The sequence below is a fragment of the Dendrobates tinctorius genome, unplaced genomic scaffold (assembly GCF_039654945.1).
Source record: "Dendrobates tinctorius isolate UK_male_01 unplaced genomic scaffold, ASM3965494v1 ptg000129l, whole genome shotgun sequence".
Taxonomy (NCBI): domain Eukaryota; kingdom Metazoa; phylum Chordata; class Amphibia; order Anura; family Dendrobatidae; genus Dendrobates; species Dendrobates tinctorius.
Genome location: NW_027361797.1, coordinates 21,480,370 through 21,552,458, shown reverse-complemented (window position 1 = coordinate 21,552,458; position 72,089 = coordinate 21,480,370). Strand labels below are relative to the sequence as shown.

At 47.2% G+C, this 72,089-nt stretch overlaps 2 long non-coding RNA genes across 6 annotated transcripts; one reads left to right on the top strand and one right to left on the bottom strand.

The window, feature by feature from the left end:
- Positions 1-13,978: 13,978 nt before the first annotated feature.
- LOC141047649 (uncharacterized) lies at positions 13,979-20,103 on the bottom strand. Its single transcript, XR_012219861.1, has 2 exons — positions 19,870-20,103; positions 13,979-15,115 (listed from the first exon to the last, which is right to left on the bottom strand). It is a non-coding gene; the product is annotated as an uncharacterized lncRNA (long non-coding RNA).
- A 30-nt stretch (positions 20,104-20,133) lies between these two features.
- LOC141047650 (uncharacterized) lies at positions 20,134-70,728 on the top strand. 5 transcript variants are annotated; one of them, XR_012219866.1, is made up of 6 exons: positions 20,134-20,218; positions 54,858-55,006; positions 55,801-55,958; positions 68,886-68,995; positions 69,091-69,235; positions 70,342-70,728. It is a non-coding gene; the product is annotated as an uncharacterized lncRNA (long non-coding RNA). The 5 variants fall into 5 exon arrangements; XR_012219864.1 differs by lacking the exon at positions 20,134-20,218 and adding an exon at positions 20,297-20,381; XR_012219863.1 differs by lacking the exon at positions 20,134-20,218 and adding an exon at positions 20,313-20,404.
- The last annotated feature ends 1,361 nt before the right edge of the window (positions 70,729-72,089 follow it).

Here is a 72,089-nt window from a genome sequence, read left to right as displayed (position 1 = left end):
CGTGGTTCTGGGATTTTTGCTCACCGTTCTTGTGATCATTCTGACCCCACGGGGTGGGATTTTGCGTGGAGCACCAGATCGAGGGAGATTATCAGTGGTCTTGTATGTCTTCCATTTTCTAATTATTGCTCCCACAGTTGATTTCTTCACTCCAAGCTGGTTGGCTATTGCAGATTCAGTCTTCCCAGCCTGGTGCAGGGCTACAATTTTGTTTCTGGTGTCCTTTGACAGCTCTTTGGTCTTCACCATAGTGGAGTTTGGAGTCAGACTGTTTGAGGGTGTGCACAGGTGTCTTTTTATACTGATAACAAGTTTAAACAGGTGCCATTACTACAGGTAATGAGTGGAGGAAAGAGGAGACTCTTAAAGAAGAAGTTACAGGTCTGTGAGAGCCAGAAATCTTGTTTGCTGTATGTTCGGGGGCTATCTATTCCTTTGGGGTTCTACTGCGGGGCAGTTTAGCTTTCCCATTTCTCTCTTGAGGCTTAGTTAATTCTTTGGCTGTGCCGAGGCGTCTAGGGCATCGTAGGTACATCCCACGGCTAATTCTAGATGTGTCGTCAGTTTAGGGGTCTGCAATCCACTAAGCTACCAACCTCTCTGGTTATCTGGTTACCTAGACTATTCACCTGCTATCCACCTCAGTTACCTAATCATAACAAATCGCGATTCCACCCGTGGCTGTTAGAGGCACATGTGAGCTGTTCAAAACAGCTGGCATGTGCCAGAAAAGATCTGGGCTCAGCGCTGGAGCCTACATCAAAGGGAGGGAGACCGACATCGGCGTACTATTACGCCCGATGTCGGAAAGGGGTTAAAAAATGCACATATGTGGTATCGTTGCATCCATAACAGTCAGGTCTATCAAAATATAAAATGAATTATCCCAATGGTAAATGTGTAAAGAGAACAAAAGATTGATGCACCAGGATTGCCTTTTATTGGTCCACGCTACTCCGCAAACAAATGCAATGAGAACAGATCAAAACGTTTTAATCTCAAAATGGTATTAAATTGTATTAGCTCGCCATGCAAAAAACAAGGCCTCCCACAACTCCATCGACTGAAAAATGGAAAGATGACAGGTCTCGAAAAATGGTGACACAAACAAAAAAAGTTATATTTTTTGTACAAATTTCTGAATTTTTGTTTCAACTACTAAAATAATAAAAAAATGGGGAAGTTTGGTATTGCTGTAATCGTGCTGACATGGATTGTAAGGTTATTTTTACCGCAACATGAAAGCTGGAAAAACTAAACCTTAAACTCAATGTTGGAATTGTGCACATTTATTTTTGCATTTTCATTGCACTTGGATTTTTTCCCTGAATTCCAATGCAATCTCTGGTCAAATGACTGGGGTCATTCACATAAAAAAAATACTGTAAAAAAACAAGTCTTCATACGGCTATGTGGATGGAAAAATAATAAATTATATTAATTGGATGAAAGGTCCAAAAAAAACAACCCACAAAACCAGAAAATGGTTGTATCGGCAAAGGGATTTGTAGAGTAAGGCCGGGGTTACACTTGTGAGAAACTCGCACGAGTCTCGCGTCTCAATACCCGGCACTGCGTCTGGCACTCGGGACCGGAGCGCTCAGCTTCATAGAAATACATGCAGCCGCACACTCCGGTCTCGAGTGCCAGCGGCAGTGCCGGGCATTGAGACGCGATACTCGTGCTTTCCTGCAAGTGTGACCCCGGCCTAATAAGAAAAGTCTGCAGTCACTTTGTGTGTGAACACAGACTGAGGAGTGGTGACAATGTGCACGCTGCCACCAGTCTCTTGTATTTCCAGCACCAGTGAGTGGACACATGACAGTAATTTGTACACTTGGGTCATGTCCCCTCTAGATTCTCTGTCGCTTTTCTCAACGCTAATTTTTATTGTGCTGCTCAGAAAATCCCTTTTATAAGAAGCAATTTGCAAAGTTGCTTGATTTTTACAAATACTTTGCAATTTACCCATTAAAGAATGTGAGAATAAGGGTATGTGCACACGCTGCGGTTTTGGCCCTGCAGAACTGCAGCAGTTCCGCAGACATGGTACTTTACCATGTTAGCCTATGGGTTTTAAAAACCGCAGTGCTCACGCTGCGGTTTTTTACCTGCGGAAAAGTCAAGGACAATCCACAGACCACCTCCAAAGACCTGCAGCATCATCTTGCTGCAGATGGTGTCACTGTGCATCGGTCAACAATACAGCGCACTTTGCACAAGGAGAAGCTGTATGGGAGAGTGATGCGAAAGAAGCCGTTTCTGCAAGCACGCCACAAACAGAGTCGCCTGAGGTATGCAAAAGCACATTGGGACAAGCCAGTTACATTTTGGAAGAAGGTCCTGTGGACTGATGAAACAAAGATTGAGTTGTTTGGTCATACAAAAAGGCGTTATGCATGCGCTGTATTGTTGATTGATGCACAGTGACACCATCTGCAGCAAGATGCTGCTGCAGGTCTTTGGAGGTGGTCTGTGGATTGTCCTTGACTGTTCTTACCATTCTTCTTCTCTGCCTTTCTGATATTTTTCTTGGCCTGCCACTTCTGGGCTTAACAAGAACTGTACCTGTGTTCTTCCATTTCCTTACTATGTTCCTCACAGTGGAAACTGACAGGATAAATCTCTGAGACAACTTTTTGTATCCTTCCCCTGAAAAGCTATGTTGAATAATCTTTGTTTTCAGATCATTTGAGAGTTGTTTTGAGGAGCCCATGATGCCACTCTTCATAGGAGAATCAAATAGGAGAACTACTTGCAAGTGGCCACTTTAAATACCTTTTCTCATGATTTGATACACCTGGCTATGAAGTTCAAAGCTCAATGAGGTTACAAAACCAATTTAGTGCTTCAGGAAGTCAGTAAAAAGTAGTTAGGAGTGTTCAAATCAAGAAAACGATAAGGGTGCCCATACTTTTGCACCAGTCAAATTTTGTTTAAATCCAGATTGCACATTTTCTGTTAGTACAATAAACCTCATTTGAATCCAGAAATATAACTGAGTCCATCAGTTATTAGATATATGAAACTGAAATACCTGTTGCAAAAACCAAAATTGTTATAAAGAAAAAAGGTTAACATTAATAGGGGTGCCCAAACTTTTACATATGACTGTATATATTATTGTAGATATAGACTGCATGGCTCCTGTCAGGTAAATGTTATTGTAGATATAGACTGTATGGGCTCCTCTCAGGCATATATTATTGTTGATATAGACTGTACGGGCTCCTGTCAGGTATATATTATTGTAGATACAGACTGTACGGGCTCCTGTCAGGTATATATTATTGTAGATACAGACTGTACGGGCTCCTGTCAGGTATATATTATTGTAGATACAGACTGTACGGGCTCCTGTCAGGTATATATTATTGTAGATATAGACTGTACGGGCTCCTATCAGGTACATATTATTGTAGATACAGACTGTATGGGCTCCTGTCAGGTATATATTATTGTAGATATAAACTGTACGTGCTCCTGTCAGGTATATATTATTTTAGATATAAACTGTATGTGCTCCTGTCAGGTATATATTATTGTAGATATAGACTGTAAGGGGTCCTGTCAGGTATATATTATTGTAGATACAGACTGCATGGCTCCTGTCAGGTAAATGTTATTGTAGATATACACTCACTGGCCACTTTATTAGGTACACCATGCTAGTAAGGGGTTGGACCCCCTTTTGCCTTCAGAACTGCCTCAATTCTTCGTGGCAGAGATTCAACAAGGTGCTGGAAGCATTCCTCAGAGATTTTGGACCATATTGACATGATGGCATCACACAGTTGGCGCAGATTTGTCGGCTGCACATCCCTGATGCGAATCTCCCGTTCCACCACATCCCAAAGATGCTCTATTGGATTGAGATCTGGTGACTGAGGAGGCCATTTGAGTACAGTAAACTCATTGTCATGTTCAAGAAACCAATCTGAGATGATTCGAGCTTTATGACATGGCGCATTATCCTGCTGAAAGTAGCCATCAGATGTTGGGTACATTGTGGTCATAAAGGGATGGACATGGTCAGCAACAATACTCAGGTAGGCTGTGGCGTTGCAACGATGCTCAATTGGTACCAAGGGGCCCAAAGAGTGCCCAGAAAAAATTCCCCACACCATGACACCACCACCACCAGCCTGAACCGTTGATACAAGGCAGGATGGATCCATGCTTTCATGTTGTTTACGCCAAATTCTGACCCTACCATCCGAATGTCGTAGCAGAAATCGAGACTCATCAGACCAGGCAACGTTTTTCCAATCTTCTACTGTCCAATTTCGATGAGCTTGTGCAAATTTTAGCCTCAGTTTCCTGTTCTTAGCTGAGAGGAGTGGTACCCAGTGTGGTCTTCTGCTGCTGTAGCCCATCTGCCTCAAAGTTCGACGCACTGTGCGTTCAGAGATGCTCTTCTGCCTACCTTGGTTGTAATGGGTGGCAATTTGAGTCACTGTTGCCTTTCTATCAGCTCGAACCAGTCTGCCCATTCTCCTCTGACCTCTGGCATCAACATGGCATTTCCGGCCACAGAACTGCCGCTCACTGGATTTTTTTTCTTTTTCGGACCATTCTCTGTAAACCCTAGAGATGGTTGTGCGTGAAAATCCCAGTAGATCAGCAGTTTCTGAAATACTCAGACCAGCCCTTCTGGCACCAACAATCATGCCACGTTCAAAGGCACTCAAATCACCTTTCTTCCCCATACTGATGCTCGGTTTGAACTGCAGGAGATTGTCTTGACCATGTCTACATGCCTAAATGCACTGAGTTGCCGCCATGTGATTGGCTGATTAGAAATTAAGTCTTAACACACAGTTGGACAGGTGTACCTAATAAAGTGGCCAGTGAGTGTAGACTGTATGGGCTCCTCTCAGGCATATATTATTGTTGATATAGACTGTACGGGCACCTGTCAGGTATATATTATTGTAGATACAGACTGTACGGGCTCCTGTCAGGTATATATTATTGTAGATATGGACTGTATGGGCTCCTGTCAGGTATATATTATTGTAGATATGGACTGTACGGGCTCCTGTCAGGTTTATATTATTGTAGATACAGACAGTACGGGCTCCTGTCAGGTTTATATTATTGTAGATACAGACAGTACGGGCTCCTGTCAGGTATATATTATTTTAGATATAAACTGTATGTGCTCCTGTCAGGTATATATTATTGTAGATATAGACTGTACGGGCTCCTGTCAGGTGTATATTATTGTAGATACAGACTGTACGGGCTCCTGTCAGGTATATATTATTTTAGATATAAACTGTATGTGCTCCTGTCAGGTATATATTATTGTAGATATAGACTGTACGGGCTCCTGTCAGGCGTATATTATTGTAGATACAGACAGTACGGGCTCCTGTCAGGTATATATTATTGTAGATACAGACTGTACAGGCTCCTGTCAGGTATATATTATTGTAGATATAGACTGTACGGGCTCCTGTCAGGTATATGTTATTGTAGATATAGACTGTACGGGCTCCTGTCAGGTATATATTATTGTAGATATAGACTGTATGGGCTCCTGTCAGGTTTATATTATTGTAGATAGACAGTACGGGCTCCTGTCAGGTATATATTATTGTAGATATGGACTGTATGGGCTCCTGTCAGATATATAATATTGTAGATACAGACTGTATGTGCTCCTGTCAGGTATATATTATTGTAGATATGGACTGTACGGGCTCCTGTCAGGTATATATTATTGTAGATATAGACTGTACGGGCTCCTGTCAGGTATATATTATTGTAGATATAGACTGTACGGGCTCCTGTCAGGTATATATTATTGTAGATATGGACTGTACAGGCTCCTGTCAGGTATATATTATTGTATAGACTGTACGGGCTCCTGTCAGGTATATATTATTGTAGATATAGACTGTACGGGCTCCTGTCAGGATTATATTATTGTAGATACAGACAGTACGGGCCCCTGTCAGGTATATATTATTGTAGATACAGACTGTACGGGCTCCTGTCAGGCATATATTATTGTAGATATAGACTGTATGGGCTCCTGTCAGGTATATATTATTGTAGATACAGACTGTATGGGCTCCTGTCAGGTATATATTATTGTAGATACAGACTGTATGGGCTCCTGTCAGGTATATATTATTGTAGATATAGACTGTATGGCTCCTGTCAGGTATATATTATTGTAGATATAGACTGTATGGGATCCTGTCAGGTATATATTATTGTAGATATAGACTGTATGGGCTCCTGTCAGGTATATATTACTGTAGATATAGACTGTATGGCTCCTGTCAGGTATATATTATTGTAGATATAGACTGTATGGGCTTCTGTCAGGTATGTATTATTGTAGATATAGACTTTACAGGCTCCTGTCAGGTCTATATTATTGTAGATACAGACTGTGCGGGCTCCTGTCAGGTATATATTATTGTAGATACAGAATGTATGAGCCCCTGACAGGTATATATTAGTGATGATATCAGAATGTATGGGCCTGTCAAGTGTATAGTTGTGCTCAAAAGTTTACATAGCCTGGCAGAATTATTGCTTTCTTGGCCTTTTTTCAGAGAATATGAATGATAAAGTCTTGATGTTTTCTCCACTCATGGTTAGTGTTTGGGTGAAGCCATTTATTGTCATACTACTGTTTTTTCTCTTTTTTTAATTATGACAACCCAAAACATCCAAATCACCCTGATCATAGTTTACATACCACATTTTTTGTAATACCATGTATAGCCCCCTCTAATATCAATTGACTACTTGAAGTCGTTTGTGGTAGTTATGGATAAGGTTCTTTATTTTCTCAGATGGTAAAGCTGACCACTCTGACCACCAAAAAGTTTTGATGTTATCATTCATATTCTCTGAAAAAAGGCCAAGAAAGCAAAAGTTCTACGGCGGTATGTAAACTTTTGAGCACAATTGTATCAGTGATGACATCGGAATGGAGTATAAATAAAGAGAGAAAAAAAACTCTGCATCACCATTAAAAAATAGAAATAAACTAAAAACTTTATTCAAAACATTAAAATCATGAAAAATAATGCCCACAGGTAACAGCTCTGTCAGTGATCTCCCGCCCACACTGAAAAAATATTGCAACATTTGTTAATAGTGAGCTGTACTGCAGGTTGTGAGTTCAGAAGCAGAGGATATAAGTACAGAGATGCATTGCTATGTACTATGTATCTCTATGTTCCTATATTGTACAGTTGAAGAAAATATTTTTTTCATATAAAATAAACTTTAAAAAATGCCAATTTCAATAACCTTTTCATCCCCCCAGTATTTTTTAACTTTAATGACCAGACCACTCCTGGGAAGTTTCACCACTGTACCATGTTTTCTCCATTTGTGGATAATGGGTCTCACGGTGGTTCGCTGGAATATCAAAGCTTTAGAAATGGCTTTATAACCTTCTCCAGACTGATAGATCTGAATTACTTTCCATCTCATTTGTTCATGCATTTCTTCGGATCGCAGCATGATGTCTACTTTTTGAGGATCTTTTTGTCTACTTCACTTTGTCAGGCAGGTCCTATTTAAGTGATTTTTTGATTGAGGATAGGTGTGGCAGTAATCAGGCCTGGGTAGGGCTACGGAAACTGAACTTTGCTTTTCGAAGATGTGACAAACCACAGTTAAAAAAAAAAGGAGGCAATAACTTTCACACAGGGCCCTGTATTTTCTTCCCAATAAATAATAAAGACCTTCATTTACAAATTGAATTTTGTGTTTACTTGTGCTGTCAAATATTTTAATTTGTTTGTTACTCTGAAACATTTAAGTATGACAAACATGCAAGAGAGTAAAAAACCAGGAGGGGTGGGCAAAAAGTATTTCACATCACTGTACACTACCAGGCCACACAGATCTTTATATGAAGATCTCCTGTATATACAGTAATGACCACCTACAAGTAATGACTTAACCCCTTCCCGACCAGTGGCAGCGTATGCGTCATGAAAGTTGGTGCCAATCCGACCAATGACGCATACAGTCATATGTTAAAGTTTGGGCACCCCTATTAATGTTAACTTTTTTCTTTTTAACAATTTTGGTTTTTGCAACAGCTATTTCAGTTTCTTATATCTAATAACTGATGGACTCAGTTATATTTCTGGATTCAAATGAGGTTTATTGTACTAACAGAAAATGTGCAATCTGCATTTAAACAAAATTTGACCGGTGCAAAAGTATGGGCACCCTTATCATTTTCTTGATTTGAACACTCCTAACTACTTTTTACTGATTTCCTGAAGCACTAAATTGGTTTTGTAACCTCAATGAGCTTTGAACTTCATAGCCAGGTGTATCAAATCATGAGAAAAGGTATTTAAGGTGGCCACTTGCAAGTAGTTCTCCTATTTGAGTCTCCTATGAAGAGTGGCATCATGGGCTCCTCAAATGATCTGAAAACAAAGATTATTCAACATAGCTTTTCAGGGGAAGGATACAAAAAGTTGTCTCAGAGATTTAACCTGTCAGTTTCCACTGTGAGGAACATAGCAAGGAAATGGAAGAACACAGGTACAGTTCTTGTTAAGCCCAGAAGTGGCAGGCCAAGAAAAATATCAGAAAGGCAGAGAAGAGTGGTGAGAACAGTCAAGGACAATCCACAGACCACCTCCAAAGACCTGCAGCATCATCTTGCTGCAGATGGTGTCACTGTGCATCGGTCAACAATACAGCGCACTTTGCTCAAGGAGAAGCTGTATGGCAGAGTGATGCGAAAGAAGCCATTTCTGCAAGCACGCCACAAACTAGAGTCGCCTGAGGTATGCAAAAGCACATTTGGACAAGCCAGTTACATTTTGGAAGAAGGTCCTGTGGACTGATGAAAGAAAGATTGAGTTGTTTGGTCATACAAAAAGGCGTTATGCATGGAGGCTAAAAAACACAGCATTCCAAGAAAAACACTTGCTACCCACAGTAAAATTTGGTGGAGGTTCCATCATGCTTTGGGGCTGTGTGGCCAATGCCGGCACCGGGAATCTTGTTAAAGTTGAGGGTCGAATGGATTCAACTCAGCATCAGCAGATTCTTGACAATAATGTGCAAGAATCAGTGACGAAGTTGAAGTTACGCAGGGGATGGATATTTTAGCAAGACAATGATCCAAAACACTCCTCCAATTCTACTCAGGCATTCATGCAGAGGAACAAATACAATGTTCTGGAATGGCCATCCCAGTCCCCTGACCGGAATATCATTGAACATCTGTGGGATGATTTGAAGCGGGCTGTCCATGCTCGGCGACCATCAAACTTAACTGAACAGGAATTGTTTTGTAAGCAGGAATGGTCACAAATACCTTCATCCAGGATCCAGGAACTCATTAATAGCTACAAGAGACTAGAGGCTGTTATTTTTGCAAAAGGAGGCTCTACGAAATATTAATGTCACTTTTATGTTGAGGTGCCCATACTTTTGCACCGGTCAAATTTTGTTAAAATGCAGATTGCACATTTTCTGTTAGTACAATAAAGCTCATTTGAATCCAGAAATATAACTGAGTCCATCAGTTATTAGATATATGAAACTGAAATAGATGTTGCAAAACCCAAAATTGTTATAAAGAAAAAAGGTTAACATTAATAGGGGTGCCCAAACTTTAACACATGACTGTATGCTGTGTCATGGATTTAAAGCCTCCCTGCGGGTCGGGTGCCCGGGGTCAATGAAAGGTCACCCGACCCGCAGATACAGGGGGCTTTGTACTTCACCAGGGGGGGTGGATACGCCCCCACGTGGCTACGATCGCTCTGATTGGCTGTTAAAAGTGAAACAGCCAATCAGAGCGATAGTAATATTTCATCAATGAAATTTGATGAAATATTACAAACCAGCCATGGCCGATGCTGCAGTAGCATCGAACATGGCTGAAGACACCAATCTGACTCCCCCACACGGTTAACGGGGTTAATCTGCCCCCCTCCGCTGAATGACAGCGGCGATCGGCTGCCGCTGTCATCATCTGCTCCCCCCGCCTTCCGATCACCTCCCCTCCCACCCCCTGGTACCTTTCCGAGTGCTGCTCCCGGTGTGCCGCGGTCCCGGATCATGGGCACCGCCATCTTAGAAAATGGCAGGCGCATTCGCAATGCGCCCACCAGAATCTGCGGCTGCAGATTTCATTCATTCATTTTGATCACTGTGATAAACTTTAACAGCGATCAAAGTAAAATAAAAAGTAAATAAACCCCCCCTTTATCACCCCCATATAATGAAATAAAGAACATATTTTTATTTTTCCATTAGGGTTAGGGTTGGAAATAGGGTTGAAATTAGGGTTAGGGTTGGAATTAGGGTGCAACTAGTTTCGGATGGAATTAGTGTTAGAATTAGGGTTGGAATTAGGGTTAGGGGTGTGTTGGGGTTAGGCTTGTGGTTAGGGTTGGGATTAGGGTTGTGGTTAGGGGTGCATTGGGATTAGGGCTGGAGTTAGAAGTGAGGGGTTTCCACTGTTTAGGCACATCACAGGGGGTCTCCAAACACGCCATGGTGCCACCATTGATTCCAGCCAGTTTTGCGTTCCAAAAGTCAAACGGTGCTCACCCCCTTCCAGGCCCCGACGTGTGCCCAAACAGTGGTTTACCCCAACATATGGGGTATCAGCGTACTCAGGACAAATTGCACAACAACTTTGGGGGGCTAATTTCTCCTATTACCCTTAGGAAAATAAAAAATAGCGTGCTAAAAAATCATTTTTGAGGAAAAAAAGATTTATTTTCACTGGTTATAAACTTTTGTAAAGCACTTGGGGTTTCAAAGTGCTCACTAGACATCTAGATACGTTCTTTAAGGGGTCTAGTTTCCAAAATGGTGTTACTTGTAGGGGTTTTCACTGTTTAGGCACACAGGGGCTCTCCAAACGTGACATGGCGTCCAATAACGATTGGAGCTAATTTTCCATTCAAAAAGTCAAATGGCGCTCCTTCCCTTCTATGCACCGAAACAGTGGTTTATGACCACATATGAGGTATCTGTGCACTCAGGAGAAATTGCCCAACAAATTTTAGGATCCATTTTATCCTGTTGCCCATGTGAAAATGAAAAAATTGATGCTAAAAGAAAATTTTTGTTGGAAAAATTAATATGTCCATTTTTTCCTTCCACGTTGGTTTAGTTCCTGTGAAGCACCTGAAGAGTTACTAATCTTCCTGAATGTAGTTTTTGTGTAGCTTGAGGGGTGCAGTTTTTAGAATGGTGTCACTTTTGGGTGTTTTCTGCCACATAGACCCCTCAAAGTGACTTCAAATGTGAGGTGGGCCCTAAAAAAATTTTTTTTTTGTAAATTTTGTTGTAAAATTGAGAAATCATTGTTCAACTTTTAACCCTTTTAACTTCCTAACAAAAAATAAAATTTGTTTCCAAAATTGTGCTGATGTAAAGTAGACATGTGGGAAATGTTATTTTGTAACTATTTTGTGTCACATAAGTCTCTAGTTTAACAGAATAAAACTTCAAAATTTGCAAAATTTTCGCCAAATTTCTGATTTTATCACAAATAAACGCAAAAATTATCGACCTAAATTTACCACTAATATGAAGCCCAATATGTCATGAAAAAATAATCTCAGAATCCGCTAGGTTCTGTTGGAAGTGTTCCAGAGTTATTACCTCATAAAGGGACACTGGTCATAATTGCAAAAAATGGCCTGGTCATTAAGGTCAAAATAGGCTTGGTCATGAAGGGGTTAAAATACAATGACCAACTTTCTACTCTGCTTTCTGTGCCACTTTGAGGCATGGCAGGCACAACGTAGGAATGTTCTCCCATGTGGTCTGATGTCTGGCGGGTAGTCTCGAAACGTCCTCACGTGTGGTCTGAGGCACGGTCTCGAAACGTCCTCACGTGTGGTCTGAGGCACGGTCTCGAAACGTCCTCACGTGTGGTCTGAGGCAAATGTGAACATCTTATACTCACCTACAGGGCGGTCTGGTATTATGTTTGTCACTGTTCTTCTTCCAGTACAGTCCTCCTTTTCCCGTGGATAATGCATCCTACATCAACACAACCTCCCCCATGACACTTCTGTGCAGGAACACGTCTCTGCCCTGCCGATCACAAAGCAAAGTACTGCAAAGCACAAAGAGAAGTCTGCACCGAAGCGCGATGGACGACACTGTGTGGATGGACTTAGGACGCGTCGTCGACTCAAAGAAGGATAGGAGGAGGCACCGGATTAAGACTAGCGAAGCCCATTGGATGGGGCTGCCCCAAGGGCAAATCTAATAAGAAAAAAAAAAAAAAAATTATGCATATTGGCACTCTAGAATGTTGTGTATATATAAGGGCATTCAGATAGTGGACGTGCTTTATAAAATGCTGTATAGAGAGGGTATACAGGTAGTGGTCGTACTATATATACAGCATTCTAGATTCTGTATATGGCGACATACAGGTGGGGGTAGTACTTTATACGGGGGGGGGGGCGCATAAACAATGATTGAATACCCTGTAGTAGACAGCAATAATGCATGAAAATATAAGGTACTTGGTTAACATGCTCGATTTAAAAAAAAATGCAGAAGCCATAAGCCATCCTACCACTTCACAGTGACCCTAATTGCGACAGTGATAACTAATATTAAAACCCTTTATATATTGATGTGGTTTCCCATTCCTGTGTCCACTATTTGGGGCTAATCCTTCTCAGTCCTTATCCACATGCAAGTCACAGGACAAAGCGGTAAGGTTTTTATTAGTTAGGACTGTCCCAATTACATCACAGTGAAGTGGTGGGATGGCTTTGGCTTTTTTTTTTTTTTTTTAATAAAGAACGTGTTAACTAAATCCCCTATATTATTTTCATCCACTATGCCATTTACTGCAGGGTATTCAGTCATGTTTGTTTTTTTTCTGTTCACTGGCCAGTGTGAACGTGCGCTTACACGCTCCATGCACACCAGTTTGTATCGTTTTTTTATGGGGAATCCTGGTGACATGTTCCCTTAAGGCAGGCTTACATCTATGCAGCTTGTACAAGTGAACTTTACTGTCTCAAAAGTGGTTTACCTGTCTAAGGCTAGTTTCACACTAGTGTATCTACATGCAGCGCACGGCGCCACTAATCCCCGCCTCCTCCGGTCATCTCCTACTATCGCACATCACTGCATGCGATCTGCGCACCCTACCATTAGCATAGGGTGCGCAGACTGTGTGCTAGTAGGATTTTGCGTGCGCTGCGCCCTTTTAACGGTGCGCCGAGCGCACCATGTTGCATTTTGGGGCGCTCGGCGCACCGTCAAAAGAGCACAGCGCATGCAAAATCCTACTAGCGCAGTCTGCGCACCCTATGCTCAAGATAGGGTGAGCAGATGGCATGCAGCGATGTGCGATAGTAGATGACGGGAGGGGGCGCCGTGCACTGCGTGTAGATATGTTGGTGTGAGACTAGCCTAACCCAGTTATTACAGTACCTTCCATGTGTTAGGCCTCTTTCACACTTCAGTTTTTTACAATCAGTCACAATCCGCCAGGTATTGAAAAAAAACGGATCCGCAATTTTCTTTTGAGGATCCGTTTTTTTCCCCATTGACTTCCATTATTGGCGGATTGTGACGGATTGACGTCCGTTGCATCCGTTTTTTTGCGGATCCGCCAAAAGTTCCTGTCCGTCACCATCCTCAAAGATTTCAAAACGGAGCTTGCAACGTTTTTTTCTGTGGGGGATCCTCCAGACACTCATTTAACCCGAAATTCTTTCTGGCTGCCGGACAAAAAAAAGAAAACATCTCTCTCTCTCTCCTTTTCCAGGCTGCGATTCCTTTAAAATTCTTCGTCGGATCCGTCAAAAAAACGGACGGGTGACATCCGTTGGCATCAGTACTAAAACGGATCCGCCATCCGTCCTTTTGGCGGATCTTGACTGATGCAAAAAACTAAAGTGTGAAAGAGGCCTTACACAGATGCATCAATGGGCTTGTCCATGCATGAAATAAAAGGCTAAATTACAACATGGAGACTTAAATCAGAGCAATGTTTTATTTACATTCAGAACCAGTTTAAGAGGAACAAATTAAGATTTCCCACAGAAATCTCAGACTTTTACTTACAGAAATATTGGCTAAATAACATTTACATATATAGAAACCTTTAATTTTATAAAAGTGCATTTTTTTGCATTGAAAAATTTTGCTTGTTTCATGCAATGCATTTCTATGTATTGTACAACTGTAATATGATGTTGGTGCATGCGGGCAGGACTGAAGGGTCTGTGGCTCGGCCCCCCCCCCCCATTGGCCTGCTTCCGGTGTCTAGGACCAGATATCATAATACCAGCCTTGAATAGTGAAGGCGATGGCAGCCAACCCTGAGAGACATCCAAGGTGGGAACGCCCCGTCATGCCAAAGGGAGTCTGCTAGATCCAGGCGTAGTAGACCAGCGCTGATGGGTTTGTGGACGCCAGGAGGGGATTGGGCCTGAAGGAATGTTTCTTTTCCTGGCGGGTAGGGGAGTTGTCCTGTTGGTTGCTTTTTTGGACTGAACATTTCCGAAACCACAATTGGACTGTGCACCTCTTGGGAAGCAGGAGTTTAGTCTTCTGTTGCAGAAGAAAAGTACTCTTACCCTGATAGGTAGAGGGCAGGAAGCACTAGAAAGTTGGCGTGCATGATTGTTCAGGGCGCAGGTGGTGTGGCCCAGCCACCAGAGGCTAGACAAGAGCCTGGATTTTTAAGAGTAGGGTCGCAGGAGCCTCTGTCAAATGTGGAGGCCGCATGAATAGGAAGGTTTCCCCAGGAGATGTCCATATTGCTCAGGGGAAAACTAGGACATATTTGTCTTGTCCCTTCATTTTTTTAATGGAGCCCCCTCACTGCCTGGTAGGATATACCTGTCCTGAAGATTTCAAATCCTAACCTTTACACAGACTTTCAGGCAACTGACAGGTAATGGATTTGTCTTCCCTCCCTACTCTATCTGGCTCTGGGGGGCGAGAGGGTAGGGGATTAGTGGCAAGGACTGTCCACCGGAAAACCGCAAACACTCTTGATGTGTTAGGGCCCTGCCTCGTAGACCACAGATGATATGGTAGTGACAATTCTAGGTGGGAGATCAGAGTGATAACTCGACTCTGTCGCCCTTAAAAGCCATATCTGAAAGAAAAAAGGGAAATCATTAATAAAAAAAAATGAAGACCTAAGGCAGAAACCAGCCTGGGTGGTCCGGACACGTCTGCCTCCTACTGACACTAAGCGAAAACGGATTAGCTTCATGCCAGTTAGTAGTGTTCCCTCCCAGCATAAGCAGCATACAAACATAGCTTTTTGTGTGCCCCAATGAAGCATTAACCACCCCGCACACCAACCAGAGGGCCACACAGGGTAACCCCCCCCCTGTCCAATCATAAACCTCCACCTCACACTAATCAGTGGACCCCACAGGATAAACCCATCAAAGCCCAAATGCCCCCTTCCCCCAAGCATAAATCCCCATCATGCACCCTCCACCCCCAAGCAAAACCCCCCATCGGACGTCCACACGCCCCCAAGCGCACAGGCCCCCATCGGACGTCCACACGCCCCCAAGCGCACAGGCCCCCATCGGACGTCCACACGCCCCCAAGCGCACAGGCCCCCATCGGACGTCCACACGCCCCCAAGCGCACAGGCCCCCATCGGACGTCCACACGCCCCCATGCGCACACGCCCCCATGCGCACGTCCACACGCCCCCATGCGCACGTCCACACGCCCCCATGCGCACGTCCACACGCCCCCATGCGCACGTCCACACGCCCCCATGCGCACGTCCACACGCCCCCATGCGCACGTCCACACGCCCCCATGCGCACGTCCACACGCCCCCATGCGCACGTCCACACGCCCCCATGCGCACGTCCACACGCCCCCATGCGCACGTCCACACGCCCCCATGCGCACGTCCACACGCCCCCCCACACGCCCCCATGCGCACGTCCACACGCCCCCATGCGCACAAGCCCCCATCGGACATCCACACGCCCCCAAGCATAAGCCCCCATCGGACGTCCACACGCCCCCAAGCATAAGCCCCCATCGGACGTCCACACGCCCCCAAGCATAAGCCCCCATCGGACGTCCACACGCCCCCAAGCATAAGCCCCCATCGGACGTCCACACGCCCCCAAGCATAAGCCCCCATCGGACGTCCACACGCCCCAAGCATAAGCCCCCATCCGACGTCCACACGCCCCCAAGCATAAGCCCCCATCCGACGTCCACACGCCCCCAAGCATAAGCCCCCATCCGACGTCTACACGCCCCCAAGCATAAGCCCCCATCCGACGTCTACACGCCCCCAAGCATAAGCCCCCATCCGACGTCTACACGCCCCCAAGCATAAGCCCCCATCCGACGTCTACATGCCCCCAAGCATAAGCCCCCATCCGACGTCTACATGCCCCCAAGCATAAGCCCCCATCCGACGTCTACATGCCCCCAAGCATAAGCCCCCATCCGACGTCTACATGCCCCCAAGCATAAGCCCCCATCCGACGTCTACATGCCCCCAAGCATAAGCCCCCATCCGACGTCTACATGCCCCCAAGCATAAGCCCCCATCCGACGTCTACATGCCCCCAAGCATAAGCCCCCATCTGACGTCCACACGTCCCCAAGCATAAGCCCCCCCATCCGACGTCCACACGCCCCCAAGCATAAGCCCCCCATCCGACGTCCACACGCCCCCAAGCATAAAACCCTATCAGACGTCCACCCCCCAGAATGAACCCCCATCGGACGTCCACCCAGGCATAAACCCCCATAGGACGTCCACCCCCCCAGCATAAACCTTAATCGGACGTCCACCCCCCTTAAGCCCCTATTGGATGCCATTCCCAGCATAAAACCATCATTGGACATTCACCCCCCGCATAAAACCTCATCGGACGTCCACCCCTGACCCCTCCCCAGCATAAACCTCATCGGACGTCCACCCCCTCCCAGCATAAGTCCCATCGGTTGTCCAGCTTCCCCATCATAAACCCCTGTCGGATGTCCATCCCCCGTCGGATGTCCATCCCCCGAAAGTATAAACCCCCACCAGATGGCACCTCTTCCCCAAACAAAAAGCCCTACCAGTCGAGCGCCTACCCCAAAATCAATCCATCCCTTTCAAGTCACAACAGATGCAGACAGGCCCCGTTGCCCTAGCATCAAGTCCCCAAGACACCACAATTGCGCATTAAATCCCCCCCTGTCCCAAGATCCCAACCTGACCAGGAGGAGTTAATGCACGCTTGTGGGGTCTGTTTGTCCCCGGGGGGCCCTACTGGGGATAATGCAAGCTCGTGGGGTCTGGTTGGGCTTCTGGGGGTCGATTAACGCATGCTTGTGGGGTCTGGTAGGGCCCCGGGGAAGGGTTAATGCACGCTTGAGAGGTCTGGTTGGGCCCTGCATTAGACCCCCAAGGAGCCCACCAGACAACAAACGCATGCATTAACCCCCTCCCCGTGAGCCCAACCAGACACACAAGTGTGAATTAAACCCTCCGCGCTTGTGGGATCTGGGGTGGGTTAATGCAGGGTCCACTCAGACCCCGCAAACGTGCATTAACCCCCCCAGGGCCCAACTAGACCCCAAAAGCATGCATTAACCCCCCCTGGAGCCCAACCAAACCACAAAAACGTGCACTAATCCCCCCCCACAGTAAGGAGCCCACCCAGACCCCACAAGCATGCATTAATCCAGCCGGAAATCCAAACAGAACCCACAAGCGTACATTAACCACCCCTGAGATCCAACCAGAACCCATAAGCGTGCATTAATCCCCCGGGAGCCCAACCAGACCTCAAAAACGTGCATTAACCCCCCCGGGACCCAAACAGAACACACAATCGTGCATTAACGCCCCCCCAGGACTACCCAACCCTGCGTGTGCATTAACCTCCCCCCGGGACACAACCAAACACGGCAAGCGTGCATTAACCCCCCCGGGACACAACCAAACACGGCAAGCGTGCATTAACCCCCCCCCCAGGACCCAACCAGACACGGCAAGCGTGCATTAACCCCCCCGGGACCCAACCAGACACGGCAAGCGTGCATTAACACCCCCTCCCCCGGGACCCAACCAGACACGGCAAGCGTGCATTAACACCCCCTCCCCCGGGACCCAACCAGACACGGCAAGCGTGCATTAACACCCCCTCCCCCGGGACCCAACCAGACACGGCAAGCGTGCATTAACACCCCCTCCCCCGGGACCCAACCAGACACGGCAAGCGTGCATTAACACCCCCTCCCCCGGGACCCAACCAGACACGGCAAGCATGCATTAACCCTCCTGGGAGCCCAAGCAGACCCCACAAGCATGCATTAGTACCCCCCCGAAATACAACCAGAGCCCACAAGCGTGCATTAACCCCCAACCAGACCCCACAAGCATGCATCATTAACCCCCTCTCCCGGGACTACCAGACACCACAAGCGTGCATCATCAACCCCCCTCTCCCGGGACTACCAGACACCACAAGCGTGCATCATCAACCCCCCTCTCCCGGGACTACCAGACACCACAAACGTGCATTAACCCCTCTCTCCCAGGACTACCAGACACCACAAACGTGCATTAACCCCTCTCTCCCGGGACTACCAGACACCACAAACGTGCACTAACACACCCTGTACCCAGCCAGACCCCAGGAGCGTGCATTAACACCCCCCCGGAGACCCAACCAGACCCCTCAGACGTGCATTAACCCCCCCGACCCAAACAGACCCCACAAGCCAGCCTTAACACCCCTGGGAGCCCAAGCAGACCCCACAAGTGTGCATTAACCCCCACCCCCCTGACAAAACAGACCCTGCAAGCGTGCAATAACCCCCCTGGGAGCCCAAAGCAGACCTCACATGCATGCATTAGTACCCCCCGAAGTACAACCAGACCCCACAAAAATGCATTAGTAACCCCCACCCCCCCAAGTACAACCAGACCCCACAAGCGTGCATTAACCCCCACCCCCAACCAGACCCCACAAAAATGCATTAGTAACCCCCCCCCCCCCAAGTACAACCAGACCCCCACCCCCCCAAGTACAACCAAACCCCCACAAGCGTGCATTAACCCCCACCCCCCTGCCCCAAACAGACCCCACAAGCGTGCATTAACCCCTGCCCCAAACAGACCCCAGAAGCATGCATTAGTACCCCCCGAAGTACAACCAGACCCCACAAGCGTGCATTAACCCCCCCGGACCCATAAGCGTGGATTAACCCCCTGCCCCAAACATACTCCACAAGCATGCATTAAACCCCCCCCCAAAAGTACAGCCAGACCCCACAAGCATGCATTAACCCTCCCCGGACCCCACCAGACCCGTAAGCATGCATTAACCCCCACCCCCTGCCCCAAACAGACCCCAGAAGCATGCATTAGTACCCCCCGAAGTACAACCAGACCCCACAAGCATGCATTAACCCCCCCGGACCCGTAAGCGTGCATTAACCCCCATCCCCCCAAACAGGCCCCACAAGCATATATTAGAACCCCCCCAAAGTACAACCAGACCCCACAAGCATGCATTATATATCCCAAGCCCCCACAAGCATGCATTAACCCCCCCGGACCCCAAATAGACCTTGCAAGCATTCATTAATCCCTCTGGGAGCCCAAGCAGACCCCACAAGCATTAACCCCTCCAGACCCTAAACAGACCCCTAAGCATGCATTAACCCCTACCCAAAAGCGTGCATTAACACCACCCCCCTGAACCCAAATAGAGCCCGTAAGCATGCATTAACCCCCCGACCCAACCAGCGTGTATTAATTCCCCCTCCCCTCCGGGAACCCAACAGCTCCCAGGTAAGCCCCCAAATCCCACTAGTTAGCCCAAGTATCATCCCCATCAACCAAACATCTAAGACACCAACCTGTTACTAAACCCTCCTGCCTGTTACCGACGCTGCTGACCTAACTCCACACTGCTCACAGACGCCGGCGCCATAGAGACAGCTAAGACAGTATGTAATGGAGGCTTCTCTCCCTGCACCAGACGGCAGAGACGTGTAATGGCGTCTTCTCTTCCTGCCTTTGCTGTCAGAACACGCCCCCCCTGGTATGACACGCCCCCAGAGCTGACATCACACCTGGAAGGAGCCCATACAGTCTAGCATTTACCATACCACTATTGTCTGGTTACATTACAGCGCGGGGGTAGAGACTTCTTGTGTTCTGTCATAGAAGCTGTTCGTGCAGGATAAAGGTTTTATTATGTCACAAGTGAGAACTGCGCGATAGAATCTGTCATGCCGATGTTTATAACTGCGCAGTTCTGCTGGAGCAGGCGACATAGACTGCGGGCAATTTCGGCAGGAAAACGTGAGACGTACTACGCCTGCGCAGAGAAGCTAGTGGTCACAAATTGGCGGAAGCGCGGTCACAGGTTGGCGGGAAACGTGGTCACTGGTAGGCGGCACCGCTCGTGATATTTCTATATAAAGATTAGCGGCACCGCTCGTGATATTTCTATATAAAGATTAGCGGCACCGCTCGTGATATTTCTATATAATGATTAGCGGCACCGCTCGTGATATTTCTATATAAGGGTTAGCGGCACCGCTCGTGATATTTCTATATAAAGATTAGCGGCACCGCTCGTGATATTTCTATATAAGGATTAGCGGCACCGCTCGTGATATTTCTATATAAGGATTAGCGGCACCGCTCGTGACATTTCTATATAAAGATTAGCGGCACCGCTCGTGATATTTCTATATAAAGATTAGCGGCACCGCTCGTGATATTTCTATATAAAGATTAGCGGCACCGCTCGTGACATTTCTATATAAAGATTAGCGGCACCGCTCGTGATATTTCTATATAAAGATTAGCGGCACCGCTCGTGATATTTCTATATAAAGATTAGCGGCACCGCTCGTGATATTTCTATATAAAGGTTAGCGGCACCGCTCGTGATATTTCTATATAAAGATTAGCGGCACCGCTCGTGACATTTCTATATAAAGATTAGCGGCACCGCTCGTGATATTTCTATATAAAGATTAGCGGCACCGCTCGTGATATTTCTATATAAAGATTAGCGGCACCGCTCGTGATATTTCTATATAAAGATTAGCGGCACCGCTCGTGATATTTCTATATAAAGATTAGCGGCACCGCTCGTGATATTTCTATATAAAGGTTAGCGGCACCGCTCGTGATATTTCTATATAAGGGTTAGCGGCACCGCTCGTGATATTTCTATATAAAGATTAGCGGCACCGCTCGTGATATTTCTATATAAAGATTAGCGGCACCGCTCGTGATATTTCTATATAAAGATTAGCGGCACCGCTCGTGATATTTCTATATAAGGGTTAGCGGCACCGCTCGTGATATTTCTATATAAAGATTAGCGGCACCGCTCGTGATATTTCTATATAAAGATTAGCGGCACCGCTCGTGATATTTCTATATAAAGATTAGCGGCACCGCTCGTGATATTTCTATATAAGGGTTAGCGGCACCGCTCGTGATATTTCTATATAAAGATTAGCGGCACCGCTCGTGATATTTCTATATAAAGATTAGCGGCACCGCTCGTGATATTTCTATATAAAGATTAGCGGCACCGCTCGTGATATTTCTATATAAGGGTTATCGGCACCGCTCGTGATATTTCTATATAAAGATTAGCGGCACCGCTCGTGATATTTCTATATAAGGGTTATCGGCACCGCTCGTGATATTTCTATATAAAGATTAGCGGCACCGCTCGTGATATTTCTATATAAAGATTAGCGGCACCGCTCGTGATATTTCTATATAAGGGTTATCGGCACCGCTCGTGATATTTCTATATAAAGATTAGCGGCACCGCTCGTGATATTTCTATATAAAGATTAGCGGCACCGCTCGTGACATTTCTATATAAAGATTAGCGGCACCGCTCGTGATATTTCTATATAAAGATTAGCGGCACCGCTCGTGATATTTCTATATAAAGATTAGCGGCACCGCTCGTGATATTTCTATATAAAGATTAGCGGCACCGCTCGTGATATTTCTATATAAAGATTAGCGGCACCGCTCGTGATATTTCTATATAAGGGTTAGCGGCACCGCTCGTGATATTTCTATATAAAGATTAGCGGCACCGCTCGTGATATTTCTATATAAGGGTTAGCGGCACCGCTCGTGATATTTCTATATAAAGATTAGCGGCACCGCTCGTGATATTTCTATATAAAGATTAGCGGCACCGCTCGTGATATTTCTATATAAAGATTAGCGGCACCGCTCGTGATATTTCTATATAAAGGTTAGCGGCACCGCTCGTGATATTTCTATATAAGGGTTAGCGGCACCGCTCGTGATATTTCTATATAAAGATTAGCGGCACCGCTCGTGACATTTCTATAGATAAAGATTAGCGGCACCGCTCGTGACATTTCTATATAAAGATTAGCGGCACCGCTCGTGATATTTCTATATAAAGATTAGCGGCACCGCTCGTGACATTTCTATATAAAGATTAGCGGCACCGCTCGTGATATTTCTATATAAGGGTTAGCGGCACCGCTCGTGATATTTCTATATAAGGGTTAGCGGCACCGCTCGTGATATTTCTATATAAAGATTAGCGGCACCGCTCGTGATATTTCTATATAAAGATTAGCGGCACCGCTCGTGATATTTCTATATAAAGATTAGCGGCACCGCTCGTGATATTTCTATATAAGGGTTAGCGGCACCGCTCGTGATATTTCTATATAAAGATTAGCGGCACCGCTCGTGACATTTCTATATAAAGATTAGCGGCACCGCTCGTGACATTTCTATATAAAGATTAGCGGCACCGCTCGTGACATTTCTATATAAAGATTAGCGGCACCGCTCGTGACATTTCTATATAAAGATTAGCGGCACCGCTCGTGATATTTCTATATAAGGGTTAGCGGCACCGCTCGTGATATTTCTATATAAAGATTAGCGGCACCGCTCGTGATATTTCTATATAAAGATTAGCGGCACCGCTCGTGATATTTCTATATAAAGATTAGCGGCACCGCTCGTGACATTTCTATATAAAGATTAGCGGCACCGCTCGTGATATTTCTATATAAAGATTAGCGGCACCGCTCGTGATATTTCTATATAAAGATTAGCGGCACCGCTCGTGATATTTCTATATAAAGATTAGCGGCACCGCTCGTGATATTTCTATATAAAGATTAGCGGCACCGCTCGTGATATTTCTATATAAAGATTAGCGGCACCGCTCGTGATATTTCTATATAAAGATTAGCGGCACCGCTCGTGATATTTCTATATAAAGATTAGCGGCACCGCTCGTGATATTTCTATATAAAGATTAGCGGCACCGCTCGTGATATTTCTATATAAAGATTAGCGGCACCGCTCGTGATATTTCTATATAAAGATTAGCGGCACCGCTCGTGATATTTCTATATAAAGATTAGCGGCACCGCTCGTGATATTTCTATATAAAGATTAGCGGCACCGCTCGTGATATTTCTATATAAGGGTTAGCGGCACCGCTCGTGATATTTCTATATAAAGATTAGCGGCACCGCTCGTGACATTTCTATATAAAGATTAGCGGCACCGCTCGTGATATTTCTATATAAAGATTAGCGGCACCGCTCGTGATATTTCTATATAAAGATTAGCGGCACCGCTCGTGATATTTCTATATAAAGATTAGCGGCACCGCTCGTGATATTTCTATATAAAGATTAGCGGCACCGCTCGTGATATTTCTATATAAAGATTAGCGGCACCGCTCGTGATATTTCTATATAAAGATTAGCGGCACCGCTCGTGATATTTCTATATAAAGATTAGCGGCACCGCTCGTGATATTTCTATATAAAGATTAGCGGCACCGCTCGTGATATTTCTATATAAGGGTTAGCGGCACCGCTCGTGATATTTCTATATAAAGATTAGCGGCACCGCTCGTGATATTTCTATATAAAGATTAGCGGCACCGCTCGTGATATTTCTATATAAAGATTAGCGGCACCGCTCGTGATATTTCTATATAAAGATTAGCGGCACCGCTCGTGATATTTCTATATAAGGGTTAGCGGCACCGCTCGTGATATTTCTATATAAAGATTAGCGGCACCGCTCGTGATATTTCTATATAAAGATTAGCGGCACCGCTCGTGATATTTCTATATAAAGATTAGCGGCACCGCTCGTGATATTTCTATATAAAGGTTAGCGGCACCGCTCGTGATATTTCTATATAAGGGTTAGCGGCACCGCTCGTGATATTTCTATATAAAGATTAGCGGCACCGCTCGTGATATTTCTATATAAAGATTAGCGGCACCGCTCGTGATATTTCTATATAAAGATTAGCGGCACCGCTCGTGATATTTCTATATAAAGATTAGCGGCACCGCTCGTGATATTTCTATATAAAGATTAGCGGCACCGCTCGTGATATTTCTATATAAAGATTAGCGGCACCGCTCGTGATATTTCTATATAAAGATTAGCGGCACCGCTCGTGATATTTCTATATAAAGATTAGCGGCACCGCTCGTGATATTTCTATATAAAGATTAGCGGCACCGCTCGTGATATTTCTATATAAGGGTTAGCGGCACCGCTCGTGATATTTCTATATAAAGATTAGCGGCACCGCTCGTGATATTTCTATATAAAGATTAGCGGCACCGCTCGTGATATTTCTATATAAAGATTAGCGGCACCGCTCGTGATATTTCTATATAAAGATTAGCGGCACCGCTCGTGATATTTCTATATAAGGGTTAGCGGCACCGCTCGTGATATTTCTATATAAAGATTAGCGGCACCGCTCGTGATATTTCTATATAAAGATTAGCGGCACCGCTCGTGATATTTCTATATAAAGATTAGCGGCACCGCTCGTGATATTTCTATATAAAGGTTAGCGGCACCGCTCGTGATATTTCTATATAAGGGTTAGCGGCACCGCTCGTGATATTTCTATATAAAGATTAGCGGCACCGCTCGTGATATTTCTATATAAAGATTAGCGGCACCGCTCGTGATATTTCTATATAAAGATTAGCGGCACCGCTCGTGATATTTCTATATAAGGGTTAGCGGCACCGCTCGTGATATTTCTATATAAAGATTAGCGGCACCGCTCGTGATATTTCTATATAAGGGTTAGCGGCACCGCTCGTGATATTTCTATATAAAGATTAGCGGCACCGCTCGTGATATTTCTATATAAAGATTAGCGGCACCGCTCGTGATATTTCTATATAAAGATTAGCGGCACCGCTCGTGATATTTCTATATAAAGATTAGCGGCACCGCTCGTGATATTTCTATATAAAGATTAGCGGCACCGCTCGTGATATTTCTATATAAAGATTAGCGGCACCGCTCGTGATATTTCTATATAAAGATTAGCGGCACCGCTCGTGATATTTCTATATAAAGATTAGCGGCACCGCTCGTGATATTTCTATATAAAGATTAGCGGCACCGCTCGTGATATTTCTATATAAGGGTTAGCGGCACCGCTCGTGATATTTCTATATAAAGGTTAGCGGCACCGCTCGTGATATTTCTATATAAAGATTAGCGGCACCGCTCGTGATATTTCTATATAAAGATTAGCGGCACCGCTCGTGATATTTCTATATAAAGATTAGCGGCACCGCTCGTGATATTTCTATATAAAGATTAGCGGCACCGCTCGTGATATTTCTATATAAAGATTAGCGGCACCGCTCGTGATATTTCTATATAAAGATTAGCGGCACCGCTCGTGATATTTCTATATAAAGATTAGCGGCACCGCTCGTGATATTTCTATATAAAGATTAGCGGCACCGCTCGTGATATTTCTATATAAAGATTAGCGGCACCGCTCGTGATATTTCTATATAAAGATTAGCGGCACCGCTCGTGATATTTCTATATAAAGATTAGCGGCACCGCTCGTGATATTTCTATATAAAGATTAGCGGCACCGCTCGTGATATTTCTATATAAAGAAATAAGCAGCAAATCCGTTGAATTGTAGAAGTAGCGAAATAAATAGCATGGACCTAATGTTCAGTAGTTTCATGCCTAATGGCAGGCTTTATGTATTGCACTCGCAAAGGGTAGCCATATAAAGAGGTGGAAATTAATATACAACCGTGTTGGCAAATAGCGCAAGCTAAACTTAGTACTGCATTAGTAGAACAGTTACTGTAAGACCTGTTTCACACATCTGTTTTTTCCCGTCAGTCAAGATCCGCCAATTTTTAAAAAACGGATCCGCCAAAAAAGGGGCAGATCCGTTTTTTACACCCATAGACTTACATTATTGGCGGATCTTGACTGACGGTCGTCCGTCACACATTATTGTACAGACCCGCCAAGATTTTAGCGCCTCCCGGGCGGATGAGAGGAACCCTGCAAAGTTTTTTTTGCAGTGACGGTCTGCTATTTTCACTCTGGGAAGCATTTTAACCCTTAACTACCGTCCCGGGAGCCGCTAAAATCTCTCTCTCATCCTTGTCTATCTCCTTGTCGGCCCCTGAGCAGAGTTCACTGCAGCTGGAAATAGTGGAAAGCCTTTTAGGTCACTTTAACCTGACAGGATTTTGATGAGTGTTTAGATGTAGCATGTAACCCCTTTTCTGACCCGGTGATTGATTAATTGTTTGCGCTTCCGCTTTTTCCTTCTCTTCCAAGAGTCTTATTTTGTTTTATTTTCTGACATAGCCATACTAGAGCTAGTTATTGTGCAGCACCAGTTGTACTTTGAATCACACCATCTATTTTACCATATAATGTAATGAAAAATGGGGGAAAAATGTCTCAAGTGGTGTGAAAAAATTATTCTGCCATCATTTTTTTAAATTTTGTTTTATAGAGTATAGTGTGATAACGAAAACATGGAAACAGGATTCTCCAGATCTGTACGATTACTGCAGTAACAATGTTGTAATTTTATTTTTTATGGATTAGGCCTGTTTCACAGTTACGTTTTCTAGCGTCAGTCAAAATCCGTCAGCGGAAAAAAATGGATCCGACGGATTTGCCTGGCGGATCTGTCTTTTTCCCCATAGACTTGTATTAGCGACGGATTGTGACGGATGGCCTTCCGTTTTGTCCGCCGTGCGACGGATCCGTCATAAAATACCTGTCCATCGGCCAGAAAAAACGTCCAGAAGAACGTTTTTTGTCTGTGTAGAAAAGACGGACGGTGATGGATTCGTCGCCGTCCGTTGTCTGGTAGAATGGATGCCTATTGGCGACGGATCCGTCGCCGTCCGTCACATGGCGGAATCCAGTGACGGATGCTGCAACAAATCCGTAAAAAAGACTGATCTGGTGCATCAGTTTTTTGCAATCAGCAGTGGATCCGTTTTTTTCACAATTTGACGGATTGAGACTGATTCCAAAAGACTGAAGTGTGGAACAGGCCTTAGTATGCAAGGAGTTTGACAGTTGCATGTTTTGTTAGGGTGCCTGACCTTGTAAGACCTGGGCTACACTGACTTTAGCCGCGACACGTGTCCCATGGCAAAGATCACTATGTGCTGTTACTATGGTGCATCACAGCGTAATTCAGGTGAATGGCGGTCGCATTACAACCCCAAGGATACCACAAGAGGAAAGTCACAAAAAGGCTGACTTGCGCTATGTGCACGACGAGTTGTACTTTTGAACGACACCATTTGTTCTGTACTAGAAAAATGGGAAAAAAATTCCAAGTGCGGTGAAATTGCAAAAAAAGTGAATTCCCACTCTTGTTTTTTGTTTGGCTTTTATGCTAGGTTCACTAAATGCTAAAACTGACCTGCCGTTATGATTCTCCAGGTCATTACAAGTTCATAGACACCAAACATTTCTAGGTTCTCTTTTATCTAAGGCTACTTTCACACTAGCGTCGTGTGACGTACGTCGCAATGCGCCATTTTGGAGAAAAAACGCATCCTGCAAAGTTGTCCGCAGGATGCGTTTTTTCTCCATAGACTTGCATTAGCGACGCATTGCGACGTATGGCCACACGTCGCATGCGTCGTGTTTTGGCGGCCGCGACGCACACAAAAACGTTACATGTAACTTTTTTGTGCGTCGTGTCCGCCATTTTCGACCGCGCATGCGGATCCTTTTTTTTTAGAAAACGGCGGATCTTGACTGATTTGAAAAAACTGATGTGTGAAACAGGCCTAAGCAGTAAAAATGCAGCAAAGATGCAAATCTTTTTACAGCTGTGTTTTTGCTGCAGATTTGACTGACTCAATTGAAGTCAATGAGTCAAAAACACACTGTAGAAACGCAAAAAGAATTGACATGCTGCGGAAAATAAAACGCAGCAAATACGGACAGAAATTTCCTGATCATGTGCACAACACTTCAGGATTGTCATTGAATTACCTTGCAATAAGTATTCCATTGCGTTTTTGGACCATTTAGGCTAGTTTCATGCTAGCATTTCACTGACCTGCGTCGGTCTGTGCACGGCCGCCGCTAAGCTCCGCCTATGGGCGCATAACGCTGCATGCGACCTGCGTACCCTACCTGTGCCAAACGCACAGTGTTGCATTTTGGTGCGCTCGGCGCACCGTTGAAAGGACGCATGCGCCGACAAACGCACGGCCTGCGTACCCACTGCTAAAAATGGGGTACACAGGTCGCATGCAGTGTCATGTGCCCATAGTCGGAGCGGCCAGGGGGCGGAGCTTAGCGGCGGCCGTGCGCAGACCGACGCAGGTCAGTAAAACGTTAAAAAAACGCGAAAACGCATCGTGTGCACATAGCCATTGACTTCTGCTTGTCGCGGTACTCAATGTCACTGCATTAGGGTACATTCCCACGTTCAGGATCTGCTGTGGTTTTGACGCTGCATAACGTCCGCACCTATTATGCAAACTAGCAGATGCGTATTTACCTTTTTTACACATGCGGGAAGGTGCCATGATTTTAATTTTTAAAATTTTGTTTAAATGCAGATTGCACATTTTCTGTTAGTACAATAAACCTCATTTGAATCCAGAAATATAACTGAGTCCATCAGTTATTAGATATATGAAACTGAAATAGCTATTGCAAAAAAACAAAATTGTTACAAAGAATTAAGGTTAACATTAATAGGGGTGCCCAAACTTTAACATATGACTGTATAATCAATCTTTAATACAAAACTAATTTATATTTTTTCTATTTAGCTGACATTTTAATTAGTGGGGGTGTCTAAGGCCGGTTTCACACTAGCGCTTTTTCAGCGCGCGCACGGCCGGGGGTAGCTCCACCCCCGAGCCGGCTCTCTGCCCGGCGTGCCCGCCCCTTCCTTGTAGCGCCGCCACCTAGCGGACAGCGGCGCCTTCGATCGGCGCACCCTATCTTTAGCATAGGGTGCGCCGATCGTGCGCAGGCCGTGCGCTAGTTGCGCTTTGACCTGAGCTGCGCACTTTTGACGGTGCGCCGTGCGCGCCAAAATCCGAAAAGTTTGATTTTGGCGCGCACGGCGCACCGTCAAAAGTGCGCAGCGCAGGTCAAAGCGCAACTAGCACACGGCCTGCGCACGATCGGCGCACCCTATGCTAAAGATAGGGTGCGCCGATCGCAGGCGCCGCTGTCCGCTAGGAGGCGGCGCTACAAGGAAGGGGCGGGCACGCCGGGCAGAGAGCCGGCTCGGGGGCGGAGCTACCCCCGGCCGTGCGCGCGCTGAAAAAGCGCTAGTGTGAAACCGGCCTAACCATGACGCTTGCACATCTCACTTACGGCAGCCACGGGCATAAAAGAGCCTGCGGTCGAACAGCGACTACATCTCTAGCATTGAGGCCGCTTCACCTGCTGATTAGCTGTGATCTAGGCATGCGCCCTGGGCTGTCCAGGTCACAGCTGTGGGAGGAGATTGCGGCCATTTTGTTGTACCTCGGAGCGTAAGCTGTGGGCTTCATTTTCCCGTCATCGCACGCACTGGACAGTGCGATGACAGGACCTGCATGGGGAAGAAGATGCCAGGGAGGGGAGGTCCGTCTGGGGTGAGTGTCTGCAGTGCCTCTCCTCACCGACCTGTTCAGAGCACAGCAGAGAGATCATCACACTGTTGTGCTCTGTGCACACTGTGTTTGAGTACGCATTTGTATTTTCCTGTGTGTTTGATCGTGCATGTGTATTATCCTGTGTGTGAGCTGCATGTGTCTTATCCTGTGTGTGTGTGCGTGCATGTGTATTTTTCTGTTTGTGTGAGCGAGCATGTATATGTATCTTCCTGTGTGTGAGCATGCAGGTGTATTTTCCTGTGTGAGTGTGCATTTGTATTTTCCTGTGTGAACCTGCATGTGTGAGCATACATGTGTATTTTGGTATGTGAACATGCATGTGTATTTTCCTGTATAATCGTGCTTGTGTATTTTCCTGTGTGTGAACGGGTATGTGTATTTTTCCTGTGTGTGAGCGTGTATGTGTATTTTTCTGTGGGAGCGTACATGTGTATTTTCATGTGTATGCGCGTGCATGTGTAATTTCCTGTGTGTGTGAACATGCATTTGTATTTTACTATATAAAGTAGAAGAGATCAGATGATCGCAGCAGTAAGAAATACGGAATAAAGGTTAAAGATACAGTGGGTACGGAAAGTATCCAGACCCCTTTAAACTTTTCACTCTTTGTTTCATTTCAACCATTTGGTAAATTCAAAAAAGTTCATTTTTTCTCATTAATGTGTCTGCACCCCATCTTGACTGAAAAAAAACAAATGTAGAAATTTTTGCAAATTTATTAAAAAGAAAAGCTGAAATATCACATGTTCATAAGTATTCAGACCCTTTGCTCAGCATTGAGTAGAAGCACCCTTTTGAGCTAGTACAGCCATGAGTCGTCTTAGGAATGATGGAACAAGTTTTACACACCTGGGTCCCCGATTCAAGTGAGTGGGTCCTAGTACAGTTCTGGTACCTGAACCCGAACTTTTTATAACTATTCAGCTGGACCCTTACATCCAGGCGTCTGCCCACCTCTATAAGGCCGGGGTCACACTAACCGAATACGGTCAGTATTTTACATGCGTAATACGGATGAATGGCCCCTAAACAGTGCTCCGTATGTCATCCGTAATCAAGGTGTGGTCGCGTATTTTGCGCATGTCTGCATCCGTATGGTGAGATTTTCTCGCAGGCTTGCAAAATTGTCATATAATGGAACCCTATGACAGGGTTTCTAACAGAAACCAAAGAATAGATATAGACACATAGAATGCATATATATAAATATACACTCACTGGCCACTTTATTAGGTACACCTGTCTAACTGTGTGTTAAGACTTAATTTCTAATCAGCCAATCACATGGCGGCAACTCAGTGCATTTAGGCATGTAGACATGGTCAAGACAATCTACTGCAGTTCAAACCGAGCATCAGTATGGGGAAGAAAGGTGATTTGAGTGCCTTTGAACGTGGCATGATTGTTGGTGCCAGAAGGGCTGGTCTGAGAATTTCAGAAACTGCTGATCTACTGGGATTTTCACGCACAACCATCTCTAGGGTTTACAGAGAATGGTCCGAAAAAGAAAAAAAATCCAGTGAGCGGCAGTTCTGTGGCCGGAAATGCCATGTTGATGCCAGAGGTCAGAGGAGAATGGGCAGACTGGTTCGAGCTGATAGAAAGGCAACAGTGACTCAAATTGCCACCCGTTACAACCAAGGTAGGCAGAAGAGCATCTCTGAACGCACAGTGCGTCGAACTTTGAGGCAGATGGGCTACAGCAGCAGAAGACCACACTGGGTACCACTCCTCTCAGCTAAGAACAGGAAACTGAGGCTACAATTTGCACAAGCTCATCGAAATTGGACAGTAGAAGATTGGAAAAACGTTGCCTGGTCTGATGAGTCTCGATTTCTGCTGCGACATTCGGATGGTAGGGTCAGAATTTGGCGTAAACAACATGAAAGCATGGATCCATCCTGCCTTGTATCAACGGTTCAGGCTGGTGGTGGTGGTGTCATGGTGTGGGGAATTTTTTCTGGGCACTCTTTGGGCCCCTTGGTACCAATTGAGCATCGTTGCAACGCCACAGCCTACCTGAGTATTGTTGCTGACCATGTCCATCCCTTTATGACCACAATGTACCCAACATCTGATGGCTACTTTCAGCAGGATAATGCGCCATGTCATAAAGCTCGAATCATCTCAGATTGGTTTCTTGAACATGACAATGAGTTTACTGTACTCAAATGGCCTCCTCAGTCACCAGATCTCAATCCAATAGAGCATCTTTGGGATGTGGTGGAACGGGAGATTCGCATCAGGGATGTGCAGCCGACAAATCTGCGCCAACTGTGTGATGCCATCATGTCAATATGGTCCAAAATCTCTGAGGAATGCTTCCAGCACCTTGTTGAATCTCTGCCACGAAGAATTGAGGCAGTTCTGAAGGCAAAAGGGGGTCCAACCCCTTACTAGCATGGTGTACCTAATAAAGTGGCCAGTGAGTGTATATATGCATTCTATGTGTCTATATCTATTCTTTCGTTTCTTTATTAAACCTGTCAGGGTGAGTTTACTGTATAGCGCACTGAATTGCCGGCTTTGCTAAAAGACACCGGGTGCGTATTTCTCGCAAGTCACATGTGTGGTCCGTGTGTAATCCGTATTTTTTGCGCACCCATAGACTTGCGTTGGCGTACTACGGGCGTAGTAAGCTGACAAACGCAGCATGCTGCGATTGGCACGGAGCGTAGAATACGGATGAGAAATATACGGCTGGTGCGAGGGACCCCATAGAGAATCATTGGTCCGTGTCTAATGCGTGCTTTTAGCGCCTCTCACTCGGCCGAATTCCTCGCCAGTGTGACCCCGGCCTTAAAGTATGAAAAGTGATTTTTGCAATAAATACTGGGACATTTTGCTTGAGAGAAACATGTTAGTGATGCTGTGTGCAATATGCTAATGACCCTTGGCTCACACCAGAGCAGGAGCCGAGCGAGTATCAATGCTATTGTGCTCTGATCCTCTCGCACAGAGAGGATTGGAGCACAGCTTCGGAGGAGGCGGAGAAATTAATTTCTCCATCTCTGCTGTCGGCGTATATCGCACTGCACTCGGGTGATATCAGGGTGCTGTGCATTGTCACTCACACCCATAGACTTGTGTATGAGTGAGCCGAGTCATGCTGCGATTGATCTCGCATGCCGATATAGCATGCGAAAATAATTGCAGATCTGAGCTTTCCCTAGAGTTACACTGGGCTGAGAGCTATGCGATGTTTTCTCGCATAGCACTTGGCCGTGTTGTACAGTAGTGTGACTCCGACCTACTACAAGTTTACAAATCATGGCCATTTCCAGTACGTTACTGTAACCACAGATTAATTACTAACCATACAGAAATTAATAGGCTGCAGATATCAAATCCTCAGCATTGTTCAATTTGACCTGCGGTCACAAGGCTGTGGACTAGTCTGTGTCCATTTTTGTGGAGTTGGAGTTGGTTGTAAAAGGAACAGACTCCTAAAATACATAACAAATTGAGTTGTGCTGTAAATGTTTCATAAGAATTTGGGAAAGATATTAAATGTTCTTTTCCTGATCTAAGGCTTTTAGTTGAGATGAATCTGTGCTGCACTTTATGTACAGGCTCAGTAGTGACCAGTGCTGTGGGGTCAGAGGTATGAAATGTCCTATAAATGTCTGTTCTGTTCCTGATCTAAGGATCTGGGCTTTTAGTGGAGATGAATATGTGCTGCACTTTATGTACAGGCTCAGTAGTGACCAGTGCTGTGGAGTTATGAAACGTCCTATAAATGTCTGTTCTGTTCCTGATCTAAGGATCTGGGCTTTTAGTGGAGATGAATATGTGCTGCACTTTATGTACAGGCTCAGTAGTGACCAGTGCTGTGGAGTTATGAAACGTCCTATAAATGTCTGTTCTGTTCCTGATCTAAGGATCTGGGCTTTTAGTGGAGATGAATCTGTGCTGCACTTTATGTATAGGCTCAGTAGTGACCAGTGCTGTGGAGTTATGAAACGTCCGATAAATGTCTGTTCTGTTCCTGATCTAAGGACCTGGGCTTTTAGCTGAGATGAATCTGTGGCTGTCCTTTATGTACAGGCTCAGTAGTGAGGCAATGCTTTGGGGTTGGGAGTCTGGCAAATTGAGTTGTCTGTGGTTTGGTTACGGACTCCACAGCCCTGACTGTGGATTTTCTCAATGGCTTTTGGAAGAGATTTTGTAACATCTCATTCTCAATGCAAGTATTGTATTATGCAACTACTTCTGGATGTAAAATCTGCACTAATTACTACCTGAGTGAACATATCTTTGCCCTTCATATCCATGCTCTCCAACTCAGAAGAATCCACCCATGTATGAGTAAATTCCCTACCTAACCAGCCCTGTATAACGTTGTTCAGTTAAATAAATGTTTTAAAAAAACATAATGTCTCCATTTCTTATCCTAATTAGGGCTTTGACTAGTCGATGAGGCATTAATTTCCCCAGACTAGTTATCCCTTTCTCCATGGTATCACGAGCTGGCGTCATCACCAGCCCATGCAAATCTTTCATATGCGTGCCGCTCATTTAGGCTGCACCTCTGTAGCTGGGTATATGCTTCCCGGTTTCAGAATCGTATTGTGAATGACCAGAAGAAGGCATCTTCTGAAGTTCCAGTCATGTGCAGTGTGCATCTGAAGCCTAAAAGCCTACACTCAGCTAGAGATCCGCAGTGATGCTGGCGAAATGAGTGGCGCACATGTGCAAGATGTGCATGAGTTGGCAATGACTCTGTGATCTTTCCCGGCACCTGCGCACTGCACATTTTTGCCAGAGAAGTGTGTGTGTGTGTGAGTGTATATATATAATATGTGTGTGTGTATTTATAATATATATCTGTGTGTTTTGAGGAATATTTTGTTTGAAAATGATGTGTAATGACAGAATTGCTGTATGTGAAAGCTCATGTTAAAATCGCATTACAATCGCAATGCATTCGGATGTAAATCAGATGCTAGGTGTGAGAAATCGGATTGTATTCGCATGATACTCACATTACACTCCTGCGACTCTCAGTAGGGGGACTCAGACCGATTTTTCATACGGTAAGTGTGACCCCGGCCTTGGGCTGATGTGGTGATTTTAATTACAGCAGGTTCCTACCTACCCATAAATGCAGTCATTACTGAGAGAGGTGTCACATTCACCCAGGAATTCAGACATCAGCCTAAGGCCGGAGTCACACTTGCGAGTGTGATGCGGGAAACTCGTGCAAGTCTCTCGCATCAATACCCAGCACTGCCGCCGGCACTCGGGACCAGAGTCTGCGGCTGCACAGAATATGCAGCTGCACACTCCTAAGTGCCAGCAGCAGTGCCGGGTATTGATGTGAGAGACTCCCGCGAGTTTCTCGCATCACACTCGCAAGTGTGACCCCGGCCTAAGAGATGTAATCATATAGATGGGGAGGGACACATTAGTCTTATGAGACCACCTCGACGTTGGTCGATTGGCAGACATGATTTGGCCAAATTGTGCAAAACGTCTTATTCGTTTTTTGTCAGTAGTTTATAGATTGAAAGAGCAATTTACATTTTACTCAAAAATTATACCTATAAAGAGAAAAATCAGACAAACTGAAAATTTTGCAGAGGTCTCTTAATTTTTTACAAGAGCTGTGTATGTATGTGTGTGTATGTATGTATATATATACACTCACTGGCCACTTTATTAGGTACACCATGCTAGTAAGGGGTTGGACCCCCTTTTGCCTTCAGAACTGCCTCAATTCTTCGTGGCAGAGATTCAACAAGGTGCTGGAAGCATTCCTCAGAGATTTTGGACCATATTGACATGATGGCATCACACAGTTGGCGCAGATTTGTCGGCTGTACATCCCTGATGCGAATCTCCCGTTCCACCACATCCCAAAGATGCTCTATTGGATTGAGATCTGGTGACTGAGGAGGCCATTTGAGTACAGTAAACTCATTGTCATGTTCAAGAAACCAATCTGAGATGATTCAAGCTTTATGACATGGCGCATTATCCTGCTGAAAGTAGCCATCAGATGTTGGGTACATTGTGGTCATAAAGGGATGGACATGGTCAGCAACAATACTCAGGTAGGCTGTGGCGTTGCAACGATGCTCAATTGGTACCAAGGGGCCCAAAGAGTGCCCAGAAAAAATTCCCCACACCATGACACCACCACCACCAGCCTGAACCGTTGATACAAGGCAGGATGGATCCATGCTTTCATGTTGTTTACGCCAAATTCTGACCCTACCATCCGAATGTCGCAGCAGAAATCGAGACTCATCAGACCAGGCAACGTTTTTCCAATCTTCTACTGTCCAATTTCGATGAGCTTGTGCAAATTGTAGCCTCAGTTTCCTGTTCTTAGCTGAGAGGAGTGGTACCCAGTGTGGTCTTCTGCTGCTGTAGCCCATCTGCCTCAAAGTTCGACGCACTGTGCGTTCAGAGATGCTCTTCTGCCTACCTTGGTTGTAACGGGTGGCAATTTGAGTCACTGTTGCCTTTCTATCAGCTCGAACCAGTCTGCCCATTCTCCTCTGACCTCTGGCATCAACATGGCATTTCCGGCCACAGAACTGCCGCTCACTGGATTTTTTTTCTTTTTCGGACCATTCTCTGTAAACCCTAGAGATGGTTGTGCGTGAAAATCCCAGTAGATCAGCAGTTTCTGAAATTCTCAGACCAGCCCTTCTGGCACCAACAATCATGCCACGTTCAAAGGCACTCAAATCACCTTTCTTCCCCATACTGATGCTCGGTTTGAACTGCAGGAGATTGTCTTGACCATGTCTACATGCCTAAATGCACTGAGTTGCCGCCATGTGATTGGCTGATTAGAAATTAAGTCTTAACACACAGTTGGACAGGTGTACCTAATAAAGTGGCCAGTGAGTGTATATATATATATATAGTGTGTGTGTATATATATATTAGATAAATAATATAGATAGATTAAATTTTAAAAAAAAAATCATGATTATTTCACAAAATAACCCCCCCCCCTCAAAAAAAAAAGAAATTCATGAATTGCTGGTTTTTGTTCATTCTGCCTCCTGAAAATCAGAATGAAAAGCGATCAAAAAATGTCATGTGCCCGAAAATGGTACCAATTAAAACGTCAACTCGTCCTGCAAAAAACAAGACCTCACATGACTCTGCGGACCAAAATATGGAAAAATTATAGCTCTCAATATATGGTGATGCAAAAACTATTTTTTGCAATAAAAAGCGTCTTTTAGTGTGTGACAGAAGCCAAACAGAAAAACCCGCTATAACGCCTCTTTCACACGTCCTGATATTTCCAGAGATATTAGTGTCCGTGTGTGTAATACTTGTGTCACGTGTGGCATGCGTATGCCGCATCAGTACTACGAGGACGGTTGTCAGGGAAGAAGCCTTAAGGCCCTTTTACATTTAGCGATGCACCAGCGATCCCGACAACGATACGACCCGGTCAGGATCGCTGGTGCATCGCTAAATGATCGCTAGTGAGCTGTCACACAGGCAGACCTCACAGCGATGCAGCGCACGATACTCACCTTTCACACACAGCGATGAAGACGTCCTCCCGCCCGCCTCCAGGCGTCGCGCTCGTCGTCACAGCAGGAAGCCCCAGCAGGAAGCGCCCGACGAGAAATGGAGCCGGACATTCTCGCGCGATCAGCGATGGACAGCGGGGGAGCCGGTCGGAGGTAAGTAAACCTGTGTAAAACCCCCTTTAGAGTAAGCGCTGTTCGCTCTCATCATTCTCCCCTGCTCTGCCGGTGATCGGCACAAGCAAGGGATAATGATGAGAGCCGTGTTCAGCACCCGGTGCCGGGGAACAGCACTTACTGTAACGCTTCTTCCCCGACTCCAGTGCGTGTCACATGGATGACATCCATGTGTTATGTGTATACACGTGTGCTGGATGTTTTGTGGCCTGTGCTGACATAAAAGAACAGACATGTCAGCGTGTTTTGCCCATGGACACACGGTCTGTGGAAACACACTGACATGTACACAGACCCATTCACTTGAATAGGCAAATAGCGCTCCGTCCCTCCCAAGTTTCTCCGCATGGCTGCCCAATGGTATAAAATTCTGTGACACACCCATGGTGTCAATATGATCACTGCATCCCTAGATGAATTCATTGAAAGGTGTAGTTCGTAAAATGGGGTCACTTATGGGGGGTTCGGTTGTTTTGGCACCTCATGGGCTCTTTCAGTGCGTCATGGCACCTGCAAACCATAAGGCTGAGTTCACACGTGGCGTATTTTTCGCGTTTCCGTGGCGGTTTTAACCGCGCGATTTTGCCGCGAAAACGCGAAAAATAAGCATCCATGCATTCCTATGGGATTCCGCAATGCTGTGCTAATGCTGCGGTTTTTACCGCGGCAGAATCGCTTTGCGGTAAAAAACGCAGCATGCTCATTAATTTGCGGAATCGCGGCAATCCCGCACCCATAGGAATGCATTGTTCCGCTTACTTCCCGCATGTGGCTGTGCACACCATGCGGAAAGTAAGCAGAACAATTGCGGATGGTACCCACGGTCCGGAGGAGAGGAGACTGTCCTCCGGGCTTTGGGTACTATATCCCTGTAAAAAATAGAATTTAAAAAATATTGTTATTCTCACCTTCCGACGTCCCGCGCAGCATTCCCGCCTCTCTCCACGCTCCCGGTCCCAGTAATCCTTTGAGAAAATGCCCGCGATGGCGTCCGTTCTCGCGGGATCGTGAAGTCTTGTGGTCATTTGCGCGACGTCATCGCGAATTACAGCGAGACATCGCGATCCCGCGAGAACGGACGCCATCGCGGGCATTTTTGCAAAGGATTACTAGGAACGGATGCGCGGGACGTCGGAAGGTGAGAATAACACCATTTTTAATTTTTTTTTACATTCTATCTTTTACTACTGATGCCGCATAGGCGGCCTCAGTAGTAAAAAGTTGGTCACACTCGTCAAACACTATGTTTGAGGAGTGTGACCAACCTGTCAATCAGTTCTCCAAGCGATGCTACAGATCGCTTGGAAAACGCTAGCATTCTGCAAGCTAAATACGCTTGCAAAATGCTAGTTTTTCTGCGGGAAAATCGCGGGACTTTAAAATGCGATTTTCCCGCGGAATGGAATTCCGGAATTCTCTAGGTAATTTCCGCGAGAGTTCCGGTACGTGTGCACTTAGCCTAACAGTAAAATCTGGCTCTCCTTCCCTTCTGAGCTCTGCCATGTGCCCAAAACAGTGGTTTTCCCCCACATATGGGGTATCAGTGTACTCAGGACAAATTGCACAATAACTCTTGGGGTCCAGTTTCTTCTGTTACCCTTGGGAAAATAAAATATTGGGGGCAAAAAGATCATTTTTATGACTTTATTTTTATGGCTCTACATTCTAAACGTCTGTGAAGTACTTGGGGGTTCAAAGTGCTCACCACACATTTAGATAGGTTCCTTAGGGGGGTCTAGTTTCTAAAATAGTGTCACTTATGGGGAATTTCCACTGTTTAGGCACATCAGGGGCTCTCCAAACGCGACATGGAGTCTGATCTTAATTCCAGCAATTTTGCGTTGAAAAAGTAAAACAGCGCTACTTCCCTTCCGAGCTCTGCCGTGTGCGCAAACAGTGGTTTACCCCCACATGTGGGGTATCAGCGTACTCCGGACAAATTGCACAGCAACCTGTGGGGTCCAACTTCTCCTGTTACCCTTAATTAACCCCTTAAGCCCCAAGAGTGGTTTGCACGTTAATGAACGGGCCATTTTTTACAATTCTGACCACTGTCCCTTTATGAGGTCATAACTCTGGAACACTTCAACGGATCTAGGCGATTCTGAGATTGTTTTTTCGTGACATATTGTACTTCATGTTAGTGGTAAAATTTCATTCATATAACTTGCAATTTTCCAACTTTGAATTTTTATGCCCTTAAAATAGAGAAATATGTGACACAAAGTAATTACTAAATAATATTTCCCACATGTCTACTTTACATCAGCACAATTTTGGAAACAAAATTTTTTTTTTTTTATTAGGAAGTTATAAGGGTTCAAAGTTGACCAGCGACTTCTCATTTTTACAACAAAATTTACAAAACCATTTTTTTTTTAGGGACCACCTCACATTCAAAGTCAGTTTGAGTGGTCTATATTGCAGAAAATACCCAAAAGTGACACCATTCTAAAAACTGCACCCCTCAAGCTACTCAAAACTACATTCAAGAAGATTATTAACCCTTCAGGTGTTTCACAGGAGCAGAAGCAACGTGGAAGGAAAAAATGAACATTTAACTTTTTAGTCACAAAAATGATATTTTAGCAACATTTTTTTTATTTTCCCAAGGGTAACAGGAGAAATTGGACCCCAAAAGTTGTTGTCCAATTTGTCCTGAGTACGCTGATACCCCATATGTGGGGAGGAACCACTGTTTTAGCGCATGGCAGGGTTCAGAAGGGAAGGGCACGTTTGACTTTTTCAACCTAAAATTGGCTGAAATTGAGATCGGACGCCATGTTCCGTTTGCAGAGCCTATGCTGTGCCTAAACAGTGGAAACCCCCCACAAGTGATCCCATTTTGGAAATGTCCCCCTAAGGAACTCATCTAGATGTGTGGTGAGCACTTTGAAACCCCCAAGGGCTTCACGGAAGTTTATAACACCCGGGCGTAAAAATAAAAAATCATATTTTTTCCACAAACACGATCGTTTAGTCACCAATTTGGTATTTTCCCAAGGGTATCAGGAGAAATTGGACCCCAAAAGTTGTTGTCCAATTTGTCCTGAGTGCGCTGATACCCCATATGTGGGGGAGAAACACTGTTTGGGCACACGGCAGGGCTCGAAAGGGAAGCAATGACGTTTTGGAATGCAGACTTTGATTGAATGGTCTGCGGGCGTCATGTTCCGTTTGCAGAGCCCCTGATGTACCTAAACAGTAGAAACCCCCCAGAAGTGACCCCATTTTGGAAACTAGATCCCCTAAGGAACTTATCTAGATGTGTGGTGAGCACTTTGAACCCCCAAGTGTTTCACTAAAGATTATAATGCCCAGGCGTGAAAATATAAAATCCTATTTTGTTTCCACATAAATTATTTTTAGTCCCCAATTTTTAATTTTCCCAAGAGTAACAGGAGAAATTGGACCCCCAAAGACGTTGTCCAATTTGACCTGAGTACGCTGGTACACATGTGGGAAAAAACTGTTTAGGCACATGTCGGGGCTCGAAAGGGAAGTAGTGACGTTTTGGAATGCAGAATTTGATGGGTCTGCTGGCGTCATGTTCCGTTTGCAGAGCCCCTGATGTGCCTAAACAGGAGAAAAACCCACATGAGACATCATTTTGTATACTGGACCCCCAAAGAACAAATCTAGATGTGCCCCCAACTACACTAATGTAAATTAGTAGTGCATGGAGGTGTACAATTTGAAGCAATCCTTCATACACAGGCCAGGTTTTTCGGGGCAGGTGTCGCACCGGTAAATGGTGTCCTTGCGTATTCCCTTTTTGTAACACACTCGGCACCTTTTTTGCGGCTTACCTTTTCAACCAGTTGGCGGGACCACCCCCGGAAAATGCTGACCTGGTACGATACGAGCACCTTCAGTTCTGGAAGTACTGGGACTCGCTCCTTCCTGAGCGCCAAACATCAGGGCCTTAACCACTACCTCCTGGAAATGAAGGTACGACGTATTGGTGGGGTGTGCACATTGTGACAGCAGGAATGCGTTGAGCATTGCCATTTGTACGATGTGCGCGGCCAGCTTTTTGTACCACGCCCTTGCCTTTCTGAGAGCATTGTACGGTTGGAGGTATTGATCGGAGAGATCAACGCCCCCCATGTTTTTGTTGTACCCCACTACACAGGTTGGTTTTCTGACCTGTGTGGAGGTACCCCGTACAGTGCAGAGGGTGCTGCCATCACCGTGTATGGTGGTCAAGAGATGGACATCCCTCTTGTCCTTGTACTTGACCACCAGCAGGTGGTCGCTACATTGGGCTCTGCTCTCACCTTTTCTGAGCATCTGCCCAAGTAGCGTCTTCGGAAGGCCTCTCTGATTTTTGCGGACAGTACCGTATGCTGCGGTACCTCGCGCAGAGAGGGATTTGTAGAGTGGGATGCTGGTATAAAAGTTATCAGTGTAGAGGTGATAACCTTTATCCAGCAGTGGGTGAATTAAATCCCACACAATTTTCCCACTCACTCCCAGGACAGGGGGACACTCAGGGGGTTCAGTCCTGGTGTCCTTTCCTTCGTAGACTCTAAACCTGTGAGTGTACCCTGAGGTACTCTCACAAAGTTTGTAGAGTTTGATTCCGTCCCTGGCCCTCTTACTGGGCAGGTATTGACGGAATCCGAGCCTTCCCTTGAAATGGACCAAGGACTCATCCACGCTGATGATCCTTTGGGGCACGTACACTTCAGCAAACTTTTTGTTGAAGTGTTCAATGACCGGCCGAACTTTGAACAGACGGTCAAAGTTGGGGTCATCTCGTGCGGGACACAGTGCATTATCGGTATAATGCAGAAACTTGTGGATGGCCTCAAAACGCGTCCGGACCATGACCGAATATCCGGCTTCTTCAGTATCCCCATGTGGAGGACCAGGCCCCAAAACTGCATCATTTCAACTGCGTCCACAGGAGACCAGTTGGAATATGTTGAAATCGGGTTTTCCGCCAAAAATTGACGAGCGTACAAATTAGTTTGCTCCACCATGAGGTTAACAAAATCCTCAGAGAAAAAAAAGACTTTGAAAAAGTTTTTCTGTGAGGCCGGTGGTGTCAAACTTGATTCCTGATTCTGCCACAAAATCAGGAATCAGTGGCTCGTAATTTTCGGGGGGGGGGGCGAAGTCCATACAGGGTCTACTGAATCAGCTTCGGGCATGGTGGGCACTGCCTCATCTTCTGTCCTGGAGCGTCTGCGTGGCGGTTCCGCAGGACCCGAGGAGGAAGATGAGGAGGGGGAAGAGGATGAAGAATCCGAAAAATAAAGAAAAGTCGGATCGTCATCCTCGCTATCAGTGTCGGAGGCAAGGTAAGAATATGCCTCCTCCATTGAATAGCGCTGTTGGGACGAACGCGATGGGCGGGACATTTTTTGTGAAAGTGATGCTTGGGTGTACTTTATTTACAACTATGTGTAGGTGTGGGGGGCTAGTGATTGGTGCACACTATCCTGTAAAGAAAAAGCTAAAAGGAAATGGGGAGAAAAATAAATGTGAAAGGAAAAGTCTAAAACAGCAGGCCCTAGCTCTGATAAGTGAACGGCGTCACTTATCAAAGTTCAGTGGCGGCTGCTGGGTGTGCGTAAAGGTGTGGTGCAAGGGGGGCTGAAAACAAGGAAATCAGCAGGCACAAGCTCTGATAAGTGAACTGTCACTTATCACAGTTTGGCGGCTGTGCGATGCGAATAAGGCGTTGGCGCTAAGGCTAGTTTCACACTTGCTTTTTTTTGCAGCGCGTTTTTCCCGCAAAAAAACGCATTAAAAAAACGCATACAAATGCATACAAACGCTGCGTTTTTTTCAAGCATTTCTATGCGCATGCAGGAAAAAAACGCAGCGTTTTTGTGCGTTTGTATGCGTTTTTTGTGCGTTTGCGTTTTTTTTTACAGATTTTGGAAAAACCCCACAAAAAAGAAAAAACAACCATTCAACAACACACAAGACCAATGGGACTTCATTGTGGGTGTGGTATGTTAATATATAGACCCTGTCTACAGTATTCTTCACATTTGCTTGATTCTTCTCGTGACCATGGATCTGCGCTGGAAGAGTTTTCACTTCAACTTGGATTTGGACATCGCGATGGCTCAGGCGTATGCAGTTGCTTGCCATGAACAAAGGAAGAGAGAGAGGCAGCGAAGACGGCGGCGTATGTGGATACATCCGATTGTTGAACTCCGGGAGAGCCGTGGGGCATACCACACCCTCTACAGCGAGCTCCAGTCAAACCCGGAGAAATTTACAGATTATATCCGGATGTCCCACGAAAGTTTCATGGATTTGCTTGCTCGTGTACAACAATCCATCCGGAGACAGGACACACAGCTCCGTCGTGCGATTCCTCCTGAGGAACGGCTACTGGTGACATTACGGTATGTTTTAAAAACCAAGGGGTGCGGTCTGATGTTTTTTTTTTAAATTTAGTATTCAAAACCTTGGGTAATTAGTTTTCGTGAATGTACTAATATTTTATTTTATAGTTTTTTAAAATAATATACATAAATATTAATTTTACTTCTTTGTCTGTTCACAGATTCCTGGCGACTGGAGAAACCCTATCTTCACTACACTTCCAGTACCGTATTGGAATCTCTACCTTGTCTGGAATTGTTGCTGACACCTGCCGGGCTCTCTGGAATGTTCTTTGTCCAGAATTTATGCCCCTGCCCACCGCTGAAAAGTGGATGGAAATTGCTGACAAATTCTGGACAGTATGCAATTTTCCCAACTGTTTGGGAGCTGTTGATGGTAAACACATACGGATCATCAAACCCCAAAGAACGGGATCTGAGTACTATAATTACAAAAAGTACTTTTCAATAGTACTCATGGCGATTGCGGATGCCGGATGTATGTTTGTAGCAGTGCACATTGGAGCATTTGGCCGTGGTAATGACTCACAGGCTTTTAAAAACTCAGACATGGGCGGGCCGGAGGTTGTATGGCAACCAATTTAATTTCCCTATGCCACGGCCTCTTCCTCACACCGAAGCTCCGCCACTGCCCTTTGTAATGGTTGGCGATGAGGCTTTTCAAATGTGCGGAAACTTACTGAAACCCTACTCCAGCCGGGACTTGGACCACACCAAAAAAATATTTAATTACAGGCTGACCAGGGCCAGAAGAACTGTCGAGTGTGCTTTTGGGATTCTTGTCTCCAGATGGCGAATTCTGGGCACGGCCATTAATCTTAAACTTGAAACAGTCGATGAGGTGGTGAAGGCCTGTGTGGTTCTACATAACTTTGTGTTGGCTAAAGAGCACCCGACCTTTGAACTGGACGATGATGCTCCTAACCCATTGCCTGAATTCACTCAGCATACTCTCAGGTCATCCGTTGAAGTTGGCCAAATGAGGGACCAATTTGCGGCCTACTTTATTTCTGATGTAGGACGGGTGCACTGGCAAGATGAAATGGTGTAATGTTTTTGTTTGTTTATGGTAATAAAAAACCTTATTTGATACCATTACTGAGTGCACTATATTTTTTAAACTCCAATTAAATAAAAATATATTGGAACGAGCAAAGCTGCAGGCCATGAATCAGGAAACCAATTTTTTTCAAGAGAAAATTGTGCAACTAGTTGAAAAAAAAGTATGTGATTTTCTCAAAACACAACCCTCAAAACCCAACCCCAATGAAAGTCCATGGGGAATACAAGTCAGCATTGAGTGGATGAATGTAATCTGCTCCATTCCAACTTACAAGTTATTACACTAGGCCTTGGAATGACTATACTAGGCCGTGGTATTTCAAATATGAGTATAGTAGGCCTTGGGCCTACTAGTATAGTCATATGTGAAATACCACGGCCTAGTATAGTCATACCAAGGCCTACTCGATTTTTGCCAACTAGGATCTTGTTTCACGAAAAACAAACTGTTGAAACTTGACAAGTTTCAACAGTTTGTTTTTCATGAAACCAGATTCTAGTTGGTAAAACTTATTACACTAGGCCTTGTAATGACTACACTAGGCCGTGGTAGTTCAAATATGAGTATAGTAGGCCTTGGGGCTAGTAGTATAGTAATATGTGAAATACCACGGCCTAGTATAGTCATACCAAGGCCTACTGTAATAACTCGATTTTTAACAACTAGCATCTTGTTTCACAAAAAACAAACTGGTGAAACTAGAACGAAACTTATTTTTTAGACAAGTTTCAACAGTTTGTTTTTCATGAAACCAGATTCGAGTTGGTAAAACTAGAGTTATTACACTAGGCCTTGGAATGACTACACTAGGCCGTGGTATTTCAAATATGAGTATAGTAGGCCTTGGGGCTAGTAGTATAGTAATATGTGAAATACCACGGCCTAGTATAGTAATACCAAGGCCTACTCGATTTTTACCAACTAGGATCTTGTTTCACGAAAAACAAACTGGTGAAACTTGACAAGTTTCAACAGTTTGTTTTTCATGAAACCAGATTCTAGTTGGTAAAACTTATTACACTAGGCCTTGTAATGACTACACTAGGCCGTGGTATTTCAAATATGAGTATAGTAGGCCTTGGGGCTAGTAGTATAGTAATATGTGAAATACCACGGCCTAGTATAGTCATACCAAGGCCTACTGTAATAACTCGATTTTTAACAACTAGCATCTTGTTTCACAAAAAACAAACTGGTGAAACTAGAAAGAAACTTATTTTTAAGACAAGTTTCAACAGTTTGTTTTTCATGAAACCAGATCCAAGTTGGTAAAACTCGAGTTATTACACTAGGCCTTGGTATGACTATACTAGTCCGTGTTATTTCACATATGACTATACTAGGCCTTGGGTTGGTTTTTAACATGTATTTACCCATCAGTGTGTGTGAGCGGCGCAAACAACATTAATGAAACTTTGTAATGGTGAACCACAAATGTAAATTTATTTTTAATCACAAAAATAAACCAAAAAATTATTTTTTCCGGCGTTTGGGGGCAGATGGTTTCAATTTGGGGGTGTGCAGGGAATATGCAACACTTGCAGTTGAAGACGGTGTTTGAGGGGAAGGGGCAACAATACTTGTGGGGGAAGGTAGTCCAGTTAAGGGAATTAAACTAGGAACACTTGGAGGAGAGGAAATCTGTTCAGGTACATTAGTTGTAATGGCATGTCGCCGTAGGCTTGTGTGCCTGGACCGACTTTGGCCCAATGCCCGCCTTGATAGATTTCGCCTTGAACTAGGGGCAAATATTGAATGTAGGTCCCCCGTCTGCTGGTGTGGCTGCTGCTGCTGCTGAGGTGGCTGCTGCTGCTGCTGAGGTGGCGGCTGCTGCTGAGGTGGCTGCTGCTGCTGCTGAGGTGGCTGCTGCTGCTGCTGAGGTGGCTGCTGCTGAGGTGGTTGCTGCTGCTGCTGAGGTGGCTGCTGCTGCTGCTGAGGTGGCTGCTGCTGCTGCTGAGGTGGCTGCTGCTGCTGCTGAGGTGGCTGCTGCTGAGGTGGCTGCTGCTGCTGAGGTGGCTGCTGCTGCTGCTCTTCGTTGTCAGTGCTCGTCCTTGCAGGAGGACTGGTGGCGGCAGTGATGGTCCAGGTTTGCAGAGTGGTGGTGGCAGGGCTACTACATGTTGTTGTAGCGGCAGGGCTGTTCCATGTTTGCCTAGTGGTGGCTGAGCTCCACGCATGCATGGGAGTGGCGGTGGTGCTCCAGACAGGAGCAGCGCTTGCCATGGTGGTGTCGGTGAAGTGACCAGCTGCACTCAGACTTGTGGTGGTGTAACGGTGGGTGTCCTGGCTTTGAATAGAGGTGTCCGTGCAGTGGTATGCAGCACAAGTCGGTAGTGAGGTGAAGCGAGTCAATGGTGGCACAGGTGGAAATGACACCACTGACTGCTGACCGTACCGATTATGCTGCATAGCCTGCAAGAAAGCATTGTTGCAGGCCTGCAGCACATTCAGCTGTTGCTCAGGACTAAGGTGTTCCGCCATGCCCTTTTCAATCTTACTAAAAAAATGGTGTGCTGGTCTGTTGAGGTCGGCCTCCAGACGGTCAAGGCGCTGTTCTACAGAATTGAAGCGGTGTTCAAAGTGGTTAAAACCACGTTCCATGAGTGCAAAACCGCTTTCAACTCTGTCGGACAGTGACTTGAGGCTGGAATTAAAGGCCTCGCTCAAATGCATAAACTCGGGCAAGACATTCTGGTCCAAGGCCCTCTGCCGCTGGCGGGTAGTGCCCGCATAACCAGTGGCAGAGACCTGGGACAGGGGAACACCTGATGGCCCAGCTTCCTGGTCACCAGCTGTGTGTGTGGTTGACCTGCAAGGTGCTTCCTGGCTGTCGGATGGCTGGGACGGGTCAGAGGACGTCCGAGGAAGGACCGCTCCAGGGCCAGGTTGCAGGGTGCTGCTCCAGGTGCTGTGGAAGAAAGGAAAATCATTACTACCATGCCTTTACAAGAAGCATCAGCTGTGGATTAGAAAAACACAGATTAATAAAAATAAAACCCCAAAATTTATAATACTTACGATCTCGTGGGATCCGTTCTTAGGAACTGCAACGCGTGATAGTGACGGTATCTAGTTCTGGTCCTTGACGCAGATCCACTGCGAACCTGGCCCTCAGCACGAACATCACTGTTGAAGCGGTCCTTGATCGAACGCCAACGTGTTCGGACTTTGTCCACTGTTGTTAAAAAAAAAAAACAGTGCCGTCAAGGACAACAGTCAATGCGGCACAATATAGCAATACAATACTCAAAGCAGTCACTGTAGACCCCGATGACACTGTTGGGTTTCCTGCTAGAATACACCTAGCACGAAACCCAACAGTGCCGTCAAGGACAACAGTCACTGCGGCACAATGTAGCAATACAATACTCAAAGCAGTCACTGTAGACCCCGATGACACTGTTGGGTTTCCTGCTAGAATACACCTAGCACGAAACCCAACAGTGCCGTCAAGGACAACAGTCACTGCGGCACAATGTAGCAATACAATACTCAAAGCAGTCACTGTAGACCCCGATGACACTGTTGGGTTTCCTGCTAGAATACACCTAGCACGAAACCCAACAGTGCCGTCAAGGACAACAGTCACTGCGGCACAATGTAGCAATACAATACTCAAAGCAGTCACTGTAGACCCCGATGACACTGTTGGGTTTCCTGCTAGAATACACCTAGCACGAAACCCAACAGTGCCGTCAAGGACAACAGTCACTGCGGCACAATGTAGCAATACAATACTCAAAGCAGTCACTGTAGACCCCGATGACACTGTTGGGTTTCCTGCTAGAATACACCTAGCACGAAACCCAACAGTGCCGTCAAGGACAACAGTCACTGCGGCACAATGTAGCAATACAATACTCAAAGCAGTCACTGTAGACCCCGATGACATTGTTGGGTTTCCTGCTAGAATACACCTAGCACGAAACCCAACAGTGCCGTCAAGGACAACAGTCACTGCAGCACAATGTAGCAATACAATACTCAAAGCAGTCACTGTAGACCCCGATGACACTGTTGGGTTTCCTGCTAGAATATGCCTAGCACGAAACCCAACAGTGCCGTCAAGGACAACAGTCACTGCGGCACAATACAGAGCAGGGAAATACTCACTAAACGCCTTTTTGGAGGATGCTGTGGCGCTGTCCCAGCCATCCATCAACGCTGCGGCCACCTCATTCCATAGCCGCCGGGTCACCACAATGTCCTTGTGCAGCCGGTCACGGCTGTCCCACAACGGCGAACGCTCCTGGACCAGGCTGATGAGCTGCTCATTATCCAGGTAGACGTCTTCATCCCGTTGTGGAACCTAGACAAAACACATTCATTAGAATAATCAAATTTAAATTGAATAAAAAGTTACAAAAAAAGAAACATAAAAAAGAGTAAAAATAGAAGATAAAAAATAAAGAACATTACAAATCATTTGATACATACATTCCGTATCACCACCGGGACTTGGCTTCGCTGCTCCTGCTCTTCGCCCTCACTAGTCCCGTCCGCAGAAGATGATGATGACGATGTCTTAAAAAAGTTGAAAAAAACGTAAGAGATTTGGAGAAGCAGCAGATATACTTACCAGATGCACGAAAATAATCACCTCACGGTCTGCTTGCGCCAATTCCTGCCGCGATGGGGAATACTCGGATTCTGAAGACATACTGCATTTAAAAATAATAAAAATCATTAGTACATACATAATTTAAAAGGACAGGCATATAATGTAATATACTCACATTCTTCGCTGATAGAAGATGGGTTCCTTGTTGACTGTCTGCTCTCCAATCTGTCAGTGTAGTAGTGGCAGAGTTTTGGCAGGCACCTCCTTTATATAGACTTTTTTTTTTGACTTTAGAAGATTATAACTAGTACAACAAGTGGACACCACCAAAAAAACGCAGCGCTAAAAAAACGCTTACATGCGCATGCCAGTGCGCACGTATGCGCATCCATAGGCTATAATGGCCATTTTTAGCGCAAAACGTGCGCATACGTGCGCATGCGCTTTTTTGCAGGGCCAAAAAATGCAACATGCTGCGTCTGGAAAATACAAACGCACACCCCAAAAAAACGCAGCGCATGAAAATTGCATACGTGCGCATGCCAGCGCGCAGGTATGCGCACCCATGTTAAATATAGGGGAAAAAACGCATGCGCACGTATGCGTTTTTTTCCAGCGCAAAAAAACGCAAATGTGAAACCAGCCTAAGGGGGCTGCTAAATGTGCGCACAGAGGCGGCGCAAAGGGGGATGGAGGGGGTAAAAAGTGGGAAGGGGGGATGAAGAGAGATCGGACAGGTATCAGGGATTAGCACTTACACTTGTAGTTAGGTGGCGCAAAGAGGAGGTGAAAAAAAGGAAATCAGCAGGCACAAGCTTTGATAAGTGAACTATGTCACTTATCACAGTTTGGCGGCTGTGGGATGCGAATATGGAGTGGCGCAAAGGGGGCTGCTAAATGTGTGCACAGAGGCGACGCAAAGGGGGATTGAGGGGGTAAAAAGAGGGAAGGGGGAAGGGTGGGGATGAAGAGAGATCAGACAGGGATTAGCACTTAGGCCTCTTTCACACTTCAGTTTTTTACAATCAGTCACAATCCGCCAGGTTTTGAAAAAAACGGATCCTCAATTTTCTTTTTAGGATCCGTTTTTTTTCCCCATTGACTTCCATTACTGGCGGATTGTGACGGATTGCCGTCCGTTGCATCCGTTTTTTTTTGCGGATCCGCCAAAAGTTGCTGTCCGTCACCATCCTCAAAGATTTTTTTTCTGGCGGATCCTCCAGACACTAATTTAACCCGAAATTCTTTCTGGGTGCCGGACAAAAAAAAACTCCCTCTCCCGGCCAGCGGTTCCTTTAAATTTCCTCATTTTCAGGATCCGTCTGAGAATGGATCCGCTTGTCTGCCTTTTTGGCGGATTTGAACTGATGCAAAAAACTGAAGTGTGAAAGAGGCCTTATGATGCAAAAAACTGAAGTGTGAAAGAGGCCTTATGCTTGTAGTCAGGTGGCGCAAAGAGGGGGTGAAAAAAAAAAAAGGAAATCAGCAAGCACAAGCTATGATAAGTGAACTATGTCAACTTATCAAAGTTTGGCGGCTGTAGGATGCGAATACGGAGCTGGCGCAAAGGGGGCTTAGGGAAAAAAAGCAAGCACAAGTGTTGATTGGTGAACTGCGTCACCAATCAACGCTCGGCGGCTGCTAAATGTGCGCACGGAGGTGGCGCAAAGGAGGGGTGGAGGGGGGTTAAAAGAGCGGGAAGGGGGATTGGGGGGGATGAAGCTAGTTTGGGGGTGAAGCTAGATTGGGCAGGGATCGGGGATCAGGCAATAATTACAGTTGTAGGGTTTTCTTCTTTCTTTAGCAGGTATTGCTAAACTGCTGCTGTGGCACCACAATACCCAGCACACCAGGAGATCCAGACGTATGACCGCTCTCTAGGGAATCCTCAGCTAGTGTGAGGACCCCCCGGCAGAGCTGTCATACAGGTCACAGGCAGGTCAGGGGCAGGTCACAGAGCGGTCACATCGCTGATGTGACCTGCCATTGGTGGGATCGAATGATAATATCGATCCACCAATCCCTGTACTGCCTGGTGACCATGGCAACCACCTAGGATCGGAGCTCGCAGCTCAGATTCAAAGGCAGGTCATGCCCAGGTCATCAGGAGGGCACAGAGCGGTCACAGAGTGACTGCTGCTGTGCCCTGTGGTTGGCGCGATTGCCGATCTAATCGATCGCGCCAACCAGGTCCTGCAGGCCCTACTGGGCCTGTATCAGGTCCCTGCCTAGGATCGGTGCTAATACAGCACCGATACTGGCAGGGTTGAGCGGCGCTATAGCGCCGCTCTGCCCTGCGATTGCCGCGATCGATGTGATCGCGCCAATCCGGGGGGGTTTTGCCGGTGCCTAGCGTTACAAGTAATCGGATCCAGGATCGAGTACATCGGTACTCGATCCCAGCCTAGCACATCATTGTTTCAGCTGCGCCGATTGGCTGAAACAATGAGAAGCGCTGTGATTGGCTGTTTCGATTTCAACAATTTCAACAGCCAATCACAGCGATCGGGAGGAAGGGAGGGCGGCGACAGACCCCTGGACGTCGGAAATTTAATGCCATCATCGCGACTGAAGTCACGATGTCGCATTAAATGCCATGACGTACTATCCCGTCCCTGGTAATTAAGTCCCAGGGCACATGGACGGGATAGTACGTCTCATGGCAGAAAGGGGTTAAACAAAAAAATTGGATCTATTCTAAAGTAAAAATTTTTTAAACATTCCAAATAATCCTGTGAAGCACCTGAAGGATCAATAAACTTCTTGAATGTGGTTTTGAGCACCTTGAGGGGTGCAGTTTTTAGAATGGTGTCACTTTTGGGTATTTTCTATCATATAGACCCCTCAAAGTGGCTTCAAATGTGATGTAGACAGTCCCAAAAAAAAAAATGGTGTAAAAATGAGAAATCGCTGTTCAACTTTTAACCCTTATAACTTCCTAAGAAAAAAATTTTGGTTCCAAAATTGTGCTGATGTAAAGTAAACATGTGGGAAATGTTACTTAAGTATTTTATGTGACATATCTCTGATTTAAGGTCATGAAAACTCAAAGTTGGAAAATTGCAAAATTTTCAAAATTTTTGCCAAATTTCGTTTTTTTTCCATAAATAAATGCAAGTATTGTCAAAGAAATTTTACCACTATCGTGAAGTACAATATATCGCAAGAAAACTGTCAGAATCACCGGGATCCATGGAAGCATTCCAGAGTTATTACCTCATAAAGGGATAGTGGTCAATTTTAAAAATTGGCCCGGTCATTAACATGCAAACCACCCTTGGGGGTAAAGGGGTTAAAACCCCCCCAAAATGTCTTGGTGTCCCCCTATAATTAATAACCAGCAAAGGCTATGCAGACAGCTGCGAGCTGATATTAATAGCCTAGGAAGGGGCCATGGATACTGACCACCCCGGCTAAAAACATCAGCTCTCAGCAAACCCATTACTAACCTTGGGGCTTGATGTCACCTGATGATATCGTCAACCCCCCCAACTATTACCCCACTTGCCACCGCTACAGGGCAAGTGGGAAGAGCGAGGTTAAGTGCCACAATCGGTGCATCTTAGAGATGCGCCTTTTCTGAGGCGGCTGAGAGCTGATGTTTTTAGCCGGGGGGGGGGCAGTATCCATGGCCACTTCCTAGGCTATTAATGTCAGCCCGCAGATGTCTGCATAACCTTGATGTTTTATCTTATGTTTTTTGTTGAAAGGTGGTCGTTTTTCAGCCTTCCTTACCTCGGCCATGTCCCTGAGTATGGCACACCTTGAGCTTTTTGATACTCCAGTAACGTTGCAGCTCTGAAATATGGCAAAACTGGTGGCAAATGGCATTTTGGCAGCTTCACCCTTGATTTTCCTCAATTTATGGGCAGTTATTTTGCGCCTTTTTTTTTATCAGCACACATCTTGCGACCCTGTTGGATATTTGCCATGAAACGCTTGATTGTTCGGTGATCACGCTTCAAAAGTTTAGCAATTTCAAGACTGCTGCATCCCTCTGCAAGACATCTCACAATTTTTGACTTTTCAGAGTCCGTCAAATCTCTCTCCTGACCCATTTTGCCAAAGGAAAGGAAGTTGCCTAATAGTTAAGCACACCTTAGAAAGAGTTTTGTTGTCATTAGACCACACCCCTCCTCATTACAGAGATGCAAATCATTGGCTTTCAAGCCTATACAGCTTGCAGTAGGACAACATGTATAAAAAGGATGATGTGATCAAAATACTCATTTGCCTAATAATTCTGCACCCAGTGTATATGTATATATCCTATTCTAACTTGTCAGTATTTTACTGTATGCGGCACATGAATTGACGGCATTTCAAAGGACACCGGTGCGTATACATCGGACAGCACTCGCATGGTCTGTGTGGTGTCCGATGTTTTCTCGCACCCATAGGCTTGCACTGGCGAGGCTCGGCCGATATATGCATAAAATCGCGGCATGCTGTGATTTTACACGCACGTAGAATACACCCGAGAAAAAATACTTTGATGTGAGCTGCCCCATAGATTAACAGTAGTCCGACTGCTTTGCGATGTTTTCTCGCGTAGCACTCGTCAGTATTTTACGCTAGTGTGACCCTGGCCTAAGAGAGGTAATCATGTAGATAGGGACCTATCAGCCTTATGAGACCACCTTGATGTTAGTTGATGAGCAGACGTGATTTGGCCAAATTGTGTGCAAAGCGTCTCATTCATTTTTTCCTAGTATTCAAAAGCTGTATTGCTATTCATATTTCATATATTTCACATTGACTTGCTTTAGCACGATAGAGTGCAGCATTTTTTTTCATAGAGAAATGCAATGTGTCCATTCCTTGGATGCCCTATGGTGGCCCTGTGTGAAATGTGATATTTTTTATATTTTGCTCAACCATCGTGCAAAAGTCTCATGCAAAACACGAAAGAAATTAATGCATGCTGCAATTTTTTTTGCCACTTGCAGATTCAGTCTGTGAAAAAAAAAAACATTTGCATTGCCCCATTAAATAACATTGTCCTGAACGCTGTCCATGTGTTGTCGTTTTCTTTCACAGAAAGCACTCAGATCAAAAATATGGTCATGTGATCTTAGCCTTACAGAAATAAATGTGAGAACATACTTTGCAATACCTAAAATAAGATTATTATGTAAAACTGACTCTGAAATATCTTACTTGTTGTGACAAGACTGCTTTTTTTTTTTCTATTCTAGAGGAAGATCAGCAGATGTCCATACTGATGGCTGCTTTGTTAACAATGGAAGATCTGGAGCAATAGGGGGAATTGTTTATTGGGATCCTGAAAATCCTCTAAGTAATTCCTGTAATGGGTTTTGTTCATGCTAATGTTTGGCAAAATGAAGTAAGTAAATATATTTCTTTTTATCATTTTTTTTTTTTTTAAATACGTTTTAACGCCTTCAGGGCTGGGCAACATGATACTGCAGGGCAGTTCTATTACGGCGATTTCAGTCTGTGTGCCCATTATCAGAAAATAGCAGCGTTTTGAACGCAGCGTATGCAGCGTATTTTCACTGCATCCAAAATGCTGCGATTTAGTTACGTAGTTAAAGCTGCATGTTCTTAGTGAACTGTGCGGATTTACCGCATCTAATGAATGGCTTTGGGGGAAGCTGCATGTTCATAAATCCGCACCGCGGGTGAGTATATGCCTCGCTAAGTAGTAGCACATTGGGCATGGGATTTCTATAAATCCCATCCATTGTGCTTCTAATGTGTACAGTAGAATGCAGTGTTTTGTATGTAGTGCAGGTGAGCTGCGTCCAAAACGCTGCTCTTCCTGAGCGTGGTCACATACCTCAAAGATTTTTTTAATTTATTTCAGTGTTAAAAAAGAAAACGTTTTGTAAAAAAAAAAAAAAAAATTGCAATTTTGTAATGTTTTCATTTCTGGGGGGAAGCACGGCAGTAAAAAAAAAGAAAAGAATCAGCCACACTTGGCCTTTGTCATATTGTGTATAAGGGGCTGGTGTAAAAACTAAAATTTTTCGGATTTTGTAGTAGTTTATTTTTACATCAGAAAATACGAAAATGATGTATTTATTTTATTTTTTTGAGGATACTGTTTTAAATGGGGGGGGCGGTTCTGTTACTGTGCAGAGTGACACTGTCGCCTTTTTTCTTCATCTGGTGTAGTGTAGAAGTTGGGAAAAAAATAAGGAATGTGTTCTGCAAGCGGAGCTCTAGATAATTCTGTTATTTCCTGGCAAGCCCTGGCTGGAAGACGTGATGGCAGTGTGTGCTGGATGAAAGATGAAAAACAAAGATGAAGGACTTCACTAGAGACATCACTGGTGAGTCAGTGTGTTACCTGTACACTGACACTATACACTATATACAGAGTGCCTTTGTATAATGTCTCCACTGATCACTGTGTTATCTGTACACTGACACTATATACAGAGCTCCTGTGTATAATGTCACCAGTGGTCACTGTATTACCTGTACACTATATACAGAGTGCCTTTGTACAATGTCACCAGTGATCACTGTATTACCTGTACACTGGCACTATATACGGAGGTCCTGTGCATAATGTCACCGGTGATCACTGTATTACCTGAACACAGACACTACATGCTAAGTACAGCTCTCCTGTGTATAATGGCACTTATGGTGATAGTATTATGTTTTTTTATTAATGATCAGTATTGTAGTATTCAGTCACCATGTCGTGGTAATATGTGGTCTGGGAATGGTGCGGTGGTATTTGTTCCTTGTGTGTGCTATTATTCTGTTACTGGTGGTAATATGTGGTCTGGTCATGGTGTGGCAGTATTAGTTCCTTGTATGTGGTATTATTGGTCACCATGTGGTGGTAATATGTGGTCTGGGCGTGGTGCTGTGGTATTTGTGCCTTGTATGTGCTATTATTCTGTCACTGGTGGTAATATGTGGTCTGGTCATGGTGTGGCAGTATTTGTTCCTTGTATGTGGTATTATTGGTCATCATGTGGTGGTAATATGTGGTTGGGACATGGTGTGGTGGTATTTGTCCCTTGTATGTGCTATTATTTTGTCTCTGTGGTGGTAATATGTGGTCTGGTCATGGGGTGGCTGTATTTGTTCCATGTATGTGGTATTATAGGTCACTATGTGGTGTTAATATGTGGTCTGGACATGGTGATGGTGCGGTGGTATTAGTCCCTTTGGATGTGATTATTGGTCATTTTAAAAATTGAAAAATAAATAGAAATATACCTAAATTGTATTGGATATTTTAGCAAATGTTCAATAGGTTACAGTAGAGTAGGGCCCGGCCAAAAGAGTCTACCTTGTCGTGGTGGCAGATTTACAAAATCTTTAGGCCAAAACAAGAGCTGCTGGCTAGATGTGTGATCTGGTAATGGGAACTGTTAATGTGTGTTTGATGAGAAGTGCAGTTTTTACTGTCGACAGTTTGAGGGGTGGGGCTGGGGTGGAGCCTGGGCGGAGTCTCAAGGGGGCCCTGAAAATTTTGCCAGTATGGGGCCCCCGAAATTCCTAGTGGCAGCCCTGCCAACGGGAAAAGGGTGTGCTCCGGTGGCATGCCAACGGGAAAAGGGTGTGGTCCGGTGGCACGCCAACGGGAAAAGGATGTGCTCCGGTGGCACGCCAACAGGAAATGGTGTGCTTTGGGAGCACGCCTACGGGAAAATGGTGTGCTTCGGTGGCACGCCTGCGGGAAAAGGATGTGCTCCGGTGACACGCCAACAATAAAAGGGTGTGCTCTGGTGGCACGCCTACCGGAAATGGTGTGCTTCGGTGGCACACCCAGCGGGAAAAGGATGTGCTCCACAAAACTGGAAAAGGGTGTGCTTCAGTGGCACGCCAACTGGAAAAGGGTGTGCTTCGGTGGCACGCCAACTGGATAAGGGTGTGCTGCGGTGGCATGCCAACGGGAAAAGGGTGTGCTCCGGTGGCACACCCAACGGGAAAAGGATGTGCTCCCTTGGCACGCCAACAAGAAAAGGATGTGCTCCGGAGGTCCGCCAATGGGAAACGGGTGTGGTCTGGTGGCACGCCAACGGGAAAAGGGTGTTCTCCGGTGGTAAGGGAAAGCTATGTGGGGCTATTTATTTTGAATTTAAGGCTATAGGGGCACAATATATTAAATAGCAGGCTTTCTGGGTCCCATTTTATTAAATTGAGTTCTTTGTGGGCCGCATTATATTAATTTTAGGGCTACATAGGGCCCATTGTATTAAATAGAGGGTTATGTAGAGCCTTTTATATGGGGCCCATTGCATTATGTTGGGTTGTGTGGTGCCCATTACATTAAATGTTGGGCTATATGGGGCCTGTTACATTAAATGTGCTATATGGAGCCCATTCTACTCTATGTAGGGCTTTGTGTGGGGAGGTATTATACTGTCGGCAGGGCTGGCTAAAAAGGCCAAGATGGGCACCCTGCAGGCAAATAAAAAAGTCAAAGAATTCACTGCGGTGTCAGGCTAAAAAGCCCAAGATGGGTGTCCCAGTGTTAAGCAAAAGGGCCAGAACATGTACCGCAGTGGCAGTGTAAAAAAGAAAACCCAAGATGGATGCCATGGTGGTAGACAATAAGGCCAGTGAATGTATCTTGAAGGCAGGCTAAACAGCCCAAGATGGGCGCACTGGTGGTAAGCAAAAAGGCCAAGTATTGGGCCCTTCTGGCTGGCCCACGGGAAATGGTGTGCTTTGGTGGCACACCAACGGGAAAAGGGTGTGCTCTGGTGGCACGCCAATCGGAAATGGTGTGCTTCGGTGGCACGCCAACTGCAAAAGGGTGTGCTCTGGTGGCATGCCAACTGGAAAAGGGTGTGCTTTGGTGGCACGCCAACTGTAAAAGGGTGTGCTTCGGTGGCACGCCAACGGGAAATGGTGTGCTTTGGTGGCACGCCAGCTGAAAAAAAGGGTGTGCTCTGGTGGCACGCCAACCGGAAATCGTGTGCTTCGGTGGTATGCCAATGGGAAAAGGGTGTGCTTCGATGGCATGCCAACAGGAACAGGATGTGCTCCGGTGGCACGCCAACAAGAGTGCTCCGGTGGCACGCCAACGGGAAACGGGTGAGCTCTTGTGGCATGTCAAGGGAAAAGGGTGTTCTCTGGTGGTAAGGAAAAGCTATGTGGGGCTAATTATTTTGAATTTAAGGCTATAGGGGGCACAATATATTAAATAGAAGGCTTTCTGGGTCCCATTATAATAGAGTGCTATGCAGGTTCCATTATATTAAATTGAGTTCTTTGTGGGACGCATTTTATTAATTGGAGGGCTACATGGGGCCCATTGTATTAAATGGAGGGTTATGCAGAGCCTTTTACATGGGGCCCATTACATTATACGTTGGGTTGTGCGGTGCCCATTACATTAAATGTTGGACTATATGGGGCCTATTAAATTAAATGTTGTGCTATATGGAGCCCATTCTACTTTATGTCGGCTATTTGTGGGTGGGCATTATACTGTTGGCAGGGCAGGCTAAAGATGGGCACCCTGCAGGCAAATAAAGTCAAAGAATTCACCGCAGTGACAGGCTAAAAAGGCCAAGATGGGTGTCCCGGTGGTAAGCAAAAGGGCCAGAACATGAACCGTAGTGGCAGTGTAAAAAAAAAAAAACAACCAAGATGGACTCCAAGGTGGCAGACAATGAGGCCAATGAATGTATCTCGATGGCAGGCTAAAAAGCCCAACATGGTCGCACAAGTGGTAAGCAAAAAGGCCAAGTAGTGGGACCTTCTGGCGGGCCCATGGGAAATGGTGTGCTTCGGTGGCAAGCCAGCGGGATAGTGGCTGTGCTTCGGTGGCATGCCAGCGGGAAAGTGGCTGTGCTTCGGTGGCACGCCAGCGGGAAAGTGGCTGTGCTTCGGTGGCACGCCAGCGGGAAAGTGGCTGTGCTTCGGTGGCACGCCAGCGGGAAAGTGGCTGTGCTTCGGTGGCACGCCAGCGGGACAGTGGCTGTGCTTCGGTGGCACGCCAACAGGACAGTGGCTGTGCTTCGGTGGCACGCCAACGGGACAGTGGCTGTGCTTCGGTGGCACGCCAACGGGACAGTGGCTGTGCTTCGGTGGCACGCCAACGGGACAGTGGCTGTGCTTCGGTGGCACGCCAACGAGACAGTGGCTGTGCTTCGGTGGCACGCCAACGGGACAGTGGCTGTGCTTCGGTGGCACGCCAACGGGACAGTGGCTGTGCTTCGGTGGCACGCCAACGGGACAGTGGCTGTGCTTCGGTGGCACGCCAACGGGACAGTGGCTGTGCTTCGGTGGCACGCCAACGGGACAGTGGCTGTGCTTCGGTGGCACGCTAACGGGACAGTGGCTGTGCTTCGGTGGCACGCCAGCGGGACAGTGGCTGTGCTTCGGTGGCACGCCAGCGGGACAGTGGCTGTGCTTCGGTGGCACGCCAGCGGGACAGTGGCTGTGCTTCGGTGGCACGCCAACGGGACAGTGGCTGTGCTTCGGTGGCACGCCAACGGGACAGTGGCTGTGCTTCGGTGGCACGCCAACGGGACAGTGGCTGTGCTTCGGTGGCACGCCAACGGGACAGTGGCTGTGCTTCGGTGGCACGCCAACGGGACAGTGGCTGTGCTTCGGTGGCACGCCAACGGGACAGTGGCTGTGCTTCGGTGGCACGCCAACGGGACAGTGGCTGTGCTTCGGTGGCACGCCAACGGGACTGTGGCTGTGCTTCGGTGGCACGCCAACGGGACTGTGGCTGTGCTTCGGTGGCACGCCAACGGGACTGTGGCTGTGCTTCGGTGGCACGCCAACGGGACTGTGGCTGTGCTTCGGTGGCACGCCAACGGGACAGTGGCTGTGCTTCGGTGGCTCGCCAACGGGACAGTGGCTGTGCTTCGGTGGTAAGGGAAAGCTATGTGGGGCTATTTATTTTGAATTTAAGGCTATAGGGGCACAATATATTAAATAGCAGGCTTTCTGGGTCCCATTTTATTAAATTGAGTTCTTTGTGGGCCGCATTATATTAATTTTAGGGCTACATAGGGCCCATTGTATTAAATGGAGGGTTATGTAGAGCCTTTTATATGGGGCCCATTGCATTATGTTGGGTTGTGTGGTGCCCATTACATTAAATGTTGGGCTATATGGGGCCTGTTACATTAAATGTGCTATATGGAGCCCATTCTACTCTATGTAGGGCTTTGTGTGGGGAGGTATTATACTGTCGGCAGGGCTGGCTAAAAAGGCCAAGATGGGCACCCTGCAGGCAAATAAAAAAGTCAAAGAATTCACTGCGGTGTCAGGCTAAAAAGCCCAAGATGGGTGTCCCAGTGTTAAGCAAAAGGGCCAGAACATGTACCGCAGTGGCAGTGTAAAAAAGAAAACCCAAGATGGATGCCATGGTGGTAGACAATAAGGCCAGTGAATGTATCTTGAAGGCAGGCTAAACAGCCCAAGATGGGCGCACTGGTGGTAAGCAAAAAGGCCAAGTATTGGGCCCTTCTGGCTGGCCCACGGGAAATGGTGTGCTTTGGTGGCACACCAACGGGAAAAGGGTGTGCTCTGGTGGCACGCCAGTCGGAAATGGTGTGCTTCGGTGGCACGCCAACTGCAAAAGGGTGTGCTTTGGTGGCATGCCAACTGGAAAAGGGTGTGCTTTGGTGGCACGCCAACTGTAAAAGGGTGTGCTTCGGTGGCACGCCAACGGGAAATGGTGTGCTTTGGTGGCACGCCAGCTGAAAAAAAGGGTGTGCTCTGGTGGCACGCCAACCGGAAATCGTGTGCTTCGGTGGTATGCCAATGGGAAAAGGGTGTGCTTCGATGGCATGCCAACAGGAACCGGATGTGCTCCGGTGGCACGCCAACAAGAGTGCTCCGGTGGCACGCCAACGGGAAACGGGTGAGCTCTTGTGGCATGTCAAGGGAAAAGGGTGTTCTCCGGTGGTAAGGAAAAGCTATGTGGGGCTAATTATTTTGAATTTAAGGCTATAGGGGGCACAATATATTAAATAGAAGGCTTTCTGGGTCCCATTATAATAGAGTGCTATGCAGGTTCCATTATATTAAATTGAGTTCTTTGTGGGACGCATTTTATTAATTGGAGGGCTACATGGGGCCCATTGTATTAAATGGAGGGTTATGCAGAGCCTTTTACATGGGGCCCATTACATTATACGTTGGGTTGTGCGGTGCCCATTACATTAAATGTTGGACTATATGGGGCCTATTAAATTAAATGTTGTGCTATATGGAGCCCATTCTACTTTTTGTCGGCTATTTGTGGGTGGGCATTATACTGTTGGCAGGGCAGGCTAAAGATGGGCACCCTGCAGGCAAATAAAGTCAAAGAATTCACCGCAGTGACAGGCTAAAAAGGCCAAGATGGGTGTCCCGGTGGTAAGCAAAAGGGCCAGAACATGAACCGTAGTGGCAGTGTAAAAAAAAAAAAAACAACCAAGATGGACTCCAAGGTGGCAGACAATGAGGCCAATGAATGTATCTCGATGGCAGGCTAAAAAGCCCAACATGGTCGCACAAGTGGTAAGCAAAAAGGCCAAGTAGTGGGACCTTCTGGCGGGCCCATGGGAAATGGTGTGCTTCGGTGGCACGCCAGCGGGAAAGTGGCTGTGCTTCGGTGGCACGCCAACGGGACAGTGGCTGTGCTTCGGTGGCACGCAAACGGGACAGTGGCTGTGCTTCGGTGGCACGCCAACGGGACAGTGGCTGTGCTTCGGTGGCACGCCAACGGGACAGTGGCTGTGCTTCGGTGGCACGCCAACGGGACAGTGGCTGTGCTTCGGTGGCACGCCAACGGGACAGTGGCTGTGCTTCGGTGGCACGCCAACGGGACAGTGGCTGTGCTTCGGTGGCACGCCAACGGGACAGTGGCTGTGCTTCGGTGGCACGCCAACGGGACAGTGGCTGTGCTTCGGTGGCACGCCAACGGGACAGTGGCTGTGCTTCGGTGGCACGCCAACGGGACAGTGGCTGTGCTTCGGTGGCACGCCAACGGGACAGTGGCTGTGCTTCGGTGGCACGCCAACGGGACAGTGGCTGTGCTTCGGTGGCACGCCAACGGGACAGTGGCTGTGCTTCGGTGGCACGCCAACGGGACAGTGGCTGTGCTTCGGAGGCACGCCAACGGGACAGTGGCTGTGCTTCGGAGGCACGCCAACGGGACAGTGGCTGTGCTTCGGTGGCACGCCAACGGGACAGTGGCTGTGCTTCGGAGGCACGCCAACGGGACAGTGGCTGTGCTTCGGAGGCACGCCAACGGGACAGTGGCTGTGCTTCGGAGGCACGCCAACGGGACAGTGGCTGTGCTTCGGAGGCACGCCAACGGGACAGTGGCTGTGCTTCGGAGGCACGCCAACGGGACAGTGGCTGTGCTTCGGAGGCACGCCAACGGGACAGTGGCTGTGCTTCGGAGGCACGCCAACGGGACAGTGGCTGTGCTTCGGAGGCACGCCAACGGGACAGTGGCTGTGCTTCGGTGGCACGCCAACGGGACAGTGGCTGTGCTTCGGTGGCACGCCAACGGGACAGTGGCTGTGCTTCGGTGGCACGCCAACGGGACAGTGGCTGTGCTTCGGTGGCACGCCAACGGGACTGTGGCTGTGCTTCGGAGGCACGCCAACGGGGCAGTGGCTGTGCTTCGGTGGCACGCCAACGGGGCTGTGGCTGTGCTTCGGTGGCACGCCAACGGGGCAGTGGCTGTGCTTCGGAGGCACGCCAACGGGGCAGTGGCTGTGCTTCGGAGGCACGCCAACGGGGCAGTGGCTGTGCTTCGGTGGCACGCCAACGGGACAGTGGCTGTGCTTCGGAGGCACGCCAACGGGACAGTGGCTGTGCTTCGGAGGCACGCCAACGGGACAGTGGCTGTGCTTCGGTGGCACGCCAACGGGACAGTGGCTGTGCTTCGGAGGCACGCCAACGGGACAGTGGCTGTGCTTCGGAGGCACGCCAACGGGACAGTGGCTGTGCTTCGGAGGCACGCCAACGGGACAGTGGCTGTGCTTCGGAGGCACGCCAACGGGACAGTGGCTGTGCTTCGGAGGCACGCCAACGGGACAGTGGCTGTGCTTCGGAGGCACGCCAACGGGACAGTGGCTGTGCTTCGGAGGCACGCCAACGGGACAGTGGCTGTGCTTCGGAGGCACGCCAACGGGACAGTGGCTGTGCTTCGGAGGCACGCCAACGGGACAGTGGCTGTGCTTCGGAGGCACGCCAACGGGACAGTGGCTGTGCTTCGGAGGCACGCCAACGGGACAGTGGCTGTGCTTCGGAGGCACGCCAACGGGACAGTGGCTGTGCTTCGGAGGCACGCCAACGGGACAGTGGCTGTGCTTCGGAGGCACGCCAACGGGACAGTGGCTGTGCTTCGGAGGCACGCCAACGGGACAGTGGCTGTGCTTCGGAGGCACGCCAACGGGACAGTGGCTGTGCTTCGGAGGCACGCCAACGGGACAGTGGCTGTGCTTCGGAGGCACGCCAACGGGACAGTGGCTGTGCTTCGGAGGCACGCCAACGGGACAGTGGCTGTGCTTCGGAGGCACGCCAACGGGACAGTGGCTGTGCTTCGGAGGCACGCCAACGGGACAGTGGCTGTGCTTCGGAGGCACGCCAACGGGACAGTGGCTGTGCTTCGGAGGCACGCCAACGGGACAGTGGCTGTGCTTCGGAGGCACGCCAACGGGACAGTGGCTGTGCTTCGGAGGCACGCCAACGGGACAGTGGCTGTGCTTCGGAGGCACGCCAACGGGACAGTGGCTGTGCTTCGGAGGCACGCCAACGGGACAGTGGCTGTGCTTCGGAGGCACGCCAACGGGACAGTGGCTGTGCTTCGGAGGCACGCCAACGGGACAGTGGCTGTGCTTCGGAGGCACGCCAACGGGACAGTGGCTGTGCTTCGGAGGCACGCCAACGGGACAGTGGCTGTGCTTCGGAGGCACGCCAACGGGACAGTGGCTGTGCTTCGGAGGCACGCCAACGGGACAGTGGCTGTGCTTCGGAGGCACGCCAACGGGACAGTGGCTGTGCTTCGGAGGCACGCCAACGGGACAGTGGCTGTGCTTCGGAGGCACGCCAACGGGACAGTGGCTGTGCTTCGGAGGCACGCCAACGGGACAGTGGCTGTGCTTCGGAGGCACGCCAACGGGACAGTGGCTGTGCTTCGGTGGCACGCCAACGGGACAGTGGCTGTGCTTCGGAGGCACGCCAACGGGACAGTGGCTGTGCTTCGGTGGCACGCCAACGGGACAGTGGCTGTGCTTCGGTGGCACGCCAACGGGACAGTGGCTGTGCTTCGGAGGCACGCCAACGGGACAGTGGCTGTGCTTCGGAGGCACGCCAACGGGACAGTGGCTGTGCTTCGGAGGCACGCCAACGGGACAGTGGCTGTGCTTCGGAGGCACGCCAACGGGACAGTGGCTGTGCTTCGGAGGCACGCCAACGGGACAGTGGCTGTGCTTCGGAGGCACGCCAACGGGACAGTGGCTGTGCTTCGGAGGCACGCCAACGGGACAGTGGCTGTGCTTCGGAGGCACGCCAACGGGACAGTGGCTGTGCTTCGGAGGCACGCCAACGGGACAGTGGCTGTGCTTCGGTGGCACGCCAACGGGACACTGGCTGTGCTTCGGTGGCACGCCAACGGGACACTGGCTGTGCTTCGGTGGCACGCCAACGGGACACTGGCTGTGCTTCGGTGGCACGCCAACGGGACACTGGCTGTGCTTCGGTGGCACGCCAACGGGACAGTGGCTGTGCTTCGGAGGCACGCCAACGGGACAGTGGCTGTGCTTCGGAGGCACGCCAACGGGACAGTGGCTGTGCTTCGGAGGCACGCCAACGGGACAGTGGCTGTGCTTCGGAGGCACGCCAACGGGACAGTGGCTGTGCTTCGGAGGCACGCCAACGGGACAGTGGCTGTGCTTCGGAGGCACGCCAACGGGACAGTGGCTGTGCTTCGGAGGCACGCCAACGGGACAGTGGCTGTGCTTCGGAGGCACGCCAACGGGACAGTGGCTGTGCTTCGGTGGCACGCCAACGGGACAGTGGCTGTGCTTCGGTGGCACGCCAACGGGACAGTGGCTGTGCTTCGGAGGCACGCCAACGGGACAGTGGCTGTGCTTCGGAGGCACGCCAACGGGACAGTGGCTGTGCTTCGGAGGCACGCCAACGGGACAGTGGCTGTGCTTCGGAGGCACGCCAACGGGACAGTGGCTGTGCTTCGGAGGCACGCCAACGGGACAGTGGCTGTGCTTCGGAGGCACGCCAACGGGACAGTGGCTGTGCTTCGGTGGCACGCCAACGGGACAGTGGCTGTGCTTCGGTGGCACGCCAACGGGACAGTGGCTGTGCTTCGGAGGCACGCCAACGGGACAGTGGCTGTGCTTCGGAGGCACGCCAACGGGACAGTGGCTGTGCTTCGGAGGCACGCCAACGGGACAGTGGCTGTGCTTCGGAGGCACGCCAACGGGACAGTGGCTGTGCTTCGGAGGCACGCCAACGGGACAGGGGCTGTGCTTCGGAGGCACGCCAACGGGACAGTGGCTGTGCTTCGGAGGCACGCCAACGGGACAGTGGCTGTGCTTCGGAGGCACGCCAACGGGACAGTGGCTGTGCTTCGGAGGCACGCCAACGGGACAGTGGCTGTGCTTCGGAGGCACGCCAACGGGACAGTGGCTGTGCTTCGGAGGCACGCCAACGGGACAGTGGCTGTGCTTCGGTGGCACGCCAGCGGGACAGTGGCTGTGCTTCGGTGGCACGCCAGCGGGACAGTGGCTGTGCTTCGGTGGCACGCCAGCGGGACAGTGGCTGTGCTTCGGTGGCACGCCAGCGGGACAGTGGCTGTGCTTCGGTGGCACGCCAGCGGGACAGTGGCTGTGCTTCGGTGGCACGCCAGCGGGACAGTGGCTGTGCTTCGGTGGCACGCCAGCGGGACAGTGGCTGTGCTTCGGTGGCACGCCAGCGGGACAGTGGCTGTGCTTCGGAGGCACGCCAGCGGGACAGTGGCTGTGCTTCGGAGGCACGCCAGCGGGACAGTGGCTGTGCTTCGGAGGCACGCCAGCGGGACAGTGGCTGTGCTTCGGAGGCACGCCAGCGGGACAGTGGCTGTGCTTCGGAGGCACGCCAGCGGGACAGTGGCTGTGCTTCGGAGGCACGCCAGCGGGACAGTGGCTGTGCTTCGGAGGCACGCCAACGGGACAGTGGCTGTGCTTCGGTGGCACGCCAACGGGACTGTGGCTGTGCTTCGGTGGCACGCCAACGGGACACTGGCTGTGCTTCGGAGGCACGCCAACGGGACACTGGCTGTGCTTCGGAGGCACGCCAACGGGACAGTGGCTGTGCTTCGGAGGCACGCCAACGGGACAGTGGCTGTGCTTCGGAGGCACGCCAACGGGACAGTGGCTGTGCTTCGGAGGCACGCCAACGGGACAGTGGCTGTGCTTCGGAGGCACGCCAACGGGACAGTGGCTGTGCTTCGGAGGCACGCCAACGGGACAGTGGCTGTGCTTCGGAGGCACGCCAACGGGACAGTGGCTGTGCTTCGGAGGCACGCCAACGGGACAGTGGCTGTGCTTCGGAGGCACGCCAACGGGACAGTGGCTGTGCTTCGGAGGCACGCCAACGGGACAGTGGCTGTGCTTCGGAGGCACGCCAACGGGACAGTGGCTGTGCTTCGGAGGCACGCCAACGGGACAGTGGCTGTGCTTCGGAGGCACGCCAACGGGACACTGGCTGTGCTTCGGTGGCACGCCAACGGGACACTGGCTGTGCTTCGGTGGCACGCCAACGGGACAGTGGCTGTGCTTCGGTGGCACGCCAACGGGACAGTGGCTGTGCTTCGGTGGCACGCCAACGGGACAGTGGCTGTGCGCTCTTGTGGCACGGGTAAAGGAAGGCTATGAGGTTTAATTATTTTTAATTTAAGGCTATAGGGGGCACAATATATTAAATAGAAGGCTTTCTGAGTCACATTATAAGAGTGCTATGCAGGTCCCATTATATTATATTGAGTTCTTTGTGGGACGCATTATGTTAATTGGAGGGCTACATGGGTCCCATTGTATTAAATGGAGGGTTATGTAGAGCCTTTTATATTATGTAAAACTGTGGGGGTTTCATTATATTAAATGGAATGCTTTGTAGAGCATATTATAATAAAAATGGAGGGCTATATGTGACCACTGTCCCATTATATGAGGAAATCTGTCAGGCTCATTATATTAAATGGATGGCTATGTGGGGTCCACTATATTAAATGGAGCGCTATGTAGAGCCCCCATGAATTAAAAACTTTTTACAATAAAAAACGTCTTTTAGAGTTACAGCTGCCTGCTATAAATTGTAATTCAAGCCCCCCTTTATCATGCCCAAAGTTAGGGAAAAATAAAATTAAAAAAAGCATTTATTTCCATTTTCCCATTAGAGCTAGGGTTAGGTTATGTGCACACGTTGCGTATTCTCCCGCGGATTTTTCTGCACAAAATCCGCAGCTCTTGGCAGAAAACGCAGGTGCGTTTTTGATGCTTTTTTAATGTGGTTTTGGCTGCGGAATTGTCTGCATTTTTTCACAGCAACAGATAGTTTGCCAAACTAGACTAAAGAAAAAAAAAAAATTGATGTTATTATCTTGTCCAACCCCTTCTTCCATTCTCTATTTTGCTTTTACCAAATCAACAATGGTGAGTGCCAGAAATGAGCAGCAGAGTGCCCAGCGGGCTGATGAGTATAGCGCGCAGCGCTTATCGGTCCGCAGGCCATTCAGAATACTCATGCTGGGGTGTTTGCTGCAAATCCTGATGCATCACAGAGAGCAGGTAAGATAAAGTAGATTAGGGTTGGATTAAGTTAGTGTTGAGATTCGGTTTAGGGTGGGGATTAGGGTTAGGCATGCAATTGGGGTTTGAGATTAGGGTTATAGTTGGGATTAGGGTTATGGTTGGGATTTGGATTAGGGTTGATTGGGGTTAGGGTTGTGATTAGGGTTTGGATTGGGAATAGACTTGGGGTTGGGATTTGGGTTATGGTAGGGATTTGGATTAGGGTTGTGATTAAGATTAGGGTTTGGATTAGGAATAGACTAGTGGTTGGGATTAGGGTTATGGTTGGGATTAAGGTTGTGATTGGGGTTAGGGTTGGGATTAGGGTTTGGATAAGGAATAGACTAGGATTATGGTTGGGATTTGGGTTTGGGTTGGGGTTAGGAATAGGTTTGGGATTAGGATTGGGATTCCGAAAATTCTTGACATGTCTGTTTTTTCACTGTGTTGTGTACTAAAACAATATTTTTATTTTAGGCCGAGCAGCAGCACAGGAGAATGTGAGCCTGTAAATTGTGGGTGCACCCACTCTTAGTGGAGAGAACAGAGAAAGGGCATTTTTATGTTCTTTACAACGATTTGAGGAGGTAAGTTGCCAAATATCTCAAGATAGTTTCCAACTTAGAATGTGTCCGAAAATATATAATCATTTTTTTTCTTTTTTTTTATGTCAACTTTGCAGATATCTGGAAAAATTTGTCGTTCTACCGGCTTACAATCACCGCCTTTGATAATCTGCTACAAATCTTGTGTCCCCATCTTATATTGGCTGATATGTTAATGAGGAAGGCCATCATTGCTGAGGAAAGGCTGCTCATCACTTTGCGGTAAGTAACTAATTTTCTGTTTGTATGTCATTAGGCATATTTCACACGTCATTGTATCCGGTACGTGTGATGAAAGTTTTCACATGTACTGGAGACACTGACACATGAAGACCCACTTAAATTAATGGGTCTATGCATATGTCAGCGTGTTTTTGTGGATCATGTGTCAGTGGGCAAAACACGCTGCCACTGTCATGCACACGTGCACATGGAGAACACACATTGATGTCCTCTGTGTAACACGCATTGCACTGGTGAAGCGCTACAGGAAGCGCTGTTCCCTGGCAGCAGGTGCTGGCATCATTCTCCCCTGGTCTGCAGGATTTCACTGCCATCAAGGAAGAATGGGATTTGTCTTCAGCACCTGCCACCTTGTAACTGCACTTTCTGTAGCGCTTGTTCCCTGCTAGCCATCTGTGTGGAAATGATGCAGCACATGGGCGGCACACGGTTGCCACATGTGTGCCTCGCACACACAGACACATTGACATGGATATCTTTGGTACAGTCTTTTACGGTACCACAAATATCCTGATATGTAAAACACGCCTGGAACCTGTCTGCATTGTTGCTGCTATAAGATGCGTCCACTGTCTTTCAGGGCTTATCTGCAGCATTCTATAATTAACCGCCCCGGTTAATGCACTACCACTCTCCTGCTTGCTTCATTGCTGTACTGCACAGGCGTACTTTTATGTTCTGATGAGTATGGACTAAAGTCCGGAGGTGTGCATGCGCTGGGCTTCTCAGACCTTTCCTGGCGCTTGCTCACTGCAGGAATTCGTTCTGCCCTCAACAGGCCAGATAACCACGGCTGAGCAGTAGAGCGTTGAAGCAAGCAGGAGGGCGGCGGTGGTGCGAAAAGATCGGAGTGGCCTGACGCGGAGCTTCAACTCCCATCTGACGTGACCGCCCCACGCAATTGTTTGTAATTTTGTGTTTATTTAGAGCTTTCGTGTCAGACCGGGGCATTAGCGACACCATTATAGAATGCTTCAGATAAGACCTGAAAGGTGGTGGACGCATCTTATAGCGGCCATAACTGCTGACAGGTTCCCTTACATTTTTGTGTGACATTTCTAATAATCTTTTAATTTTCTTTGCAGATTTTTAGCCACAGTAGAGAGCTACACATCTTTACACCTCCAATTTAGAATTGTAAATCCACCATCTCTAAAATTGTAAGGTGCACATGTACCGTCATCTGGCAGAAGTTGCAGCTCATGGTGATGTCTTCCCCAACCGAGGAGACTTGGCTGCCGGATGCGCAACGTGGGTCTGGGAAGGCCATCCAACTCGGGTGTGCGTGTGAGAGAAACTTTTACTGACTATTTTATGAGTCTAGAAGGTCCTGTGCACTGGCAAAACTCCTGTGATGGTGTTGGGCACCCTGAACAGCAGTGAAAGATGAAAGAATAAGATTGAGCGGCACCAATGAAGGACCCGTCAAGCAACATGAAAATGTTTTTTTAGTAAAAAAAAATTATTCCGTATGTATTTGGATTGTTAATTTTATGTGCGTTATTTTTTTCTTTTTACTAAGTGGGTTTTGTTCCCAAAAATGTTCAAGATTCTTCTACTTCCCATAGTCCTGTTCCCTAGACTATCATACATATCCTCTACCCCATAGTCCTGCGCCCATGTACCCATAACACAGGTTATAGCCCTTTTATATCCTCCTTATGATAATGTTTATAAAGAACACCAAATGACTAAGTTATGGTACTGCGGGTAATAGCTAGTGTTGATGCATCCGTAGGGTAACTTGCAGTTGGTGAGGGCATTTCAGTGCTGTATGGTCGACTTGTTTGGTAGTCAGGTTGGGTTTGTTGTTGGGCTTGGTTTCTTTTCCAAAAAACCCCATCAAAATTTCATCATATGGAGAAATTGGAGCAGGGTCCTGCAGAGCTGTCAGTGACATTTGCACCAGATTCGTGAAAATGGACTGCCTATCCAGTGTCAGTGAGCGAGCCTTGTTTGCAATTTGCAAGGCAAAAAAATTGAACTCCTCCTCTTTCGTTAATTTTTTTTATCACTGCCAGAGTCTCAGTTGCAGCTTTGATGGTTGTATCACTTTTTTTTTAGTTTTTTTTTTTTTTGTTTGGCTCTCCTGACACCGGATAGGCAGCTCTTTGTGTAACCGCTTCTTCGGCACCAGAAACTCCAGCAGCGGCGGACGCCGATGTGCCAGCAGTTGATGAAGATGGGGCACCAGCAGAGATGGAGAACATGTGCCGCCAGCTCCAGATGAAGTTCCTGCTCCATCTTCGGATTCATCCTCAGCAGGAGGTAAAATGTTCCCTTGAGTGCTGTGTGAAAAAAAACAAACATATTGATTGGGGTATGTTTCCGTGCTGCGTAGGAGCATCGCTTTGGAGGCAGCAAAAAGATTGCTCAGCCGAAAGCGCTGCCAACTTTTTTTCTTACACATGGTGATAACGCATGTTTAACCCCTTCATGACCAAGCCTATTTTGACCTTAATGACCAGGCCATTTTTTGCAATTCTGACCAGTGTCCCTTTATGAGGTAATAACTCAGGAACGCTTCAACGGATCCTAGCGATTCTGAGATTGTTTTTTCCTGACATATTGGGCTTCATGTTAGTGGTAAATTTAGGTCGATAATTTATGCGTTTATTTGTGAAAAAGTCAGCAATTTGGCGAAAATTTAGAAAATTTCGCAATTTTCAAATTTTGAATTTTTTTTCTGTTAAACCAGAGAGTTATGTGACAAAAAATAGTTACTAAATAACATTTCCCACATGTCTACTTTACATCAGCACAATTTTGGAAACAAAATATTTTTTTGTTAGGAAGTTATAAGGGTTAAAAGTTGACCAGCGATTTCTCATTT